A 72,089-nucleotide genomic window follows, 5' to 3' on the forward strand; every position below is an offset into this window, starting at 1 on the left:
TTATGGATGACAGCACTTGGAATGCGATTAATCGCATGAACAGCATTAAGAGCAGCTTCACCCCAAAATGGGGCAGGAACTTTGGCAGAAAGAAGAAGAGCACGAACAGTGTCAAGAATATGACGAAGTTTTCTTTCGGCTCGACCATTTTGCTGAGAGGTACCTGGACAAGTTAGATGATGCACAGTGCCATAGGAATGTAACAAAGCTTGAAAAGCATATTGAGTATATTCAAGAGCATTATCAGAACGAAAAGTTTTGATACGTTTGGAGAATTGGGTTTCAACCATTTTGGCAAAGTTGCTGTATATTGGTAAAATTTCAGAACGAGATTTCATAGGAAATATCCAACTATAACGAGAATAATCATCAATAAAGACAACAAAATATCGAGATCCACCAATACTAGCAACAGAAGAAGGTCCCCAAACATCAGAATGAATTAACTCAAAAATACTATTAGAAATGGATTCACTGTTATTAAAAGGCAAAGATGGTTGTTTTCCTAACTGACATGAAGTACAATTAAAATTGTCTTTGGACACAGAACCCAACAGACCCCTAGAAGCTAACTGTTGTACTTGAGAAGATGATGCATGACCAAGACGAGAATGCCAAAGTGCAAGAGATGGTAAGGAAGAAACTGCAGCAGCTGCAGCAGCAACAGAAACAGGAGCAACAGGTGGAAGATGAAGATTGTCCACGGGAAACATACGCCCAACTCTAGGGCCGGTCCCAAGCTCTTGTCCCGTCCTCGGATCCTGCACAATACACCCAGAATAGTCAAAAATAAGGCGATAACCTAATTCAGCTAATTGTCCCACAGAGCACAAATTATAGGATAGGTCAGGTACATGGAAGACTCCAGGAACAGAAAGGTTAGAGGTTGAAACAAAACCTAAACTATTTCCATGCATGGTGGAACCATCAGCTATATGAATATTTAGAGGATGTGGTGCAGGGTCAAGTTTGGAGAATAAGGATGAGTGAGGTGTCATGTGATTGCAGCAGGCAGAATCAAAAAGCCAAGTTTGAGACTTACCGGGTAGAACAGATAGGGCAGTGGAAAGAGATGCATTACCAGCCATACGAACAGCCTGAGCTATGATTTCCTGTAGTTCAGTGGGGGAGAGGTTGATAGTGGATCCAGAAGACTGGGACTCAGCTGAGGTGGAAGCCATTGGCGGAGTAGGCTCAGTATTAGCAACAGCAGCAGTAGATTTGTTGCGACGGAAACAAGTCTCAATGGTGTGGCCAGAACGCTTGCAATAGTTGCAGACTTTTTTGTTGGACTGCTTGCGACGATTGTGAGAGCCAGAGGAATCACTTGATTGCTGAGGTTGCTCTATGAGTGGAGTAGATGGAGTAATAGCCAAAACATTGAGCTTATTCTGGGCTTGAAGGGTTGCAAGACGAGCTTCTTCTCTAACTAACTCATTCACAGCAGTATCAAAAGAGGGAGCAGGACTGCGATTTAGAAGCTGACCTCGAATGGGCTCAAAGTCCTTGTGAAGTGACATCAGGAATTCATAGAGGCGAAATTCATCTCTAATGGAAGCATATTGCTGAGCATCCTTTGAGCATGCCCAAGTTGGATCAGAAAGGTCAATTTGGTCCCAAATGTAGCGAAGCTGATCATAATAGTCATTGATGGATTGCCCTGGTTCTTGCTTGAGTTGATGCAATTCAACCACTAACTGATATTTCATGGATCCATGAGTAGTGGAGTACCTTCTGGCCAACATATCCCACGCAGATTTTGCATCATCAAAGCTGCCCAACATATTGGAAATAGAGGGAATGGAAGTGTTTCGAATCCATGTGAGGATCATGTGGTTATGACTATCCCATTCAATCATGCGACCAAGAAAAACAGCATCTTCTTCACTTGCTCCCTTGACAGGAATAGTCATTGCACCAGTACAATAATGCCAGAGCATGCGACCCTTAAGAAAACTGCGCATAGCTTGAGACCAAGATAAGTAATTTTTATTCCCCTCCAATACAGTATTGATGGGGCAAGGAACAAAATTATCCTTTTTATCCATTTAGAGACATAATATGCAAAAACAGACAGCAAAAATGAAATCTACGCGAAAAACTGGGTAAGGAGAACCTGGACTGAAAAAGTCAACCCTGGAAAAGTCAACGGTCAACGGCCAGTCAAAGTCAACGGTCAGCCTGAAGTCAACGGTCAAATCCAGATTCAGAAGATGACGTCAGCGGATGACGCAAGCAGTGACGTCAGCAAGCTGTTAGGGCTGACGTCAGCGATGACGTCAGCGAGGCTGTTGAGGCGCGTGGAGGCGCGTAGAGGCGCGTGACGGCGCGTGGAGGCGCGTGACGGCGCGTGAAAAGAAGCTGTGGCGCGTGATCGGCGGAACAGCAACTTTGAGCGGCGCGTGCAGTCTTTGATGGCGACGAGGCTTCCACGAGTGTGTAGATCAGCGCTGGACGATCTCAGTGGTACCTTCAAAATCGTAATCGAAGCAATAATTGCAGCGGAGCAGTGGTCTGTGCAGTGTGAAACTCCTTAACGACGGCGGCTGCAGGTCCGGAACCCAAGGACGACGGCTGGATGACGTCGGAAGTTCAACGGCGAGAGGCTGCGGCGGCAGTGTGATGGCGGAAGCGTTGTTAAAAAGAAAGCCACACTAATGAAGACAAGACTGCTAAGAAAAGGTCAGAGCAGTGGCTTTCCATTACGGGCTTTCCATTCAGCATTCCATTCAGCATTCCCGCGTTCGAACACTAATAATTAGGATTTGAGAAAGGGAATAGCCAGCAAGGCACAGGAATGCACGTATTTTGAAAGGATGAGGTGAGAGGTAGAATTATTCTTGCAGCCCCTAGCCTGGCAGCAGCAGCAACTCAGTACTCCACCTTAATATTGGCATATATGCAGGGTCAAATAGTTTTAACATTTTTTTAGTTTCTTTTTTTGTTCAATTACGAATGACACCATTCAGCATTAATCTTTTTTTTAATTTAGTCTTTCTTTTTTAAGTTTTATTTTTCTCAAGTCAGTTTTCTAACTTTAATTTATTTTCAAGTTAATCTTTCCATTTAGTGTTCCGTCCAATATTCCCATAATTTTAGGATCTTATACTTTGCAAAATAACATAGTTTTGATGGACTTAACAATACATATTGATATTGATTGAAAGTAGATGGAAGGATTATATTGAAAAATTATAAAAGTTAAAGTTATAAGACTGAATTGAAAACAAGTCAAAATCAAAAGAGTTATTTGTAATTTAGATCTCTTTTATATAATATCTTAATCGATTTTTTTAATAAATATAAATAAGAAATAAATATGCAACACCAGAAAGGAAAAAGAAAAGGAAACAATGTCCTCATAGTTTCCATTAGAAAAAAATATCCCATGAAATAAAATTAAATTTTCCTTTACCTTTTTATCAGATAATTCTTCACTAGTTAAAGCAATGTCGTAAGCGTTGAAGTTTTGTTTGTTGAAGGCCATGTTATCAACTCTATCATGACACATGACATCCTTTATATAATGCAATGATTTGGAATGGTGATGGAGAGGTGTGTTCCCATGGGCATTCTTTTCATTTAAAAGGTTGTTGAGTAATGAAAACTTTGGGATGTACTTCGCTCCAAAGTCAGCCCAATTACTACTAGATAATTTCACGACAAAATGGAGTGCATTCCAGCTTCTCTTGTCAACTAGTTCGTAACAATCAAGACAATATTGCAAAATATCTTCCATTACCCAACGATGGCCTCAATGAGCTGCAATGTGAAGAGCTGTCATGCCCTTTGCATCTTTCATGTATGCTATAGATCTATCAACTTCCAGGCTCCAGCAACACTTTTGTGATATAATAAGTACTACCAAAGTATGCAACACAATGAAGTGGAGTCCAACGTTGTTTGTCAACTTGTTTAATCAAAGCACTTTGTTCTTGTTGTGCTATCCTTTCCTTTTTTGTATCATATCTAAGAGAAATTAAATATGTTAGACATAATAATATTTTAAAAGATACAAGGAAGACACGTGTTTAGAAGATAGAAAAAGCATTCATAACAATAATTGAATGAGTTTATTATGTTGAATGAAAATCCATTTTATGCTCTATGTATCAATTGTAGTTTGTCACACGTTCATTTATTTTTTCTTATAAAGTAGCAAAATTTTAAAATCACAAAAAAAAAAAAAAAAAAAAAAAACTACACATGATATACTATAATTGGAGCATAAAGTGTAACATTAAAAATGAGTCAAGCAATTTTATTTGGTTTCACTACTTTCTGTGTATAAGTGAAATAAAAAATCATACACATGCGGCAATTATATGAATTTCCTTCAGTATTATACATCTTATCCATGAGTTTAACTGTTTAAGTGCAAAAGGAAAATGCAAAGCAAGATGCAATAAAGTTTAACTTAAGCCTAAATTTAGTTGATAAATAAGATTAGTAAAATAGCGTATAACATTGTTTTTTCACTTATCTATATCCACTCACCACATTAGAAATTTGTAACCTTAGCATTTTCTATTATTATATTGTTACTAGTATTATCATCATCCGTTATTGAGTGGGTAGATGTGATTTGAATTTTTAAGGAAATAACTATTTTTCTTTTACTTACTAATTTGCAACTAGTGGAGCGTTTTATCCATTTTGGGATTGATGTTCTTTTTCTTTCTATTCTTATTTTTCCCCCAAGAACTTTTGGGAATGACTCTATGTTAAATAGATTCAAACTCAAATAACATTTAGTCTTGATAATTAATGAGGACTTTTTAAAGTTTTTCCAAAGACTTTTAAGTCAAAGAACATTATCTTCTTAACGAATTAGACATTCATAATTTAAATTCTTCCTCACTTTTCAATGAGAATGTATCCAAAAAAGAAAATATGTACGTTAGAATTTGAATTTGATCCATGATAATTTCTCTTATCACCAAGGCAAGAGACCTAAGACACAAATGAGATATTTTTTGGTATAGGCAAGAAAAATTAATTAAGAATTTAAGGCTTAAAAGAGGTGTCATTCCCCATTAAGGAGTCATTTTTAATTGCACCCATAATAGTGAAATAATGTAACGAGAGAGCCGTAGTTCATTGTTATCATTTTATTAGAAATAGAAATTCTTGTATCACTATATATATATATATATATATATATATATAATTAGTCCATGAGTAATTTTATTCCCTAATATTTAAGTGATCACTTTCAGTTACTTAGATGACATGATCAAAATAAAAAGAAACAATTGACAAATCACCACTCCATTACGAAATTTGACTAGTTCTCATATATTTAGCAAGTTCCTTACGGGGTTATTCCCCTTGGTAAACACAAAAATCAGGTTTGGTCAATGAATTACCCGAAATAATCATTAAAACAACTAATCTTATTATCTAACTAAGAACAAAGCATAAGGTTGCCATTTTTTTAAACATCTAACAACCAAAAGCTTTGATTGTTATGAAGAGATGGATAATAAGTTCATCCATAATGTGTTAGAAATCCCAAAACATGGAATCAAAGAGGGGGAGAATTCAATTCAACTCTCAAGTCTTGAAACCAACTCAATAACCATATTTACTACTTTGACTTGGGAAATAGTACGTGCTTGTGTGTGTGGTGGTACGATTAGTGTCTATTCATCACCTACTGCATTCTCCCCACTTTGTTATGTAGCTGCGCATTGAAGACAATTATATGTACCATTTGCTCAATACTTTAATGGATATTCTCTTTGCCTATATTATGAATCTATATCCTTGCATTTCTCTCTTTTGCACCACCAGCATCTAATTAATACTAGAGTGAGTTGTGCGCTTAAATCCCCTTTATTTTGATCCTGGGTTATAAGCTCAAATGAGACCATAGTTTTTCCGATAAAGAAGTTGCAACTGTCAAGATAAGCTCACACTATCCAGTTCGTTATCCACAATATACCAAGTTATCCTATTAAATTTAGGGAAAATTTCCTTTTACATTAAATGATACAATGTAAATTACATTGTAAGCACAACGAAAACATATAATGGTCTTTAAATTTAAATGTAATATTTTTCCAATGACAATTAAAGTTAATGAAGTTATGTAATTAAATTTGACGTGTGTTTATCTCTGTGTATATATGCATGGATTTAGTTAAAAATAATCACAATTATACTGTTCAAATTATACATGGTGTTAGCTTACACTTTTTTTAAACCATATATTTTTAAAATATGTAATGGTTTCTTTTATATATATATATATATATATATATAGTATTAGTGCATGGTGCTTCTGATAGATCATTTGATATAGTTTATTTTGTATTTTTTATTTGAATAATAATAAAAATAATAAAATTCAGTTCTATCTTAAAACATTTAAAAGGAAAAATTATACATTAACAAATAAAATAAATAAATAAGCCAAACTAAACAAAGAACAAAGTCTTCTCAATATAGATTTTTGGAAACTATAAACAGTGAGAAACGTAAAACAAATAATAAAATAAATAAATATTAGTTTAATGCTCCTATGAAATAGATAATATCAGTGCATGGTGCTTCTATTTGATCATTTGATATATTTTATATTGTGAATTTTATTTTAATAATAAAATACATTTATATCTAAAGAAACTAAAATGTAAAACTATACATTAATAATAAAATTAAAATAAAAAAATAAGACAAATTAACTAAACAATCTCAAAATCTTCTATATATAGTTCTCCTTTGTAGGCGAGATTTTGAGCCTAATGCCTTTGTCCAATTTCACTTCAGATATTATATCACATCACTATGACCTTTTCAAACAAAAGTTCAAGCAAACTGGCAACAAGAAATTAAAACTGGACTTGAAGAAAAGACCATCCAGCACTAAATAATTAATTAATCACATAACCTATAGTACTCATCACATTTATTTCGAACTCACCTACCGCGGGTAATTATTTAATACTCCTAAAATGCCATAAATGCATACTCCTCTCTCTCACATAATTGTGGGTCCCACTAATTAAATTCATGGTGGAACCCACAATTCAAGTGAGAGGGAGGAGTACATATTTATTGTACTCCTAGAGTATTCAATAATTTTCCACCTACAGCAAACCAAATTTTACTTCAAGGAAATGTGTGAGGTTCGACCTTTCCACTTTCCACCGCTGCCGCATCAACCTTCGGTGCACTTTGTATTCTAGGAAACGATCCCTGACTAGTCAAGGAAGGTGGTTTCAAAATATTCCTTAGGTTTAGGCCAAAGCCGCGCCAACCACTACCCAACCTTCCCTCAGGAATCACAATGCTACCCTTCCGTCAACCATGAAGAAGTTCAAAAACCATTAAAAATGTGCCATGGGCATTAGACCCCAATTGAAGGATGAAAACCAAGTCACCCTCTTTGATCGTTCTTGCAAAAAGACCAGGTGACCGCTTAGAAATTAATTCCTCCAAGTGGAGCAAAAAACGGTTTGCACTTTCCTTCCCCATAAAAACAGAGTGCATTGAGGTATGGCCTCTCTCAAAGATCCGTAATAAGAAATAAGAACCCCCTTCCTCAATGGAAAACTCAAACGTTTTGGATTCAATGAAGAAAAAAGAAGAACCACCCATTGCGAATAGGAAGGAAGCAGCAACTACCAAACAAGGAAGAAAGCACGAAAAACGCATAGAAAAAAGCAAGAGGACAGAAAAATCTATGGCTAATTTGAGGTAGCCAGGCCTCAAACTCACTGTTTTATCGAGCAAGAATCACTCTGTTTTTTGTCACAAAAATAGAGGAAGAAAGGAAAAACCATAAAACCAGAGAGAGAGAGAGAGAGAGGTCCTTTGTAATATTCAAGCATACTTATTTTGTTTTGAAATTGAGGTTTACAAAGTAATCCAATTATCAATGCCAGTTGTCCTTCAAATTTCATATTTGTTGAGTTTTTGGTAATTCATGAATGTTTCAATAGTATAGACTTGTGAACTGGCTGAGGCCGTAGCTGAATGTTTCAATTCTTAGAGCTGTTCGTTTTTTGATCTTACATCTTGTGAATAAATTATAGCATAGATTTTTTGATAAGTGATTCGTAGCATAGATTTGTGGGTTTTATTGGGCAACGTGGGAAAAAGAACAATTAGAGTTTGTTTAGTGTGGAAATTGAGCCGTTAGGTTTGAATCTCTGTTTGTGTTGCTTTTTATTTGGTTAGTGAGAAAATGTGAGGTGAATCAAAATACCAATTTTGATAATTTTGAGTAAACAATTTTGTTAATTGTGTTTGGATGATTTGTAATGTAATAAACTATTAATATTAATAGCTATTCCATTGAGCTACTTAGTTGATTGTTTCTTTCATGGTAGATAACTTTTATGTTTGCCTCATATGGAGATTTGTATAGATAATTTTTTCTCTTACGTCAAAACAGAAATAAGAGTACAGAGGTTAGACCTTCCGAGAAGATTTGTTCGAGTACAACAGAGGTATTAAATCTCCAGAGAACTATTCTTTTTTAACAATTCTTTACTTTGAAATTGATAAATTCCAAATTGTTCCAAAAGTTTAAACGGATAGGAAATGAAAAATTTAATTACTTGACCATTATTTTCACACACTCCCTTACATGTGAACCATATTCTCTCTTGACCAAAATGCTAAATGCATTTTGGTTTTGATCTTTTGTTTAGTTTGTTATTTGTTACAGATTTGTGAAATGCAAATTCCTGTTGTATCCTTTGTAATTTATAATTGTTCATGTATTGTGGTAGATACCAATTTTGATAATTTTGAGTAAACAATTTTGTTAATTATGTTTGTGATGATTTGTAATGTAATAAACTATTAATATTAATAGCTATTCCATTGAGCTACTTAGTTGATTGTTCTTTCATGGTAGATAACTTTTATGTTTGCCTCATATGGAGATTTGTACAAATAATTTGTTTTCTCTTACTTCAAAACAGAAATAAGAGTACAGAGGTTAGACCTTCCGGGAAGATTGGTTCGGGTACAACTGAGGTACTACATCTCCGGAGAACTATTCTTTTTTTACAATTCTTTACTTTGAAATTGATAAATTACAAATTATCCCAAAAGTTTAAACGGTTAGGAAATGGAAAATTTAATTACTTGACCATTATTTTCACACACTCCCTTACATGTGAACCATATTCTCTCTTGACCAAAATGCTAAATGCATTCTGGTTTTGATCTTTTGTTTAGTTTGTTATTTGTTACAGATTTGTGAAATGCAAATTCCTGTTGTATCCTTTGTAATTTATAATTGTTCATGTATTGTGGTAGATACCAATTTTGATAATTTTGAGTAAACAATTTTGTTAATTATGTTTGTGATGATTTGTAATGTAATAAACTATTAATATTAATAGCTATTCCATTGAGCTACTTAGTTGATTGTTCTTTCATGGTAGATAACTTTTATGTTTGCCTCATATGGAGATTTGTACAAATAATTTGTTTTCTCTTACTTCAAAACAGAAATAAGAGTACAGAGGTTAGACCTTCCGGGAAGATTGGTTCGGGTACAACTGAGGTACTACATCTCCGGAGAACTATTCTTTTTTTACAATTCTTTACTTTGAAATTGATAAATTACAAATTATCCCAAAAGTTTAAACGGTTAGGAAATGGAAAATTTAATTACTTGACCATTATTTTCACTCTCCCTTACATGTGAACCATATTCTCTCTTGACCAAAATGCTAAATGCATTTTGGTTTTGATCTTTTGTTTAGTTTGTTATTTGTTACAGATTTGTGAAATGCAAATTCTTGTTGTATCCTCTGTAATTTATAATTGTTCACGTATTGTGGCAGATACCATTTTCCATGTTTTTGAGACAGCCAGGAAAAGACAACCTAGAAAGATTTTATGAGACCTTCCATGGATTCAATATCAGTGCTCAGGTAGGCGAGATTTTGAGCCTAATGCCTTTGTCCAATTTCACTTTAGATATTATATCACATTGACCTTTTCAAACAAAAGTTCAAGCAAACTGGCAACAAGAAATTAAAACTGGACTTGAAGAAAAGACCACCAACACTGAATAATTAATTAATCACATAACTTATAATACTCCTCACATTTATTTCAAACTCACCTACCGCGGGTAATTATTGGATACTCCCGAAATACCATAAATGCATATTCCTCTTACTCACATAATTGTGGGTCTCACTAATTAAATTCATGATAGAACTCACAATTCATGTGAGAGGGAGTACGTATTTATTGTACTCTAGGAGTATTCAATAATTTTCCACCTACAGCAAACCAAATTTTACTTCAAAGAAACATGTGAGATTCGGCCTTTCCACTTCTCTCTCTCTCTCTCTCTCTCTCTCTCTCTCTCTCTCTCTCTCTCTCTCTCTCTCTCTCTCTCTCTCTCTCTCTCTCTCTCTCTCTCTCTCTCTCTCTCCCCTTCCTTCCTGTAATAACAATTCACAAATGAGAAGATGACGATATGATAGAACTTCACAAGACACCAAGAAGTCGGTGTAGAGATGATACAATAATGGAAATAACGATTCAAGGAGGAGATGATATTGTTAATCTCTACAACGCATTAGCAATTGGTTGTACAACCACATTGAAAAGTTTGATCAATAAAGACCCACACATCCTTCATAAGATTTCTTTGACCACTTTTAGTGAAATCCCATTACACATATAAGCTTTGCTTGGCCACCTTGATTTCACTAAAACTCTTTTAACTCAAAATCCTCGCCTAGCTATTGAATTGGACTCCCACAAACGTTGTCCCCTTCATTTGGCTTCCTCTGAGGGCCACGTCGAGATTGTTCAAGAACTATTAACTATATATGAAGATGCATGCTTGTCTCATGATCAAAAATGGGAGAATTCCTCTCCACTATGCAGCAATGAGAGGACGAGTTGAAGTTGTGGAGAAGCTAATCGTTGCACAACCTGATGCAGTTCGGGTTGTACTTGACGGGAATGAGATTGTTTTACACTTGTGTGTTAAGTACAACTAATTAAAGACTTTGGACCTATTGGTGAAATCCTTGAGTGACGATGGGGATTTTCTCAATTTCAAAACCTCTGATGATGGCAACACTATCTTGCATTTAGGTGATGCAAAAACAAATTGAGGTAGCTTTTTATTTATTTCTTGAATATACATGCAAAAATCATTTTACCCCCACTCATGAGCACCTATAGGTCCATAACTGAATCACGTAAATTTGCATATTATGTATTTATTTGATTTTTTTTTTGTATTTTAAATATTTTTAGTATCTACAAAATTAATTATTTACTATTGGATAAGCCAATGTGTGCCAATTGTGATTAACTATCTTTGTTTGAATTTGTCAAATGTTTTGAGTATGTAAAATATTAATTAAAATTATGAAAATATTTATAACCTACTTTGATGATTTTTCAGTGAAAAATATATCCAAGAGTTGCAAGGATTTCGACTTTAAATTAGCTATAGTTAATTAATTTATGGTCTAATTATAGTGATATTAGCTTCCAATAACTTTATATAGTTAATTAGAGAAGAAATTTTTTTATGAATTTATAATTCTATTAATATTAGTCTTATAACTGAGATTTGGTTTCTTTTTTTTTTTTTTAAAGGAATTGACCTCCTAGTTTTTTCTTTGGTTTTTCAGATGATATTCCTCTTATATTTGATTCCAAAGGATATATAACAACTGGAAAATAACAGTGATATTAGTATTCATAAAATTTTAAAATTTATTGAAGTGGTAATTTCTGATTAAAATAATATCATTATCATATGTATTCACCATTGTAATTATTTTGATTTTGCCCCAATTCACAACAGGACCATCTCATCAATGAAAATCCTTTCGAATCGCTACACCTATTGAAAAAATAAAACAAATTAGTACATTACAAACACGCTTTTTTTTCTAAAGAAAGTAACAACTTGATCACGTGGCTTTGGAAGCTGAGTTCATTAAACAGAGAAAAAAAAAATACAAAGTTTTAACTTTTAAGTACAAAACATCCTCCTTTAAATTAATAATAATAAAATACAAAACATCCTTAGGTAAAGGTACACTTTCATATTTGGCATTTATCAAAACACACTTTTTAAAATATAATTCTTTTAAGTTTTCTATTTTTTAGATACAACCTTAAATATAAATAATAATAATAATAATAAATTTTCAAAATGAATGGGCATTAAGAGGTTTATTAACAAACGATAGTACATTATAAAATCATCTTTAACAAGACAATCTTAGTTTTTCCAGAATATATGCACAAAAGTATCATTCTTTTTAATAAAATTATTGCTTCACAAATACACTCCGTAAATACAATATTCACACTTTCATATTGGATGTCCAGATTGTTTTAAAATATCTATACTTAATAAATTGTGACACATGATGTGTACCTATTGTATATAAAAGGAGTCTAAAACAATCAAAATCCTTTTTTATGTGTTTGGTTAGAATTTTTTAAGGACCACAACTTTTCTTTTTTTTTTTTGTCACAATTTTTGCAACAACTTTTATATGAGTGGCTATCAATTATTTTCATATGAACTCACTACTTTTTTCCATTACTCATAGTCATATTAGAGTTGTCACAAAAGTTGTAACATAAAAGTTGTGTCTACAAATTTTTCTACACAATTCACAATCTGTCACTTTAAAATTATCACAAAAATTGTGTTTATAAATTCTCTCCTAAGGAGATGAGAAGGGACCTGCAATCCAAAAAGATAATATACAAAAAATTGTATCAAGTTTAGAATCCTGCTGTTTTTGGTGCAGGCAGGATTTTAAAACCCCACATTGACTTGCTTCCGGTTAATAACCATTTTCTGCATTTGTTGTATATATCACAATTTCCTTTTTGCTGATAGAGAAATTCTCTATCTAAGTAGCATTGATCTTTACGTTATGGTTCTCAAAAACAAATATTTTCAAAATTATAACACTTTAAGCTTTAATTTGCAGACAATAAAGTACTTACTTTTGGTGACTAAAGTGAAAAAAAGAAGTAGATTCCTTGAACAATAAGGATTTTATAGCCTTAAAAATGTTGGAGAATTGTCCAAAAGATTTCAATAGCTTTACCATTCGCAACATGTTATTGGATGCCAATGCTAGGGTTGAAAGAGTGAATAATCCAAGTGAATCAGCAAAAACAACACAATCAAGGAAGAAATGGTGGAAGAATTTGTTGAAACACTTGAAATACCGAGGTAATTGGGTAGAAGGGAATCGTGGCTATATAATGGTAGTGGCTACTGTGATTACAACTATCACTTTCCAACAGGCAGCTAGCCCCCCAGGCGGTGTTTGGCCACAAAGTGGAAATGTTACTCAGTATATTGATCGTTTTGCATCTTCTGGTTATAACATCAAAGTTGATGTTGGAATGTCAGTTGTAGGTTCCATCGACACGTTGTACTACTTCTATTTCATAATATTCAACGCCATCTCTTTTATTGCATTAGTCATTGTCACCTTCTTACTAATTAGTGGATTCCCGGTCAAGAATAAGATTTGTATGGGCCTCTTGACAATAGCTCTATGTACCACTCTCGCATTCCTGGTAATTACCTGTATAACTGCAGTCTCCATGGTGACCCCGATCTCACTATACGATTTGAAATATAAGGAGCTCTCTAGTACACAAATATGGGTTCTGGGTAGTTCGGTTGTGGTGATTTCTTTGGTTTTTTTGCTTCACTTAATCCGTTTTCTTGTTTGGTTGGGATGGATCCATCCCAACCAAAGATCCATCCCAACCAAACAAGAAAACGGATTAAGTGAAGCAAAAAAACCAAAGAAATCACCACAACCGAACTACCCAGAACCCATATTTGTGTACTAGAGAGCTCCTTATATTTCAAATCGAATAGTGAGATCGGGGTCACCATGGAGACTGCAGTTATATAGGTAATTACCAGGAATGCGAGAGTGGTACATAGAGCTATTGTCAAGAGGCCCATACAAATCTTATTCTTGACCGGGAATCCACTAATTAGTAAGAAGGTGACAATGACTAATGCAATAAAAGAGATAGCGTTGAATATTATGAAATAGAAGTAGTACAACGTGTCGATGGAACCTACAACTGACATTCCAACATCAACTTTGATGTTATAACCAGAAGATGCAAAACGATCAATATACTGAGTAACATTTCCACTTTGTGGCCAAACACCGCCTGGGGGGCTAGCTGCCTGTTGGAAAGTGATAGTTGTAATCACAGTAGCCACTACCATTATATAGCCACGATTCCCTTCTACCCAATTACCTCGGTATTTCAAGTGTTTCAACAAATTCTTCCACCATTTCTTCCTTGATTGTGTTGTTTTTGTTGATTCACTTGGATTATTCACTCTTTCAACCCTAGCATTGGCATCCAATAACATGTTGCGAATGGTAAAGCTATTGAAATCTTTTGGACAATTCTCCAACATTTTTAAGGCTATAAAATCCTCATTGTTCAAGGAATCTACTTCTTTTTTTCACTTTAGTCACCAAAAGTAAGTACTTTATTGTCTGCAAATTAAAGCTTAAAGTGTTATAATTTTGAAAATATTTGTTTTTGAGAACCATAACGTAAAGATCAATGCTACTTAGATAGAGAATTTCTCTATCAGCAAAAAAGAAATTGTGATATATACAACAAATGCAGAAAATGGTTATTAACCGGAAGCAAGTCAATGTGGGGTTTTAAAATCTTGCCTGCACCAAAAACAGCAGGATTCTAAACTTGATACAATTTTTTGTATATTATCTTTTTGGATTGCGGGTCCCTTCTCATCTCCTTAGGAGAGAATTTATAAACACAATTTTTGTGATAATTTTAAAGTGACAGATTGTGAATTGTGTAGAAAAATTTGTAGACACAACTTTTATGTTACAACTTTTGTGACAACTCTAATATGACTATGAGTAATGGAAAAAAGTAGTGAGTTCATATGAAAATAATTGATAGCCACTCATATAAAAGTTGTTGCAAAAATTGTGACAAAAAAAAAAAAAAAAAAAAGTTGTGGTCCTTAAAAATTTCTAACCAAACACATAAAAAAGGATTTTGATTGTTTTAGACTCCTTTTATATACAATAGGTACACATCATGTGTCACAATTTATTAAGTATAGATATTTTAAAACAATCTAGACATCCAATATGAAAGTGTGAATATTGTATTTACGGAGTGTATTTGTGAAGCAATAATTTTATTAAAAAGAATGATACTTTTGTGCATATATTCTGGAAAAACTAAGATTGTCTTGTTAAAGATGATTTTATAATGTACTATCGTTTGTTAATAAACCTCTTAATGCCCATTCATTTTGAAAATTTATTATTATTATTATTATTATTTATATTTAAGGTTGTATCTAAAAAATAGAAAACTTAAAAGAATTATATTTTAAAAAGTGTGTTTTGATAAATGCCAAATATGAAAGTGCACCTTTACCTAAGGATGTTTTGTATTTTATTATTATTAATTTAAAGGAGGATGTTTTGTACTTAAAAGTTAAAACTTTGTATTTTTTTTTCTCTGTTTAATGAACTCAGCTTCCAAAGCCACGTGATCAAGTTGTTACTTTCTTTAGAAAAAAAAGCGTGTTTGTAATGTACTAATTTGTTTTATTTTTTCAATAGGTGTAGCAATTCGAAAGGATTTTCATTGATGAGATGGTCCTGTTGTGAATTGGGGCAAAATCAAAATAATTACAATGGTGAATACATATGATAATGATATTATTTTAATCAGAAATTACCACTTCAATAAATTTTAAAAATTTATGAATACTAATATCACTGTTATTTTCCAGTTGTTATATATCCTTTGGAATCAAATATAAGAGGAATATCATCTTAAAAACCAAAGAAAAAACTAGGAGGTCAATTCCTTTAAAAAAAAAAAAAAATAGAAACCAAATCTCAGTTATAAGACTAATATTAATAGAATTATAAATTCATAAAAAAATTTCTTCTCTAATTAACTATATAAAGTTATTGGAAGCTAATATCACTATAATTAGACCATAAATTAATTAACTATAGCTAATTTAAAGTCGAAATCCTTGCAACTCTTGGATATATTTTTCACTGAAAAATCATCAAAGTAGGTTATAAATATTTTCATAATTTTAATTAATATTTTACATACTCAAAACATTTGACAAATTCAAACAAAGATAGTTAATCACAATTGGCACACATTGGCTTATCCAATAGTAAATAATTAATTTTGTAGATACTAAAAATATTTAAAATACAAAAAAAAAATCAAATAAATACATAATATGCAAATTTACGTGATTCAGTTATGGACCTATAGGTGCTCATGAGTGGGGGTAAAATGATTTTTGCATGTATATTCAAGAAATAAATAAAAAGCTACCTCAATTTGTTTTTGCATCACCTAAATGCAAGATAGTGTTGCCATCATCAGAGGTTTTGAAATTGAGAAAATCCCCATCGTCACTCAAGGATTTCACCAATAGGTCCAAAGTCTTTAATTAGTTGTACTTAACACACAAGTGTAAAACAATCTCATTCCCGTCAAGTACAACCCGAACTGCATCAGGTTGTGCAACGATTAGCTTCTCCACAACTTCAACTCGTCCTCTCATTGCTGCATAGTGGAGAGGAATTCTCCCATTTTTGATCATGAGACAAGCATGCATCTTCATATATAGTTAATAGTTCTTGAACAATCTCGACGTGGCCCTCAGAGGAAGCCAAATGAAGGGGACAACATTTGTGGGAGTCCAATTCAATAGCTAGGCGAGGATTTTGAGTTAAAAGAGTTTTAGTGAAATCAAGGTGGCCAAGCAAAGCTTATATGTGTAATGGGATTTCACTAAAAGTGGTCAAAGAAATCTTATGAAGGATGTGTGGGTCTTTATTGATCAAACTTTTCAATGTGGTTGTACAACCAATTGCTAATGCGTTGTAGAGATTAACAATATCATCTCCTCCTTGAATCGTTATTTCCATTATTGTATCATCTCTACACCGACTTCTCGGTGTCTTGTGAAGTTCTATCATATCGTCATCTTCTCATTTGTGAATTGTTATTACAGGAGAGAGAGAGAGAGAGAGAGAGAGAGAGAGAGAGAGAAGTGGAAAGGCCGAATCTCACATGTTTCTTTGAAGTAAAATTTGGTTTGCTGTAGGTAGAAAATTATTGAATACTCCTAGAGTACAATAAATACGTACTCCCTCTCACATGAATTGTGAGTTCTATCATGAATTTAATTAGTGAGACCCACAATTATGTGAGTAAGAGGAATATGCATTTATGGTATTTCGGGAGTATCCAATAATTACCCGCGGTAGGTGAGTTTGAAATAAATGTGAGGAGTATTATAAGTTATGTGATTAATTAATTATTCAGTGTTGGTGGTCTTTTCTTCAAGTCCAGTTTTAATTTCTTGTTGCCAGTTTGCTTGAACTTTTGTTTGAAAAGGTCAATGTGATATAATATCTAAAGTGAAATTGGACAAAGGCATTAGGCTCAAAATCTCGCCTACCTGAGCACTAATATTGAATCCATGGAAGGTCTCATAAAATCTTTCTAGGTTGTCTTTTCCTGGCTGTCTCAAAAACATGGAAAATGGTATCTGCCACAATACATGAACAATTATAAATTACAGAGGATACAACAAGAATTTGCATTTCACAAATCTGTAACAAATAACAAACTAAACAAAAGATCAAAACCAGAATGCATTTAGCATTTTGGTCAAGAGAGAATATGGTTCACATGTAAGGGAGAGTGAAAATAATGGTCAAGTAATTAAATTTTCCATTTCCTAACCGTTTAAACTTTTGGGATAATTTGTAATTTATCAATTTCAAAGTAAAGAATTGTAAAAAAAGAATAGTTCTCCGGAGATGTAGTACCTCAGTTGTACCCGAACCAATCTTCCCGGAAGGTCTAACCTCTGTACTCTTATTTCTGTTTTGAAGTAAGAGAAAACAAATTATTTGTACAAATCTCCACATGAGGCAAACATAAAAGTTATCTACCATGAAAGAACAATCAACTAAGTAGCTCAATGGAATAGCTATTAATATTAATAGTTTATTACATTACAAATCATCACAAACATAATTAACAAAATTGTTTACTCAAAATTATCAAAATTGGTATCTACCACAATACATGAACAATTATAAATTACAAAGGATACAACAGGAATTTGCATTTCACAAATCTGTAACAAATAACAAACTAAACAAAAGATCAAAACCAAAATGCATTTAGCATTTTGGTCAAGAGAGAATATGGTTCACATGTAAGGGAGTGTGTGAAAATAATGGTCAAGTAATTAAATTTTTCATTTCCTATCCGTTTAAACTTTTGGAACAATTTGGAATTTACCAATTTCAAAGTAAAGAATTGTTAAAAAAGAATAGTTCTCTGGAGATGTAATACCTCTGTTGTACTCGAACAAATCTTCTCGGAAGGTCTAACCTCTGTACTCTTATTTCTGTTTTGACGTAAGAGAAAAAATTATCTGTACAAATCTCCATATGAGGCAAACATAAAAGTCATCTACCATGAAAGAAACAATCAACTAAGTAGCTCAATGGAATAGCTATTAATATTAATAGTTTATTACATTACAAATCATCCAAACACAATTAACAAAATTGTTTACTCAAAATTATCAAAATTGGTATTTTGATTCACCTCACATTTTCTCACTAACCAAATAAAAAGCAACACAAACAGAGATTCAAACCTAACAGCTCAATTTCCACACTAAACAAACTCTAATTGTTCTTTTTCCCACGTTGCCCAATAAAACCCACAAATCTATGCTACAAATCACTTATCAAAAAATCTATGCTATAATTTATTCACAAGATGTAAGATCAAAAAACGAACAGCTCTAAGAATTGAAACATTCAGCTACGGCCTCAGCCAGTTCACAAGTCTATACTATTGAAACATTCATGAATTACCAAAAACTCAACAAATATGAAATTTGAAGGACAACTGGCATTGATAATTGGATTACTTTGTAAACCTCAATTTCAAAACAAAATAAGTATGCTTGAATATTACAAAGGACCTCTCTCTCTCTCTCTCTCTGGTTTTATGGTTTTTCCTTTCTTCCTCTATTTTTGTGACAAAAAACAGAGTGATTCTTGCTCAATAAAACAGTGAGTTTGAGGCCTGGCTACCTCAAATTAGCCATAGATTTTTCTGTCCTCTTGCTTTTTTCTATGCGTTTTTCGTGCTTTCTTCCTTGTTTGGTAGTTGCTGCTTCCTTCCTATTCGCAATGGGTGGTTCTTTTTTCTTCATTGAATCCAAAACGTTTGAGTTTTCCATTGAGGAAGGGGGTTCTTATTTCTTATTACGGATCTTTGAGAGAGGCCATACCTCAATGCACTCTGTTTTTATGGGGAAGGAAAGTGCAAACCGTTTTTTGCTCCACTTGGAGGAATTAATTTCTAAGCGGTCACCTGGTCTTTTTGCAAGAACGATCAAAGAGGGTGACTTGGTTTTCATCCTTCAATTGGGGTCTAATGCCCATGGCACATTTTTAATGGTTTTTGAACTTCTTCATGGTTGACGGAAGGGTAGCATTGTGATTCCTGAGGGAAGGTTGGGTAGTGGCTGGCGCGGCTTTGGCCTAAACCTAAGGAATATTTTGAAACCACCTTCCTTGACTAGTCAGGGATCGTTTCCTAGAATACAAAGTGCACCGAAGGTTGATGCGGCGGCGGTGGTTGGTAGACCTCATAATCACGGCGATGCAGCAAATAAAGGCAAGGAGAAAATTCCAGGCTTTCAAAATTTGAATTCTTCAACTCCCAAAAACCCATACCTTGACCATGGCAGCAGTTTTTCTGGGATAGATACGACACAACTTGGGGCAGATTTTTTGTCTAATATTGATGTGATTGCCAAAAGAGATTTGTTGACTCTTGAGATCTCTTTACGTGTGAAGCATGGGAAAGAGGGGCAGTGGGCTATTGTTTCTTCTTTTATTAAAGATGTGGGCTCAAATCAAAATAGCCATGGAATGAGGCCCAACACTTTCAAGGGCCGTAACAAGCACACCCAAAACTGGGCTCCCAAACCAAAGCCTAAAGCCCAAACCGTCTCTCAGCAACTTTTTAGTTCTAATTCAAAAGCCACCCACTCTCATCAGACCACCAACTCGTTGCCGATGAAGCTCATCTCCCCCTCCATGCATCCTCCATCTATCATCACCACCAACAGCACTTCTAACCCACCAAGGAGCACCACCAGTAACGATACCGACTTGCCTCTAACACCAACCATCATCAAAGACGCCACTTCCCTTCCGTTGTCCGACATCGTCATCTCCCCTCCAGTGATGAACAGTCCCATTCCTCCATCAACGACCACCATCTTTAACGGCACCTCTTCCCAACTGGCAATCGGCAACGTTATCTCCCTACCAGTGAAGAACAGCCCCACCTCCATCTGCAGCAGCTCTTCTCTGCCATGGGCTGATTCTTTAGAATTTGGGTCTGTGTCAGGCATTAATCCTCCACCATTGTCCAACGGCATTTCTTAGTCGAGCACTCCTGTTGCTCCAATGCTAATTATTGCTGAGGATTGTCTTGTTAAGCCTCACCCCTCCATTAAGAATGTCGTTGAAGATTTGGAGCACACCTGGGGTAATTCAGAGAAATGGGTCTTAGAGCTTCATGGAGGGAGGCAGATTTCTATTCCTCTCTCTCTATACCACCCACCTGGGAGCATGTCGGATTCTTCCGATCTCGAGGGAGCTGTGGGTCAGGGCATCAACACTTTCAAGGAAGAAGGGCATCTTGTTAGTCGGGCGGATGATTGTGTTGGTGCTTTGGATAATGTTTCTGTTGTTTCTGGGTTAGATTGTGAGTTGGGGGACTCTGATGAGGGTTTTGTAAACTGGGAAAATATTTAAGAACCACTGGTTGTGCAACCTTTGGCCATGGCTAACCCAGTTGCTCCACTTGAAGAAGTGGTAGTTGCCTCCTCTCAATTATCTCCTTGGGTTGAGAAACGTATTAAAGCCTTTAGGAAATCTGTGGGTACTTCCTTGGAAGGTTTCGAGGAGGAAATTACTAGGATTTTTTTAGCTTTGGAGGCTAGGAAGAAAGCTAAAATGCAGGTAGAATGCTCTCAGAAGAGAGAGCTTAAGTCAAGTTCTAAAGGGCGTCGGGAGTTGAATAGTTTGCTTAACTCTTGGAACTTTGAGAATAATTCTGATTTGGTAGGTAATGCCAATGGGGAACGGGATTCTGTGGTGCCTCAATGAACCTGAAAATTATCTCCTAGAATGTTAGGGGGTTGAATGATTGTGAAAAAAGGCTTCGTATTCGGAATATGATCAGAGGTTGGGGTGCAGACATTATTTGTCTTCAGGAAACAAAAATGGAATTGATAACAAGGAGAGAGATTCGGAGCTTGTGGGGTTGTCAACATTTGGATTGGCTTTATTTGGGCTCTATAGGTGCATCGGGGGGTGTTTTGGTGATGTGGGATAGAAGGTTGGTGGAAAAAATTGATGAAGCAGTGGGAAGGGTTTTTGTCTCATGCAAATTTAAGAATGTGGTAGATCATTTTGTTTGGGCTTTCACTAGTGTTTATGGACCAAACTATGATCATGGCAGGCGTTTGCTTTGGGAAGAGCTAGCTAGAATTCATAGTTGGTGGAATGTGCCTTGGTGCATTGGAGGTGATTTTAATGTAGATCGTTTTCCTTCAGAGCGACTTGGTGCAGACTCTTTCTCTTCAGCCATGCTTGATTTTTCAGATTTCATTTCTGATCACAATCTTATTGATTTTCCATTGGAGGGTGGTACTTTCACTTGGTCCAATTCTAGAGCAGTGGCTTCGCGGTCTAGGCTTGACAGGTTTCTTCTATCTTCTAATTTGGAAGAGCACTTTCCTAATATTCGTCAAAAAAGATTGCATAGATTACTTTCAGATCACTTTCCAGTTCTTTTAGAAGGGGGAAATTTTCACAGAGACAGCCGCCCTTTTCGCTTTGAGAATATGTGGTTAAAGGCAAAGGGTTTTGTGGAGAAAGCGAGATCTTGGTGGGAGTCTTATCATTTTCAAGGTTCCCCTAGCTTTCGGTTTGCAAGCAAATTGAAAGCTTTGAAGCTAGATTTAAAGAAATGGAATGCTGAAGAATTTGGCAATGTGGAGGATAAGTTGAACAAGTTATGGAAGAACCTTGAAGTTCTTGACTTGCTGGAAGATAGTCGTCCTCTATCATTTGATGAGACTTTGGAAAAAGAGCGGCTTCGCATTGATCTTGAAAAGGTAACCCTTATGGTTGAAATATGTTGGAGGCAGAAATCTAGGGCCCTTTGGATCCTTGAGGGAGATAGAAACACTAAGTTCCTTCATAGAACTGCTAACTCCCACAGAAGATTTAATTCTATAGACAATCTCTTGGTGGAAGGTGATTTGACTTCGGATCCAAATTCAATTTCAGCTTGCATCTCTCATTTCTACAAACAATTGTACTCGGAAAATGAGGGCCAAGGACTTGTGCTAGATGAAGTGGATTTCTCTATGATTTCTGAGGAGGAAGCTGCTTGTTAGATAGGCCTTTTGAGGAAGAGGGGGTATATGGTGTCATCCAAGGTTGTAACGGCAACAAATCTCCAGGTCCAGATGGTTTCTCAATGGCTTTCTTTAAAGCTTGTTGGGACTTTTTAAAACTTGAAATTATGGAGGTTCTTGCTAACTTCATTCGCAAGCTGCCTTTGAGAAAAGCCTTGATGCAACTTTCATCACTCTCATTCCAAAGAAAGTAGATGCTGTCAATGTGAGAGACTTTAGGCCTATTAGTCTAGTGGGCAGTATCTATAAAATCATTTCCAAGTTGCTGGCTAATAGGCTGAGAAGGGTGATTTCTGGAATTATCTCTGAGTCTCAAAAGGCTTTTGTTCTGGATGGGCAAATCCTAGATCCTGTCTTAATTGCTAATGAGTGTTCGGATAGTAGGCTCAAGGCAAGGATTCCTGGGGTTTAATGTAAGTTAGATGTGTAGAAAGTTTTTGATCATGTCAGCTGGGATTTTCTTATGTATATGTTGCCGCGTTGTGGATTCTTTGAGAAATGGAGAAAGTGGATTATATTCTGTATCTCCACAGTGAGATTTTCAACTTTGATAAATGGCTCCCCTAAGGATTTCTTTGGGGGCTTTAGGGGGCTACGCCAAGGAGATCCTCTCTTCCCGCTCCTATTGTTATTGTTATGAAGGCTTTAAGCCATTTGTTGGATGGTGCGGTTCTGGCTGGTCACATTTTGGGTTTCACTGTTGGTACAAGGTCTAATACCCCCCTCATGGTGACCCATCTTCTCTTTGCGGATGACACTTTAATTTTCTGTGATGCTTCCACAAGTCAGGTTGATTATTTGAGGGAGATCTTAGCCTCCTTTGAGGCGGTGTCAAGGTTGCACATTAACCTGGCTAAGTCAGTATTAGTTCTAGTTGGAGAGGTGACTAATATGGGGGAGCTTGTTGCATTGCTGGGTTTTAGTCAGTCACATTTGCCAATGACTTACTTGGGACTACCTTTAGGCGCTAAATTCAAGGACAGGGTGATTTGGAACTCTATCCTAGAAAGAATGGAACGAAAATTAACGAGTTGGAAGCGATTATACTTATCAAAAGGTGGTAAGATCACCTTAATCAAAAGCACTCTCTCAAGCTTGCCAACTTATTTCCTATCTCTCTTCCCTATTCCAGTGGATATTGCTATTCATATTGAGAGGCTTCAAAGGAATTTTCTATGGGGAGGGATAGATGAGTCTCCTAAATTCCGAGGCCCAGGTTTGTTCTCCCTTGCAGTCTGGCGGTTTGGGTATTTGAAACTTGAGAGCCTTCAATCAAGCTTTGTTGGGAAAATGGCTGTGGGGATATGGAAGAGAGTCAACCCATCTCTGGAGGCAGGTTATTGAGACTAAATATGGGAATGATTGGGGAGGTTGGTGTACAAAAGAAGTCTCCAATCCTCATGGTGTTAGTCTTTGGAGAACCATAAGACAAGGCTGGCCAGTCTTTTCAAAATCCATTCAGTTCGAGGTTGGCGTTGGCAGAATTAAATTTTGGCATCATGTGTGGTGTGGAAGCTGTACTCTCCGGGAGGCTTTTCCGGAACTCTATAATATTAGTTGTAATAAGGAGTCTTCCATTGCAGAAGTTATGCACTTTCCTAACCAGAGGCTTCACTGGCATCTTCTTTTTTCTAGAGCTCCCCAAGATTGGGAATCTGAACATTTCTACACTTTTTTAGATCTTATCAATTCTTTGCCCCTTAATGGTGAAGGTCAGGACAAACTTTGTTGAAAACCAACAGGGAATAAGAATTTTAAAGTGAGTTCTATCTCTCCCTTTCCTCTACTCTTGACATTTCTTTCCCTTGGAAGCCTGTGTGGCGTTCAAAGATCCCTCCTAGGGTTGCTTTCTTCTCGTGCACTGCCTCATTAGGTAAGATTTTGACTACTGAAAATTTATGGTATAAGGGTGTCGCAGTTGTCGATTGGTGCTTTATGTGTAAAAAGAGTGGGGAATCGGTGAATCACCTTCTCCTTCATTGTCCTATTGCTTATGATTTATGGTCTATGGTGTGGACTCTTTTTGGTCTTCAATGGGTTATGCTGCATGGGGTCTCTGATTTATTTTTGAGTTGGCAAGGTTCCTTTGGTGGGCATCGGAGCATTGATTTATGGAGGGCTGTCCCTCATTGTGTCCTATGGTGTATTTGGCACACAATGGTGTATTTGGCGAGAGCGGAACTCTAGATGTTTTGAAGGGAAGGAGCAGTCTACTTTAGATCTTAAATCTCTTCTTCTTCATACCTTGCTAGAGTGGAGTTCTTCCTTTAATCTTTTCCCTTGTTCTAATTTTTTAGAAATGCTTGATCTTTGTAATTTATGTGTTTGATGTACTGTTTTCCATGTTCACCCCCGGTGTACCTAGGCTTCTTTTAATACAATTCCGTTATTTATCAAAAAAAAAAAACAAAATAACCTAGAATCTCTTTTTTGCCATTACATTTTCTCAATAACCAAACAATAAAGCAACACAATAGAGTTTCAATCAACTAAAACCTAAATTTTCACACAAACTAACCTAGAACTACTCGTTTATCCCTCAAATTTTCTCACCAACCAAACAAAGCCAACTCAACAAAGATTCAAAACTAACACCTCAATTTCCACACTAACCTCTAATCGTTAAATTTCTCACATTAACCAATAAAATCCACAAATCTATGCCATAAATAAAAAATGCAAAATCAAACAGCTCCTAAGAATCTCTTTTTTGCCATTACATTTTCATAGCAACCAAACAAAAAGGAACACAATAGAGCTTCAAACACCTAAATTTACACACGAACTATGCTATGAATCATTCACAAAATGTGTCAGAGAACAAACAGCTCCTAGAATTGAAATCAGTCTATAAAACCTGAAATTCCTCACAAAATAAATCTTTTTTTTTCCCTCACATTTTTCTCAGCAACCAAATAGAGCACTAATAAGCTCAGAGATAGAGAGAGAGTAAAAACCAGTGGGAGAGGACCTGAACATTGGAGCAGAATCCGACGGTGATTTTGTATTAGGATTGAGCCTTGCAATCTCGTTGTGCCTGTACTCACAATCAAAAAAAAAAAAAAAAACTCAATCAATATTTGTATGAAAACTTTATAAAGAAATGGTAGAAACGAGAAACTCAAAAAATGCACAGGCACCATAGAAGCCAAGTTTACTAGCTGTTGAAGATCAATCAATGTAACAATTCATCATGATGAACCTGCTGTCAATTCCGTCACTATAACAGCTATAGAAAGAGACATATAACCAAAAAAAAAATCTGCCAAAAATGAGGTGCTAGGGTTGAAAAGCCCAAAAGGCTACATAATGCAGGAGAGCCTATGAAATTCCTAGTCAATGGACTGTCTTGCAATAAAGTGGGGGGCAGTTGATTGTTCAAGGTGATGCGAAACTGGTAGAATAAGGTTTATCAACACTGTTTTGATGTCCCACAAGAAGCGACCAAATGCAGAGAAATTAAGGGCCAGTTCACAGTCAAATTATCATGAAAGAACTTAGAGAGAGAGAGGGTAAACAAGCAAGGCAACTATTTCTCCAATAAACAAAAACAGTATAATTCTCTTTTTTTGATAGGTAAAAAACAGTCTAATTCTCAATTAAACCAGGTTTGACTTCATTTAGCTGCAACAAGACATAATTATAGAATCCTACATAACTCACCTAATAAACACCCAAATGAAAAACTCGAAACAAGAATAAATGCGTGTGAATAGTTGTGACACAAGGAGGCTTAATTGAGAAGGTGCCGTAAATAACCCACAACTTAAGTTCTGGGCAGGACTACTTTAATCTACACTTCTACCATAAAAACACCTGTATTCTAAAGCTAATGACTCAAATTAAAACTGCTTCAACCCTATTTAACCCTGCACACTCACACACAGGGACTTCCAGACGTATGTAAAACTCATATTCGTCAAACACCAAATGTAAACCCCCTATATTACGACTCAAAATTGTCACAACATTCTGCTACCAATAGTTAAAATAATTTTTTTATTTTTTTATTTTTAAAAGCATAAACAAGTTGAGGATAATAAACTAATGCATACTACACAAGTATTACAATTACCGGAGTATAACAGCCAGTGTTAGGAGTTCCATCCAGATTTAGTGTTGGAGCTATTACCATAGCAAACTTATCACCTTCCTTCACTTCAAAATCCTTTGTAACCATCACATCTAGGTGCATGAACATGTCAAACTTCTCACTTTTTGCTTCAACCTGAATAACTACAGAGACACATTGGATGAAATTGTGAACATAAAATGCCTACAAGACATGTAATCTAAAAAATACAAACAGATATCTAATCATGATGAATCTTTCTCGGTCAACTAAACATAGTACATTCCTATCTAATGTAGAGTCTAGCATAAATCAGCCTGCAAAAACCATTAAGTATAAAACATAACTTTACTGAAAAACCTATACAACACTTTACCATTCAAAGGGCACCACCCCAAACACAAAGGATATAAAGAATATTAAGAATGACTTCCACGGAAACTTCTATATAATTGCAAACTAAACCATAGTAACAACAAAGGGAAACTTAGTTCTCCAGCCCTTAATAGAAACACATTACCATCATACAGCCAGTGCATTTTTAGGATCACTGTTAAGCTAATAATGGAGGATTTAAGGACAGGTGTCGCAGGTGGCGAGAAGCCAATTTCATTTTTCTTTTCTTTTATTCATTTGTAACTGTTAGGGTCAATTTTGTAATTTTCTAGTTTCTGGAAATGGGTTGCACCATTGATCCATTAGATCTTATTTTGGGGTTTGATTATTTTATTGTTTTTTGTTTGTGAGTTTAGTTATTTAGTTTGGCCTTCATCAACAAAGCCCAGGGAATCCAAGTCCTATTAGGGTTGGTTATTAGTCCTCTATTTATACGGATATACTTTCTCTTCCTAAATTTTCAGAACCTATGAAGATTTGTATGATACAACCTTCTCTGAGGTGTGATGCCTACAAGTTTATTCCTTTCTTTTCCATCCTTAAATTTCCAAAAACTTGAAAGTTGAAACCTGGCTCACACACGCATTGATTTTTTACCTTTAAGATCCTCAACCACTCATACATATAAAAGCCTCAAAGAACCCAAAACAGCTCAATTGCTCTTCACAGCACTGGAACAACCACCCAGACCTTAGATTTTCTTCTTTGTTTCATCCCCAAATCCTACTATTCCTTTTCATCATTAGAAACCCTATATAACTTACTATTTTCCAGCCTTTTTTGCATCAACCCCTAAGTCTAGTTCCTTAAAATCCAAGCTGACCAAAGCTGCCAGAGCCAGGGTGGATTTGACTAGGTTCCCTTTTTGTCCTACAACAACAGGTCCACTTGAAGGCATTCTAGTATTCTACTTAACTGATATATGAAGAAAAAAAATTGATAAACAAGCATAGCATTTGTAAAAAATTTCAATCACATTCTAATGTTGGTTTCTACACAGACTGTAGTTACAGTTCGATGATTATTTTGCATTTCAATTAGGAAATAGTACTGCGTATCACAGTGCATAATGCAGCCATAAGCCTGCAGTTCCTGACAATTTTACTTAAAAAAAAAAAAAAAAAAACTATAATCCTTCCAAGCCCCCATATTCTCTAAGTTCACAAGTTCTACTTAAACACAAGGCTCATAAGGGAATCAAATAGCATTGGATGGTCACATAAAAAGCTCATAGTATTATGGTATTTCAAACTCTTAGAATGACATGAGGCAATGCTTTTTTTTTTTTTGATAAGTAATAAGAATTCATTGATAAAAAAAGAGATACACCCAAGCACACAGGAAGTATACAAGGGGGAGCAAGTCAAGAACGAAAATTACAAAAGTCAAGTAAATCCAAAATAGAAAAAGGATGGTTTCACCACACAGAGAACCAATCAAGTAAGGTTCGGAAGAAAAGAAGCTTGAGGTCAGGCATAGCACGCTCAGAGTCTTCAAAGCATCTACTATTCCTCTCCTTCCAAATACACCACATCAAACAAAGAGGAATGACCTTCCAAATAACTCCATTGCGGAGGCGACCAAAGTGACCTTGCCAGCAAGCTAAGAGACCAACAACAGACGAGGGCATGATCCAACAAACTCCAAATAAACCAAAAACCATATCTCATAACTCCGAAGCAACCGGGCAATGAAGGAAAAGATGGTCAACACTTTCACTACTACGCTTGCACATATAACACCAATCCAAAATACAAACCTTTCTTTTCCTAAGATTGTCAATAGTCAAACATTTCCCCAAGGCTGCGGTCCAGACAAAAAAAGCCACTCTAGAGGGGATCTTCTGCTTCCAAATACTTTTCCAAGGGAAAAAATGCTCACTATGGCCAACAAGAAGATGGTAGTAAGAACTAACCGTGAACCCCTTACTCTTACAAGGCAGCCAAAATCTCTTATCCTCCTCGATTCCCCTTACAGGAGTGCTATAAATGGAGTTGATGAAGCACCTGAAAGCTTCCAATTCACGATTATGCACCTCCCTACAAAACTGAATCTCCCAATGAAGGACTCCATTGGAGAATCTCATAAGATCCGCCACACTTGCCTCTTTGCTACAGCTAATCCTATATAAATCGGGATAGCGGACAGCGAGAGAGGAAGTCCCACACCAACGATCTAGCCAAAACTGCACTTTTGAACCATCACCAATCTCATACATAATAAACCGAGATAAAGAGTGCCACCCCCTGCTAATATTTTTCCACAAACTAACACCATAAGGACTAGAGGAAGGGCTAGAACACCAACCACCCCAAACACCTTCCTTTGGGGACATGAGGCAATGCTTTTTGATAATAAAATGAGGCTGCCTTATCATTTCAGCTGATATATAGCCAAAACATAATTCACACAGCTAACAATGGGGGCAATAAATGTTCATTCATGATGCACAGACTTATTAAAATATATAGGTATAGTACTTATTTAAGGAGGAAAAGAAAAGGTTACCTACTGTTGGCAACATTCAACTAGTTGAAAACCCAGACAGTTCTGCTAATATATTAAGAAGTTTTACGACGATTTTTAAAGACCAACTCTGCAGACTTCATTATACTTTTCAACACACTATGAGAAAGAGAAGCAATAGAAGAGGAAAGAATTTTTTCTAATAACCTCCTATAACACCACTGCTTTTGCTTTTGTATTATCATTGCATGCCTTTTATTCCTTAAAGGCACTCTTTGTTCCTTCCTCTGTGTGATCTCATCCCCACATAAAACTTGCTTTGACTCGTGTTGCTTATATGGCTCATGAACAACTACTCCCCCATTTCAGATACCCACTATAAACTTTCATAGTAGATATTTCTACAAGAGGTCCTACTTCAATCCTTGCAACACCCCTACAGTAGTATTACATAACACCATTTAAAAATATAAGGCTTAAATTCACTGTTGATCCCCTAAAGTTTAGCCCATGAGCAATTTTAGTCGCCTGAAGTATAAAGTGATCACTTTTAGTACATCAAATAATGTTGCTAAACTAAAAAACTGACTCATCATCACTCCGTAAGGATTAAAAGACATCACTTTAAGTTTGTTAGGGACTAAAAGCTATCACTTTAAACTTCAAGGACTAAAATCGCCTATGGTTTAAACTTTAGGGACCAACAGCGTATTGTGGCAAAAATATAACAAAGTAAAAAGGTCATAGCTTTAAGCTTATTCAACTTGCAATTAACTAGGCTACATAAGATACTTGTACATGCCACATTTACAAAATGAAACCAAAATGAATTTTACAATGTAAAGTAAAAGAAAGAAAAAAAAAATGAGAACCCAAACACTTATATACCTTTATCAAACTTTTTGCCATCTGGGTTTAGTCGCTCGATTCTGAAAATGTCTTCAAAAAGAAACTCCACCATTGTCACTCACTTGCAACTACACCAAATCCAAACCTATACAAAATATACAGAGAAAAAAAGAAAGAAAGAAAGAAAGAATCAGAAATCACACTTATAACAGTTTGAAACCCTCTACAATAGGCACCAGGATTTTTCAACCACAAAGCACTTAAAACCAAACTAAAAGCAAAACCCAAATATAAAAAAATACATATATCATAAAATAAAATTGATTAAAACCCTATAAAGGGTCAGCAAAACCCTAATACCCAAAGACTCAAAAGTTCAAAATTTAGGGATTACACGCAAAAAAATAGGAGTTTTTATTTTTATTTTTAATGGGTTTTGGTAGAAAGAAAAGAAAAGAAGAAGCTGAGAAATTAAAATTTTTGAAAGAATATAAAAACTCGGAGTTTCCTGCGTTTTCTGAGCTACCAAAATAGAGGAGAAGGAAGAAAGTTTTGGTATTTTGGGGGAGTAGAGAACGCACCAAGCTTAATTTGGAGGGTCTGACTGAGAGAACGAATAGAATGGCACCCAGCTGCAAAGCTAGTAAAAACAAAGAAAAAAAAATTTTTTTTTTCTTTTTTTGGGGAGTCTTTAGCCTGTTTGGGAGAAGAGAAAGGAGCAATTAGGAATAGAATGGACTGATATATTTCTTGTTTGGATGTAGGAATCGCAGTGTGGTTATTATTAGGGTCCATTTGGAAATTGTTTATTTTACTGAAATTGAAAATATGTAAAAAATACTCTAAAAATTAACTTTTGGAGCAATGAGACCCACTTAATGGTGCAATGAGTCCCACTTTAAGAGCAAAAATAAGATAGGCTAACTTTTTCTCAAATCACAAATACAGCTTTATACTTATAATCGAAAGGCAATGTATACTATACATACTAAATACATACCGTTGAAAATAACTGAAAACGTGATTTTAAACTTAAAATTGTAGCTTAAAATCATGTTTTCAGTTGTTTTCGACAATGTGTGCAACAAATTTTCCCCTATCAATGGTCTCAAAATGGAAGGCTATTTTTTTTCTTTTTATATTTTCATTTTGAGGGGGTTTGGCCAAATTTTTATTTTCATTTAATGGTTTTGGGAGACTAGTTTTTCTATAAGAGCATTCTCATCACGTGTTCTATAAAAATGTCATTTCGACACATTAAAAATACTACTTTATTATTTTAATACACCATTTTACAATTCACAATACATTACATTTTTTATTCTTCAATTTTATACATTAAAAAAACCAACAATATATAAAAATACAAAATAAAAAAAACCCACCACCCCCACCACAACCTACAGCCCACCCCCACTACTAGCACCCATTAAGGCCCCACATCCCACCCCACTGCCATCCATCACCCCAAAACTCACCATCAAAGACACCAAAACCACCACATCAGAACACCACATAAACACCCAAAATCCAACCCACCACATCAGAACACCACAACCAAAGCAAAATCCATTGCCTATCATTTAAAATTTAAAAAAAAAAAAAAAAAAGAAAAAAAAAGCTGTAACTAAACTAAACGAAGTAGCTTTGGTGCATGAGATAGAACAGAGAGGAGAGAGCAAAAAAACAAAAAAAAAGTGAAAGAGATTTTATAGATTAGTGATGATGGAATTTGTGAGATAGTAGAGGGGAAATTGGTAATGGCTCATGAATGGGAAGAGAAGAGAGCAAAAGGGAAGAGGGGAGAACAAAGGAGTCTATAAGAATGGAGAGGGTGAAGTAGTGAATGTGTGACTCAAAGTAAAGATAAGAAGAGACATTTTATTTAAGATGAGAGAGAAAGATGAATAAAAAATAATAAAAACCAAATGACATTTCTTTCCGTACCGTTCAAAAGATGAGATTGTATCAAATCACGGAGTAAAGCTAATTCAAACACATCGCTTGACTAGCTTGGAGAATGTCCCGATCATGGAAGATATTGCGACATTACAAAAGATGTTTAAACATATTCACATCCAAGTTGCTCCTCAACTGGTGCTCTAAGAAGTTCAGGAATGGCATACATGGCGACAGTATGCTTTACAAGAATCACCTGGATATGATTTATTTGGTGATAACCAAAAAAAAAAGATGAGATTGTACTGTAGCAAATGTCAAAATTTTTTGGCATTTAACACACCTCATAATAGTTTTTTTTTTGTGTTTGGTGTGCCAAATGCTAAATATTTGGCATTTGGCACACCTGATGGAAATGTTCTAAATAACCCATTTAATTGCAACATAATCGTTATAAATCATGGTAGGCTAAACAAGAACTCACCTAGCACTTCATGATTTTTCTAAAAAGAACATGATGAGTTTAAATCCATATTTTTTTTTAATTGTAATTATTGAATTCTAATTATTTCTTTTGTAATTATTGAATTTATAATAATTTTAATAACAAAAAGACATCTACTTTCAAATGAGATGTTATTGAATATTCTACATTTTCAGACAGTCTGGAAAAAAAGAAAATTTTAAAAAATCAGTGCCGAGGTGGCAAGATCACATAGGCACAAAATGTTTACTAGATACAACACCAATGGAGAGATGCCACGCTGGCAAAGAAATATATATACTCTCACAAGCATGACACAACAAGATTTCGTTATCCGTTCGCAAACATTACAACCTCTTCACTTCACACTTCATAGCCATAGGACATGGCTTCTCTGCTTCTTCCACTTGGTAATAAAATTTTCTCACTTTATCTGTAACTTTTCTTTTCCCCTCAAATTTCCTTACTTGTTTAGTCATAATTCTGAAGTCAATAAACTCTGTGTTTTTCTTTTCTTTCATTTCGCTTTTCTCATAATTCAGTAAGTTTGTGAATGTGATTCTGACCCAAAATGCAATGGAACCTGTCTTTCACAGCTTCAGTTTTGGCAAAAATGATGGGTTTTCTTTTTATGACAAAAATACTTATTGCCTAACAAATGTGTCTGGTTTTCTTGTAAAGAATGTGGAATTCTAAGTGGGAATTTTGTTTTTTATGTTTTAATTTGAGTTTAATGGTTTTTTTCTAAGCCACTTCACATTCTATCCATAGAATTCCCTTTCTTAGAAGGTCCATATGTTTGATAGATTAATCAGATTACTATGCTTAACTTTTCTATTTTGGAAATTTTATATATAACCATCTGAACTCTATAGCTCCACTCCAAGTAGGTAGCTAATTCTGTTGGGGAGATAATACCTGTGGGGACTCCAATTGAGGTCTTGGTATAAAATATAAGGACACCAGTTAACCCATTTAAGATATGGGTGTGGGCTCAGTTATGTTTCATGATTCTCATTATGTCATTCATTCAGGTTATGTTTGAATTTTCTGCGAAAACTATATCATTCCTTTGTAATTCTCTGTTGTACATGACATTTCAATTTGGTTTATCATGCTTTACAGAGTAGTGGAATCAGTAACTTTGATTAAATAAGAAAAATAGAAGCTGATAACCTCATGATCATTCTAAAGATGTGCTGCCTCTCATAGGCCTCTGTTTCTGACAGATACAAGGTTACTTGTATCACTGCTGGAAATGCATTGAATTGAGGTAGTTGGGCTGTGTCATGCAATGTAAATTTTGGCCATAAAAATGGAATCATTGACCCATGTTTAACTCACTAGAAATCAAATAATTTGTTGAAAACAGATTCTTGCCTTTTCCAATAAGATTGACTTCCTTTTGGATTATGCTCCTTTCTAAAGAGCATGAAGATGGATGTATTTTCCTTAATAAAAAGGAGAAGCTACCATTACCAGTTCAAAAACATATAAAGAAATTAAGATGCTTGACATGATTTTTGTCAATCATCAAAAGAACTCCCCCTCTCTTGCACTTCGTTCATCTGTCTTATCTTTAAATTCATAGAATGCATTCCTATTATGTGATGTATAATTCATTTCTTGGTATCTATATATTTCTTTGAAGGTTAGAATCATAGAATGTGAGTGAAATTATGTACCTGATATAAAATTCTACCAGATCTTGTCAATAAGGTGGGGTTCAAAAATATAACTGAGGTCTGACTTTTGTAACTGTTTGTCACTGTTTAGTAGTAATATTTCTTCCTTTAACTGCAACTTCAACTATCTTTTTTGTTCCCAAACTCTATGTAGTTAATGAGATTCCTTGTGTATCAGGTTCTGCTTTTGGCAAAGGTCTGTTTGCCAACCATCAAAGCATTTCCAGTGACAGGGTTCAAGGTCTAGTTGTGCGATGCTCAACTTTGGACCTTAAAGCTGAAGCTTCAAGGGCAAGTGAATGGAGAGATGAGTTCAATGTAATTAAGTGTAGGGATCTTATGGGATTGGTTTTTGGATTGTCAGGCCTCTTTATAGACTCATTTGATGCCAAGGGAGCTGGCTTGCCCCCAGAGCAGAAGCCAAGACTATGTGATGATACTTGTGAGAAAGGGCTTGAAAATGTATGGTGAGATTACATGGCCCCCTCAACTTCACAAAATATTTTGTTCTTAGAAGTTCAAGTACCACTTACTATACTGTCGTATAAAATATGCTTTCCCACTAAATGAAGCAGGTTGCATTTAACCATTTTTTAGCAAGTCTCTCAAAAGGACTATAACTTAGAAGATGGCAATGTAATTACAGTAAGTTGAAAACATGGCTCACACTACTGTAGGTTAGACTTTTAATTTTTTCCATAAAGACTAAAGCCCTTGGGGGTCCATGCCATGAGTGTGGAGGATATATATAGCATACACCAATGCTTAAGGCATTCCTTTCTGGGTATATTTCAGAAATATATGATTTTTTGTTACCAATCAAACTTTAAATGTGCTTTTCTTTCATTTATAGTCTTTTCCATATGTTGTCACATCATCTAAGGTTATTTTATCTGACCATAAATAATTAATTCTTGCATGTAACACCAAATGCCTACCATATGTGATTAACACAATTTCTGACATGCTTATTACATGTCTTAAGTCCTGATGACAGGCACAGAGTGGTGTTTCTATGAATAAGGATTTGAAACCTGCCTTATAATTAAGATTATCTGATTTTTTTTTTTTTTTTTCGTTTTGTTTCATTCTATGACACTTTCAAGCTCTTATGTCCATTTAAACCTTCCTTTTCCCCATTTAGAATGAAGTTTCTTATGTACATTTACGAACCAATAATGCATTACTCTCTCTCTCTCTCTCTCTCTCACACACATACACACTTCAAAACCATTTTGATGTGTTGTCCCTTATTCTGTAAAATGTTTAGTACTCAACTTTTCTCTCTTTTTATTTCCTTGCAACTCTCCAGTATTATACTAGACAGTCATTCTGAAGGATACCTAAGCCAAAGTCTCACTCACTGGCACTTAGTTCTCATGCTGCATGTGCATCTTACCTCTAACTTATTACATTACTGATATCTACTCAACTAGGTCAAGTACTTACTGCACAGGACTCTTTATAAGTACCAAATTAAGTTTGACTATGCATTATGTCGCTTAAACTTATTATCTTGATATGAATGATGTCCATATTATCAACATTATCTGCTAAAGTCATGGATAGGATCCTGAAAAATCTGAAGGACACTCAATTAATTAACAAATTATGGAGGGTTCTTTGTTGCCTTCTTGGTCTACTAAAATAATTTGGAATAGACTACTTTCATTTATCTATAACCTTAATCTTTTTCCTATCATACTCAATAATGCCAAAGATTAAAATCGTAGACTCGTAGTGTAGTCTTGAGTGTGAGAAACATCCAATCGACTTCATGATAGTCCATATGATCAATGTACATAGAGTTGCTGCAGATCAATATTATATGGGTATATACATAGGAAGAAATTTATCGTTATTGTAGCGACTATGTTGTGGGTTAAACATTTTCTTATATGTTTAGATTACCTGTGATCATGATTAAGCATGAAATTAGTTTGATTAAATATAGAGTGTTGACTTCTTTGAATGTTGATTTGGTACTTAGGACTTGCTCTTTAATGAAGGTACCCATCGTAACTACAGAGTCTGGTTTGCAATATAAGGATATTAAAGTTGGTGAAGGCCCTAGTCCACCAGTTGGATTTCAGATGTGCAAATTAGCCTGGCTCACAAATTAGTACTTTTTTCGTTTTTCCTGCTAAGGCATTGGATAACCTAAATATAAATTTAAGTAGCTATAAAAAGGTTTATAAATTAGTTTCTGGCTTGCACAAAGAAGTTTGTGTCTGCTATTCAAGTAAGCATTGGATTTTTACACTAGATGAACTTCTTAAGAAGCTACACCAAATCTAGCTAAAGGATGGGTCACTAGGAATACAATGAAGCTTGACTTGCACTTGAGCAATGTTCAGAATCAACGGGTGAATAGCTTTGGTATGTCATATATTGAAAACTGTAAAGGAAACAGAGATTATGATTTGAACTCGAATAATGAAATCGCAAAAGTTGAACAATTAGAAATCGAAATAGGGAAATCGATGATGAGCTCAGTTTTCTAAGAAATGTGAAACGAAAATCATGGGGAAATCGATGAAAAAGTGTGGGTAAACCAAAAAACAAAAAATCAAAGACGAAATTAGGCTTTGTGATTCATACATAATCGGAGCTGAGAACACAATGCCAAGAGAGACGAAGAGTCACAAAACCGTGATCAATTCGTACCTATGAGATTTCCATGATCGTCGAGCTCTATGAGATTTCCATGCTTTCTCAGTTTCAAGCTTTCAGCGAGAGAGTGATAAGCATGTGCTATGACTGTGATAAGAGTGTTTCTTGGTTACGTTCTGGGCTACCTTTTTAAATTTTGTTGTGGGCTTTTTTTTCAAGGGCTAAAAATTTTGTTGTGGGCTTTTTTCAAAGGCTGAAAAATTTGTCATATTTTATCAAGGGTTGTGGGCTGAAAAATGTAAACATTTTGATTAAGGGTGTCCACAGGTTAGTTTTCGACCTAGCCCAAACCTAACCTGCCGGCGTCGGGTGGACAAAAGAGTGACCCGAAACCGACCGCCGGCGTCAACCGGTCGGGTCGGTTTTGGGTTCGGGTGGAGATTGAGTCGTCGCTGGAGCTGCAAAATCATCCCCGAAATATGCAAATCATCACCGAAAAATGTAAAAACTCATTATATCTGCATCAAAATCACCGAAATCTGCACCAAAATCGCTAAAATCTGCTAGGAATGGCGGGATCTGTCTAAATCTCACCAAATATGGTTGAGAACTCACTGGATCTCCTCGGATTTAAGCGTGATTTCGCCAGATTTGTATATAACCTTCGTCGGGTCAGGTGGCTTGGGTTTTGGAGACGAAAACTCGCCACTCGACCTACCGACGTCAGGCCTTGGGTGCGGAAACCCGAAACCGACCGACGGGAGCGTCGGTTCGGATTGAACTCAGGTGGAGATCAGGCGGGTTGGTCAATTTGGCGGGTCACGGTTGGGTCTGGACACCCCTAGTTTTGATACAAAACTGGCCTCTTTTTTTTTTTTTTTTTTTTTTTTTCACATTTATTTCAAGGGTGTTTTAACTTATTTTAAGGGACCAAATAACCTTTGAAATAAATTTAGTAATATTACCTACCACATTTGTATTTATAGATTGTATCGACAAATTTTAGTAAACCTTCAATAAAAGAGGGTTGAAATAACTAAAGTTTGTTGTAGTGAAAATTACAGCCTGTTTCAGCTCTAGCTATTGCAGCTTTGGTCTTCAAGGGGGGAGCTAGCTAGGCTGGTTTCCAAACAAGGCTTTCTTAATCATAAGAAAGGTTCTTCTTTTTTGGAAATAGTCCTAATTATCAAAGATATTAGGTATCAATTTATCAGAATACAACAAGTGGAGGTATCTGTAATCAAAACAACAGCCAATGCAGCTATTGACTGGGTTACAAATTGTTTAGAGAAGAGGATGAGTCGTGCCCGTGCAATCGGGTTAATTACTTAATTTGCACCCTCTTAGTCTTTCTTGTTCACACTATGTCTATCGATGGCCTCCTTGATTCACCTTGAGGTAAGATGAAAAGCCAATGATTATAACAGGAACAGACAATGTTTGAATCCTTGCACAATTGCCAAACAAATTAACATGGAGTATCAATTAGAGCACTAGCATTAGGTGTGTCAAATGCCAAATACAAACACCAAAAAACTTCTCACATCAAATATTCTAAATGCTAAAATATTTAACATTGGTGAACAATACAATTTCATATTTGGAACTGTACGCGGGCTTAAAATCTTACGTGCTAAACATATTTTGGTGTTTTTTATTCCAATTTCTCTCTCCCATGTCACATCCCAAGTCCTCTCTACCTCTCTCTTTGTCAAATGGGGCCACAATAAAATATATTTGTTTTGGTAAAATTTTAATATGGACAAGGTTTGTTTTAAATTATTTTAATGTGATGTAATGTTAAAATAGAAGATGTGATATAGAGTATATTACAAAATAGTATGTTAAAATAAATAAAGTAACATTTTGATGTGTCAAATGTTAAAATTTTTAGAATTGCTGATACTAGTGCTCTTATTACATAAGATCACCCACTTAGTAAAAGAAGAAGATATGTTCAACAATCATAACACAACAAAGTTCAAATAATATGCGATTAAGAAGCAAAAGAACAAGGAATCACACAGATCACCTTAGATCGCCAAGTTCTCCTTGCAGGCCCATACCACAAAATTATTTCATGAATTAGCGTATCTTTGTTACATATCCTATATCAAACCAAAACACATAGGAAAACAAACCGCTTGTGGAAACAATTTTAAAGGAGTTAAAATTAGAAAGAATAAGCATATATGTTCATCTAAACAGATATGCATGTCTAACACTGGTGGAAGGCTGTAAAAAGTGGAAAATAGAAACAAGCAAGGGTCATGTTGGCAAAAACAGTGACGGCAAGAGGGAGGATGTCTGGTTGCTATTGTCGAACTATAAAATTAAAAGAAAAAACTAGTAAAAAAAAAGAAAAGGAAATCATCAAATATGACATAGGTACGTACTGTCATATGTGAAATTAATACCACTCATCATGACTTTGGTACCATCCTAATATGATATCCTGATAGCAGGGTTTTTCTTCTTTATAAACAGTGACGGCAAGAGGGAGGATGTCTGGTTGCTATTGTCGGACTATAAAATTAAAAGAAAATAACTAGTAAAAAAGAGAGGGAATCATCGAATATGATATAGGTACGTACTATCATATGTGAAATTAATACCACTTATCATGACTTTGGCACCATCCTAATATGATATCTTGATAGTAGGGTTTTTCTTCTTTATTGTTTACAAACACACATACACATACACAAATCAAAAGATATGAGATTCTAACACAAACATCACTCAAAAATCATGATACAGTAATATCATACCAAAAAAAAGTAGGTTACTATAAAATTTCCCTTCTAACATGTTCAAGTTTTTTTTTTTTTTTTTTTTTTAATTTTAATTACAACTCTATTTTTCTAAAACTACTTTTATTAAAAAAAAAAAAAATCCAATAAAATAAGCTTTCCTCAAAGTACAACTGCATGTAATACACGGAAAGTTATTACATACCCAGAGTGGGCTCAACCCTCATGTGCGAGGAGAAAACAATGCTCCTAAGTATCTAATAAATTTCTGTGATACAGAACAATAATGTTATGACAAACTTGATAAAAAAAAATACAATAATGTTCTGACAAGCAACCACAAAGCATGTGATATGCAACAATAATTCACCTATCCCACTAAGAGTATTAGGGCCTGTTTGGTAGTGGTGTGCAAGTATTCTTGTTCAAAATGAGGTGAGAACTATAATTTAAAAAATGTTGTGAAAAGACATTTAAAGTACTCATAATGCAAAAAATGTATTTGGTACTATGTTTTAAATAACATATTTTAAAATATGAAAAAACATAAAACGAAAATACTATTTTAAAATCAGGGTTGTGCAGGGAGGCCAAAAATCTGGGTTTGAGTTTTCTATTTGGTTTCAAAGCATAAGAAAATCTTGTTGAATGTCTTTGTGTTTTGTAAATTTTTATGGGCATGTCTTTTTATTTTGTAAATCTGAGTGATTTTATGGGTTTGGTTGCTAAGAAAATGCAAGAAAAGAAAAGAAAATCTAGAATTTTTTTTTTTTTTTTTTGGGGAAAGTTTAGTTGGGAAGAAAATGAAGAGCACATGTTCTGATTTTCATGTTCTTCCAAAAAAAATAAAATAAAAAATAATTTAACTATTTCTTTTCTTTTTTTTTTTTAAAAAAAGAAGGTTAGAATATATATATATATATATATATATATATTTATCTAATGTGGCTTTTAAAAAAATTAAATTGCTGATGTGACATTTTTTAAAAGCCAAATAAATTTTTTTAATATTATTTTAATGGACACATCAACACTTACTGTGCCAATAGTGCACTCCGTTTGCCACAAAGGATATTTCTGTTAAATGAGTGACAATAGGGACCAAAATAGAACACTTTTTTTTCATTTAGGAACTAAAAGCGGTAAAATAAAAACGTAGGGACCAAAATGGGAATATGGTCAAAATATAAGGACAAAAATGGTATTTCTAACAAAACATAATTGTGTGTTTGGTATGTGTATGTGTTTTTTTTAAAAAAATTATGAAAAGAATGCTATTTTATTTAAAGAGAGAGAAAAAGAAAGGAAAAAAAATAAGGGAGAAAGACAAAGTGATGGGCCCGTAGGAGAAAAAAAAAGAAAAAAGAAGTTTAGTTTTGTCAATGGGTCCCATGATTTTCAACTTATTTACAAAAAGACCACTTAGCAACGCTACTTGAAAGCTAAAAATTGGTATGGTGAGTTTTCAAAATACATGTTTTGAACGCCCTAAATTGAGAACGATAACTCAAACACAGTTATCTTTTTGGGGCCCACAGTTTTCAGTGTTTAAACATTGAAAATTGTTGTTTGAGCTTGCATTATAAGGACGGAACTAAAACTTAAAGTTAGGGGAGGCAACTTTGCTGCTGGTTGTGTGCAGTGACTTCAACCTCCGTCTCTCTTGCTACTTAGCTACTGAAGATTTTTTTTTTTTTTTTTTTTTTTTTTTTTTTTTTTTTTTATATAAATTTTGTCTTTGATGTGTGCGCTGTTGGGTAAAAAAAAATTACTAAATTTTACCCATTTGAAACATTATATACTATTTTGACATATAAGACAAACATTAAGAACTTAAATGGTAATTAAAAAAAATCAATTAAAGAGTGAAAAAAGAAAGGATTGAGGCCAAGGGATGCCTTAGTTTCTTAGGTAGTGTTTGTTTGGGGTGAAAACTAGGTGAATGGAAAAAGTATGGAGAATGATAGCATTTTCCCTTGTTTGGTAAGAGAAGAAAATAATAAGAAAGTTAGTGATTCTGAAAGTTTACTAAGTGTACAAAACACTAGTGATTGTTTAGACCCCAAAATCAAACAATTACCAAATTAAAGCTTATACCCAAACAATAGATGTGCGGAATATGAAATATAAGCAATACCCAATTTGGAAAAACACTCTAAACCATAATTAATCATAAACACAGCAGTAATTAAAACGAATAGAGTAGGGAAGAGAGAAGCAAACACAAAGATAACACCAGCATATGTTATCGAAGAGGAAACTGAAGAACTCGACGAAAAACCTCTCCGCCACCCTCCAAGTGGAAAATGATCTACTAAAAAAATTAGTTAAGATACATGAATAGCAATAGACCCTCCAAGCCTAATCTACCCAATGCACCTAAGCCCTTCAAGCCTCTTGCTCCAACAAGGTTACGCTGAATTGTGTCTTCTCTAGCTTTCTGGATCCCGCAATATGCCCATTGCTCCAACCAATGTAAATTGGTCTTCCTTGAACTGCTTCCCAAGCTCCAATGCCTTCTCACAACTTAGACTGGGTGTGGTAAGGTTTGGATTATACACGTCTCTTGGATATGTCAATGGAAAGGGTGAGAGTAGAGGAATTTGGAGAATCAAGTGTGTAAGATTGTGGATGAATCAATCTTGTTTTTCTCTAAGGGTTTCTCTTTCAAAGTTCTCTCTAGAAGCTCTCTACAATTCGTGAGTATAAGGGTATTTATAGTAGGGTGTGAATTGGAATGTGAAAAGGCAAATTTCAGCAAAACAGGGTGCTTTGGCGAGTCACTCGCGACTGAGATGAGTTGCGAGTTCTAGTCGCCAGTTACCAGACATAGCCAAATTGTACTTTTTGTCTTGTAGTGCTCTAGCTGGCCTGACTCTTCATCTTCCCACATGCTTTACATGTGTGCTTCACTTTGGCAAGTAGCCACTCGCAAGTCAGTCGTGAGTCCAGTCGTGAGTCCCCTTTTTCTTGCACACACTTGATCAAATCTCCACACTCTCTTACACATAACCCTTACATTGTTTCTCATCTAAGTACAGGATTTCTAAATGTTGAATTATAAGCAAATTTGGTACGAAATTAAGCCAATACGTAATTGAATAAATCCAACTTTACAGATTCTATGGTGCTTTTCACTTGGGCCCATCAAAACCCAATGAGAAAATAAGGCTTTGAAATAAAATGATGCTAATGTCCTTTGTTAGACACCGACCACTCGTTTGTCTTTTTCTCTTTGTCTTGTCTTCTTATAAGAATATAAAAGTTTATAAAAACTACATTTTTTTAATCTGTTCTCTTTTCTCTTCAACCAAAGAAAGAAAATTTCCTTAAAAAACAAAAGAAAGAAAATTTAAATTTGTATTTAATTTTCGCAACAAAACATGATTTTACTGTTCTACTTCTTCTTCCCAAAAGTCCCAACAAAACATAGTGGCAAACGTGAGTCTGTACCTATCCTTGACTCTCTTTTAAAGGGTTCCCACTTCCTTGGTACCAATTGTGGGTTCATTCCAAACTCTCTTTAGTAAAGGCGAGGCAAAGCCAAATAGCAAAAGTAAAACGGGCACTTTTGGTTATATTCCATGTGAAATGAGCAATTATTATCACTTTACGGCAAAAATTACTTTAAAATTTATATAAGGCAGTGCAGATCTTTTACACCTTTCATCAGTGTACTGTGCCATGACCACATGAATACTTATAACAAGGGAAAACTAATGAGAGAGATAGAGAGATGATTCATGAGAGAGAGGGAGAGCGATGCACTGTACTTTAGCTAGTAAATTAATTAAGAAGAAGATGCAAGTCGCCACACACAAGCTCACACGAGACTATAATTTTTCCAATAAAGAAGTTGCAACTGTCAAGGCAAGCTCACACTATCCAGTTCGTTATCCACAATATACCAAGTTATCATATTTTTTTGATATAAGATAGAATTTCTACTCTAACCTAATTTAAGTGAATATGTGTGTGAAGCTCCCTCCTGGAGACTTGAATTCCGGTCCTTACCCCCCACACCTCACAAGCATTTATACCTGTGGAGTGACCACCGCACCAAGGGTGCATGGTGGTACCAAGTTATCCTATTAAATTTAGGGAAAATTTTCTTTTACATTAAATGATACAATGTTAATTACATTGTAAGCACAACGAAAACATATAATGGTCTTTAAATTTAAAAAATGCATAGGGCTTGCACAAAACTAGTTGTATTGTAAGCAATTTAATAAAATCCTATTTTTTGTGTTATCAAAAAAAAAAAAAAATATATATATATATTTTTTTTTTCCAATGACAATTAAAGTTAATGAAGTTATGTAATTAAATTTGACGTGTGTATCTCTGTGTATATATGCATGGATTTAGTTAAAAATAATCATAATTATACTATTTAAATTATACACTTTGAAAAAAAAAATTTTGAAATTATATATGGTAATAGCTTACACATTTTTTAAACCATATTTTTAAAAATATATAATGGTTCCTCATATATATATATATATATATATATATATATTATAAACGAAACTAAGAGAAAATCAAATTAGAATCTTTAATTAATTTCAATTGGAGTCTAATTGTAAACCATGTGTCCCATATAATTTTTAATTTTTGTGCCAAGTGAATTATTGAGTGTAAAAATTGAAAAGTCCATATTTGATTAGATTCTGAATTGAATTTTATTTGGAGTCTATTTTTGCGCTATGTTCCATCTAATTAATTTAATCTTTGTGATGCTAAATAATTCAATATAGATTTTAATTCGATTTTCTCTAAACTTTGGCTTATAATATATATAAATATTAGAAAAGTTAATATACTATCAATTATATATACTTAGAAACTATGCCTATTTGTTAAAAAAAAAAAAAACTAAATTTTACCCTTAAAAATATATTATTTTATCATAACTTGTTAAGACAATGTGAATGGATAGTTAATGAGTCTAAATTTTTGAGAAAAAAACAATTGCCACTAAATTTTATTGTTAAGGATTGAGAATGGATAGTTAATGAGTCCAATAACATGATTGTTCAAATCGTATAAGCTGGCTTTTTATTTATTTATTTATTTATTTAAAAAAAGTCCATTTATGTACAATTATTTAAAGCTTTTTCTTTAAGTAAAATTTTATTTTTATTCAGCTCTTAAAAAAAATTAATATAACTATTAAATTTAAGTTAATCAAAACATATTTAGGAAAGAATTCATTATATCACATAACGACTTATGAGGTCTTCAATAAGCCAATATTAAGGGAGTCAATTTCATATCATACCAACTAGTATGGACTGTTGCATTTGCTTTATCAGTACCTAGGTTAGTACAGAAACACTTGGGTAAGTGGATATCGAGATGAAACAAAAACTCTTGGTTTCTTTATGATTTTCGCTCACCAAGTATCAAATTTATCCCTAAATTTCACAATCTAATCCCCCTTTCTCTCTTTCTCTTCTTTGTTTTTTCATTGTTTTGAAAACTTTTTTTCCTTCATTTTCTCTGTGTTTCTTGCCCTTCAGCTTATTCATTTATGATTATCTTTGTGCATTATTGTTTCTCATAGAAGCAACTTGAGTCCAGTGCCTCTGTGCACTTGACCCAAGTTTTGCTCATTTCTCACAATTACTTTCTTTTCTTCATTTTGGGTGCCCCACAAGATGGCAGACAAAAGTAAAATGATATATAACCTAAAAGTGCATAGCATGTGGAGGAGATGAAAAGAAAGACAAATAAGAAAAAGAAAGATACAAAGTAAAAGGTAGAGAGAATGAAAGGAGGAGAATGAAAGAGAGCTAAAATTAAAAAAAAAAAAAAAAAAAAAAAAAAAAAAAAAAAAAAAAAAAAAAAAACAAAAACAAAAACAAAATTGGCAATTTTAGTAAAAAAAGACATGAGTAGTGTGAGAATACTATAAGTTTACTACATAACTTTTAAAAATTTATCACCAATAAAAAAATAATAATTTTGATATTTATTTATGTTGGGTTAAAATGAATTCACCCCTTACAAATTAATTAATTACCCAAGTTAATTAATTAGGTTCAATTACATGCAATGGCGTGGTAATACAAACAAATCACTAATTAAACTAAATGCAGCAGAAAATAAATTTGACACAGGTGATTTGTTTACGAATGGGGAAAACCATCGAGGCAAAAACCCCACCAGGTGAATTTAAGGTCACCACTCCTGAGAATCTACTATTATCAATCACAAGCGGTTACAAGTATAAGGAATCTTACTAAACCCTTTGGCCTATCTCGAAATACCAACCTACAGTTGAACCCTTATCCCAATACCCAATTAGACTTGTATTGTAGCGGTAATCTCTTCGTTTAATGCATGAATCCTAGTACATGACTAACCAATGATGCACGGATCCCAGTACGTGACTAACTCCACCAACTTGAAGAAGATATTGACTACAAAGTTCTTCACTTCATCAATAATGAAGATCAGGAAGCTCCTTAGTTACAAAACCCTTGGCGCAAAGATGTAGTAGTTTCCACCTTCCACCTTCTTCCCATTGTTATTACCCTTAACAGTTTGAGGCAGAGAAAAGGAACCCGAGCCCCTAGCAATTGGGCATTCTTTAGCAAAGTGACCCGGTTTCTTACAATTGTAGCACAACTTAAAGAAGATATTGACTACAAAGTTCTTCACTTCATCAATAATGAAGATCAGGAAGCTCCTTAGTTACAAAACCCTTGGCGCAAAGATGTAGTAGTTTCCACCTTCCACCTTCTTCCCATTGTTATTACCCTTAACAGTTTGAGGCAAAGAAAAGGAACTCGAGCCCCTAGCAATTGGGCATTCTTTAGCAAAGTGACCCGGTTTCTTACAATTGTAGCACAACTTAACTCCACCACAAGCATAACCATTATGAAATCTATCACAACGGGAGCAAGGCTTCTTTCCACTTGACTGAGGAGAGGCACCTTTGTCTTGCCCATTAGAATGATCCCCATTACTCGACTTCTTAAAGAACCCCTTCTTGGAAATTTTCCCCCAACCATCTACATGCTGATAATTAGAGGGTTCTTGCTTCTTTTCATCCTCCTTGGAACTGGGGTTGCACTTAAAGTCCTCTTCAAGATTCATTGCCCGCTTCACAGTGTCAGTAAAAATGCCCTCTCCAGAAGCTATAATGTGGGGGCGAATCCTATCATTAAGACCTTTCTAAAATTTACTGATAGGCCAAGAATGTATTGACCCCTTATGATGAATTAATTGATTAATTAGCCAAGTTTATTAATTAATCAAATTAACATGCAATGTACGTGGCAGCACAAACAAATTACCAACTAAAATAAAATGCAGCGGAAAATAAAGTTGACAAGGTGATTTGTTTTCGAATGGGAAAAACTTCTAAGACAAAAACCCCACCGGGTGATTTTAAGGTCACCACTCCCGAGAATTCACTATTATCACAACAAGTGGTTACAAGTAAAGGAATCACAATACCTTATACCAACCTACAGTTGAACCCTTACCCCAATACCCATTTGGACTTGTTCTGTAGCGACAATCTCTCATTTTAATGCACAACTCCCAGTACGTGACTAACCAATAGATGCGCAGATCCCAGTACGTGACTTAATCACCAACTTGAGAAGTATGTTGGCTGCAAAGTTCTTTAGTTCATCATACGATGAAGATCACGAAGTTGCTTGGTCACAAAACCGTACGGTGTATAAACACAGCAACTTCTTCAAGAGAAAAGAAAGCCCAAACACATACTCACAGACTATAATGAAATTAGAACTGAAAATCTAATTTTCATAATTCTCGATAGATACCCTATCTGTCGAGCAGTTGTCGAGCTTCGGGTTAGAACAGTTTTTTAAATCTCGATAGATACTAGCTGTTGAGAATTAAAATCCAACACTTCATCACTTAATTCTTGGACAGACTTGCTTGACTTTAACACTTGAACTTGAAACCTTGTTTCTTGAAGCATTAACCACATCTTAGATCTACCCAATTACAAGTAAAATGCGTTTTATCAAAGGATTAGCTAATACATGATGACATATGTTCCTAACATGAATCACATATGTCCTAACAATCCCCCCCTTTGGCAATCCGTGACGAAACCATAACAAACAAATGAACATATGAGAGAAGTCATAAATCACTCAACTCATACACACTTGTTGAATACAATAAAATCTATCCTAACACAAACTCTTGAAAAACTTTGCAAGAAGAGAGTTCATGGCAAGGAAGACTTTGACAACCTCTATTTCTGAAACACTTTAAACAAAACTCATCAAGGTATCTTAGTGTGAAATATAAATAAAAGATTGCATAAAAACATATAAGAAGCATGTGCATAAAGAGAGAAAAGAAACAACACATAAAGAGAGAGGTGAAAGAACTGCAATAACAACCTCATCATATATATATATATATATATATATATATATCATCAATAAGTACAAGGTTTGCTATCACAAAGTGGTCACAAGACCAAAGGTATAAGAACTAAGTATCTAAAAGATAAAGAATAGAAAAGATACATAAGTCCTCATTACATCCCTCAAAGTATAGACACTCCCCCTCACAAAAATCTCTTATGTACTAACTCTCCCCCTAAATACATGACTACTCTCATACCCAAAACTACTTCCCCTTTTTGTCACGAATGACAAAGGGCAAGTAACTCAAGCAGTCATCTCATCATCACTGGAGGAGTTAGCACCATCATCCTCATCATCACCACCATTGTCATCCTCATCCTTAGAAGTCTCTAGAGAAGGAGTAGGAGACTCAATAATGCCACCAAGGCGAGCCTGTCATCGTGCAATACCACCGACATTGGAGTTCACCTGACACAACTCATTGCTGAGAGTGTCAAGAGTCACACTGCCCACAGAAGAAGAATGAGCGGATGTGGATGGAGTTGAAGAAGCTAGAGGTGTTGTCGTCTCAATCCATGGCCACTTCGGTCGAAGCTGGGCCTCACTCCGTCTGACAGTCACTGCATCAATGGCACACATGACAGAGAAATGATCAGAAGTGAGAAAGGAGACAGAAAAATGACGAAGAATCCTCATGATAGCTGAAGAAAAGATGAGCTTATTACGGGTCATCATATCCCTATAGACATCTATGAGGGAGAGGATGAAGTAAGAAGGGAAGTCTATAGTAAGATACTCTAGGAGGGACAACAAAAATCGAGTACGAGACTCTGTGATAGAGTTATGGTGTCACAAAGGATGTAGATCAAAAGTCATCACCATATTAAGGAATCTCAGACTTTTAACAAAGGCCGAGCAATGGGTGTTTTGACTATCGCCCCAAAAGGAAGGAGTCTCACAGAAGAGAGATATAAGCTCGTCTTTAGACGCAGTCTTAAGATGCTCACAGCCGGGGTAGTCAGGATGCGCCACCCTCGGGACATGGAGCACCTCGGATACAATATCCGAAGTGACCACAAAGCACATACCTCGAATGCGAGTAGAAAAATGAGGTATTGAATAATCAAAACCATGCATATTGGAGTAAAACTCCGTATGATCATGGAAGGACAAGTGACCAGGACGCCACACAGTGACTCCCAACCCCTACTGTGAATGATAGTGGGTAGATCAGTATTGGAGAAGTTCGATAGAACGACTTGGCATTCCGAATGAATGCCTCGTTGGGAAAAGTTCTCTGAGAAGTCCTTGCGGGCTTTCTCATCACGGAACCGAAGATGAGGGGGAGTAGGATCAGAGGAAGATGCCCCAGAACGAAGAGGGTTCTGAGACGGAGTAGATTTCAGTTTAGGTGCCATGATGCAGACTGAAAGAAGGAAAGAGAGGGAGACAAGTAGAAAAGCACCAAAAGAATTAAATATATGGATATAATGAAATGAAGATACGTATGCATGAAAAATGCATGAACATGTGACATGCAAACTTAAAAGCATCATGGGCTCAGCTTAATCTAAACCTACCACCACACAAGTTTGCAACAAAGTAAACACATCTAAAATGCATGAAATATTGTTATAATGTAAATGTGATGCAATGCATGATCATTTAGGATCTAATATACAAAACCTATCCCAAAATTTTGCAAAAACCTCTTTAATTTTGAAAAACCCTAAATTTTTCAACAAACCCCAAAAGTTAGGTCACAAAAGATGAAATGCACGAACAAATGAATGAGAAGGAGTCTTACCAGAGAGAAGAAGTGATCTTGAGACCAAAGAACACTTGGGGAAAAGGTTTTAAAGTGAGAGAGAGGTGTTTGGGAAGGTGAGAGGTTAGAAAGGATCGAGAAAAGTGAAGAGAAATTCGCACTGACCCTTAATATAGAAGTTCATAATTCTCGATTGATCGAGAGTTGTCGAGAATTAAAAGGCAAGAAATAGCTATCGAGGATCTATCTATAGGTTTCCACATCAAAGAGGCTCAATGGATCGAGAAGCTATCGAGCATCTATCGAGGAGACAGAAACTTTCTCGATGGATCGAGGAGCTATCGAGAAGCTATCAAGATTGCGATAAAAAGAAGCTGAAGAGCTTGATAGATGGCCTAGCTGTCAAGAGGTATCGAGAAGCTGTCGAGATTGCTTAAAAATAGTTTTTCAAGAAGAGAAAAACACAGATATGAATGCAATCAAGCATGCTGCTCAACCAAAGATCCAAACAACAATTTTAGCTCTCAAAAACATCTCTTAATCAAGAAAAATGTCATGCATATAGATCAAAAACACACACACACACACACACACAACAAGACTAACCAATTTTATATTTCAAAAACAAGTTAAGACAGTTTAGCGAACATACATTAACATATGTATTTCTTATGATGACCAAATCACATTATTCCTGCACATGTATCAAAAGTAGCAAAGAATATTGCAAGTTGTGTGTGAAAAACATCACAAGATTGCATAAGTGTCGTCTACATGTTATGACGATTTGAGATATGAGTAAATCAATTTAACTCACACACGATCATAACTGCTTGATGGAGACTATCAACTTCGAGGTACATCTTATAACTCCCACATTTCCTAGAATACACGCTTGCAATCATATTTTAAAGCATTTTGATTCTTTTTGCTTTAATTTTTCTTTGCATATTTTTTTTAAGCATATCATGCATGGGCATATAAGAGAGAGAAAAGAAATACCCAATTATGTTAAGCTTTTGACATTACACTTTTGCTATGGCGAAGCATATCGATGTCATTTCATGATTGGCTGGCAACAGTGGTGAGATAATTATTTATGCCTTTCTCTTAGGATTTTCTAGTCCTTTCCATAAAAATAAAGTGATATGAGTGTTAAGTACAAGAGATAACTTAATCTTACTCATCATAAACATAAGCCACAAAACTCACTTGCTTAGTTGTGCATAGAGATACTCATCCCAGTTATAAGAGACACAAAGTTTAGAAAACTTTGTTTCATTGGGCATTCAAGGTACACAAGTACCAATGTACACAAACACATTGTTTTTGCATTTTTCTGATTTTTCAATTTTTTTTATTTAAAAAAAAAATGAAAACAAACAAACAAACAAAAACAAGTTAAACAAAGCAATGCATAAAAACTAGATGCAAATGCATGAGGAAGGAGGAGGAGAAGAGAAGCTCATTCCATGGAGCTAGATAACATCAATGTTTTGACGAAGGAATTCAAACCTTTTGCTATCAAGAGGTTTGGTGAACAAATCAGCCTTCTGATCATCAATGTGAATGAACTTAAGAGTAAGTGTACCATTTTCAACAGGCTCACGAATGAAGTGATGTCGAATCTCTATGTGTTTAGTTCGAGAATGTTGAATTGGATTCTTAGAGATATTGATGGCACTGGTATTGTCACAATAGATAGTGAGGTGTTCTTAACGTATACCATAGTCAAATAGGAGTTTTTGCATCCATAGAAGTTGGGTGCAACAGCTACCGGCAGCGATGTATTTAGCCTTAGCAATGGATAATGAGATGGAATTCTGCTTTTTGTTCATCTAGGAGACAAGATTATTACCCACATAAAAACAACCCCTCAAAGTACTTTTTCTATTATCAGCATTTCCAACCCAATCAGCATCTGAATACCTAGCTAAGACATCATTTGTGTCCTTGTTGTACCACACACCAAAGTCAGCAGTGGTTTTGACATACTTTTTGATTCTTTTCAAGTAGTCATATGGGACTCTTTGGGATTAGCATGATATCTAGCACACGCTTCCACACTGTAACTAATGTCAGGTTTACTAGCAGTAAGGTAAAGAAGAATACTTATCATGCTTCTATAGAGAGATGGATCAACACTTTTTCCCAAGACATCAACAGTGAGTTTAACATTTGGACTCATAGGGGTTCTAATAGAACTAGCAGATTCCAAACCAAACTTTTTCACAAGATTTCTAGCATATTTAGATTGAGATATGAATATACCCGACTCTAGCTAACGAATTTGCAATCCAAGGAAGTGATTTAACTTTCCAATCATGCTCTTCTCGAACTCAGCCTGCATGAGTTTGGAGAAACTATGAGTAAGTTCATCCTTTGTTGACCCAAAGATGATATCATCAACATAGACTTGAACAACTATCAACTCGCCATCTTCCCTTTTGATGAAGAGAGTTTGATCAGCCTTTCCTCTTGTGAACCCATGTGACACTATGTATTATGTGAGCCGATCATACCAAGCCCTGGGGGCTTGCTTTAAACCATTAAGTGTCTTCTTAAGGTACAACACATGATCTGGAAAGTAGGGATCAATGAATCCTTTTGGTTGAGCCACATAGACATCTTCTTTAAGGAACCCATATAAGAAAGTAGTCTTGACATCCATTTGGTAAAGCTTGAACTTCAAATGGCATGCTAGGGCTAGGAGAATCCTAATGGACTCCATACGGGCTACTAGAGCAAATGTCTCATCATAGTCTACTCCTTCCATTTGTGAGTATCCTTGAGCCACAAGACGAGCCTTGTTATGGATCACATTGCCCTCCTCATCAGTCTTATTGTAGAAAATCCACTTTGTGCCAATGATGTGCTCACCTTCCTGTTTAGGTACTGGAGTCCATACATCATTCCTTTGAAACTGAAGCAGTTCATCATGCATAGCTTCCACCCAGCTTTCATCTTGAAGAGCTTCCTTGGCCTTGGTAGGTTCAACCTAAGACAAATAGCAAGAATAAGACACAAAGTTAGCAACACATTTATCAACTGTGTGTTTTCTTAGTGTAAGTTCATTCATATTTCCCACAATAACTTCAGGAGGATGATTCAACTTAATTCTGGAGGAGGGTCCTTTCTCTTTTTGAGATTCCGAATCAGGTGAGGTAGATATGTTTGCTGAACCTTCTACAACACTTGGGGTATTGGGAGTACTTGGAGATGCAGGCTCTTGATCAACAGGTTCTTGAATATCCTTGGGCTCAAGAGGAAGAATTTCTTTAGGGATTTCTTCACTAATATTCTCAGAACCGGACTCCAACGCTTCATGGATAACAACATTTACAGTTTCCATCACTTTCTTGGTTCTCTTGTTGTATACTCGATAAGCCTTGCATGTAGAGGAGTATCCCAAAAATATTCCTTCATCACTTCAGGAGTCAAACTTTCTCACATTCTTTCTATCCTTGAGAATGAAACAAGTACTTCCAAAAATTCTGAAATTCTTAACATTCGGCTTCCTTTCCTTCCATAGCTCATAGGGAGTTTTTTTGGTATCGGTTCTGAAATACACCTTATTCACCGTATGACAATCAATGTTGATGGCTTCTCCCCACAAGTTTCTAGTAATATTCTTGTTGTGCAACATGGCTCTAGCCATCTCCTGAATAACCCTGTTCTTTCTTTTTACTACACCATTTTGCTGAGGAGTAATAAGAGCAGAGAATTCTTGAGATATACCTGATCTAGTGTAAAAGGACTCCATGTATGAGTTTTCGAATTCTTTACTATGATCACTTCGAATTTGATCAATATTTAAGCTCTTCTCATTTTGAAATCTTGTACACAAGGCTTCGATGTGCTTAGGAGCATCTGACTTGGATCTTAGAAGAATGACCTAAGGGTACCTAGTGAAGTCATCTACCACAACCATGATGTATCTCTTCCCACCAAAAGACTCGGTTTGAGTTGGACCCATGAGATCCAGATGTAGAAGCTCCAATGGTCTAGATGTAGCGAATGTCTGAGTGTCTGGATGTTTAGCTTTTGTCTGTTTCCCTTTCTGGTACAGTCCACACATAATATTGTTCACTCTACTGAGCTTTGGCATCCTCAACACTTATTCATGCTTAGATACAATTGAAAGATGTTTGTAACTAGCATGTCCTATCCTTTGGTGCCATAGATCTTCATTTGGCAAACAAATACTATTGCACACAATATTAGCATTAGGGACTAGACCATAACAATTGTCTAGAGTGTGAACACTACTTATGAGTTTCTTTCTAGATTCGTCCAGCACAAGGCACTTACCTTTAGAGAACAGCACCATAAAGTCTTGATCACATATCTAATTTATGCTTAGTAGGTTCACTCTCAGACCTTCTACATATAGTACATTTTCAATGTTTGGCAGTCCAGGTAGAGAGATGGTTCCCTTTCCTTTAATCTGTGATTTGCTTCCATCACTGAAAGTGACATTACCACCTTTCTTAGACTCGAAGACTTTAAAGAGAGAGCGGTCTCCAGTCATGTGTCATGAGCATCCATTGTCAAGGTACCACAAACATGTGTCCATTACCTTGAATGCAAATTTCATCATAAAGCATACCTCATGCTTTGATGACAGATTTGTAGGAATGGTGTTCTCTTTCATCTGCCATTTACAGACAAAGCCTTTGACCTTCACTTTTCTCAGATGAACTCCTCTGCACATTTTTATTCTAAGGCAGTCTAGTTTCTTCTTTGTCATGTTAAGATCTTTTTCAATCATCATCATGATAGCTTTCAAATAAGCTACTATATTGTTTTATTTTGCTTTGTCTTAGATGTTTCTTTAATCTCTGTAACTCATGGTGCTTTTGTTTCCCTACAAGACAATACTCTTTGTTTTTGTTGCAGTCTAGAATCATGTGAGCCAATTCCTTCTTTCTTTCTAAAGAAACAAAGCATTTTGATTAAAGCAAAAAGTTTTCTGTGCAGAGTTGGCTTATTAGTAAACAAAAAACATGTTTGTGTTACATAAATTCAATATGTCATAGCTAACAATTCAATGTGAGGTGAATGTTTTCCTTCATCATAGCTAAAGCTATTATGAGTAGTATACTTATGAGGGACAAATTGGTATAATGTTGTGTTAGTGTAATTAATTTTAAGCCTACACACTTCCAAATGCTTAATTAAGATGGTATTAGGAGTCAGGATAGCACACCACCCATCACTAGTGACCACGACCAGCAGCTTCCTGACCCCATTGACCACGACCACAACCAAAAGAGTAGTCTTTGCTCTTGATGGTGATTGAGTGGAGTTTCCAATCTTTGAGACACTGGAACGCCATCCTAAGGTGCAAGTATTTCAATTCATGTTTTAATTCATGTGCTGAACCTTGATCTGGTATGTTTGGACCCCTGATTTGTATTTGTCTTAGGTTGGTTCAATTGGTTCAATTGCGCACCTACATGTATATTCATTTTTGTGAAGTCCTGTCTTTTTCCAATATTTATATTTATACCAAAAGATTAAATTAGGATTATTAATATCTTTATTATTAGTACAAGAACTGTTATTTTGATGAGCAACAATAAAAATTACAAGAATTTTGGCTTTTCTTTAACAAATTTCTTGATCTTCTACCACACATTCTTTCAATAAGTACTTATCAACAAACTTTTTGAATATTGATTACTATTATTTTCCTTAATAACTCTCCTCCCCTGCGCAAAAAAAAAAAAAAAAAAAAAGAAAAAAAAAGAAAAAAGAAAAAAAAAAGATTAATAGGTTTTTTATGGTTTGTTATTATTAACATACTTTGCTACTTTTTTTGTTGTGTGATTAATTAAAATGATGTGGAACATAAATTAGAAAATTTTAATTTGAATAAAAACGTGTCCTAGAATTTTTGTAAGTGGATCATGTGCCCATCACTTGACAAACTTTCCCTCATGGACATAACAAAATCTCTTTCTCTCTCTCCCTCCCTCCCTCTCTCTCTCTCTCCTAAACCCCATCATTGCCACCATAGCCAATCACAGCCCATAGTTTTGAAAGAAAACTTATTTCCTTACCTTCTCAATTTTTTTTTTCCTGTATTTGCTGTATATCTCTTTACCATTGTTTTTGTTAATGATTCCACCAGGTACTTTTTTTTTTTTTTTTTTTTCTTGAGAAGAACTATGACCACACCCAAATCTATGTCCAATTTCACAAATTGCTTGGGTGTCATTTTGTGACTAGATTTCAGCACTTATTGTTCGCGAAAAATAATCTGCAAGCGCACAGAATCGTAACAAGTAGTAAAGTGTTTTTAGAAAACGAATGTCGAACCCACAAGGATTAACTATGTTATTGAATACCAAAATTCACTAAATTAATTACTATTTGGAAAATCGAAAATAAATGGAATGTTCTACTATCTGAATTAAATTAAACTATTTAATAAAAATAAATCTACGAATACAAAACGTAAAAATCTAAAAGCGTAAAAAAAAAATGATAAGAATGGATCTAGAGCAGTTGATTTCACCTAACAAATCCCACACAATTTATTCTTCCTAATTATTAAATTCTAATAATCTCCCGTTGATGATTAAAAATTCCTTAAGTATTCAATATCTTCTCTCGAATAATATCAAAAATATCTTCAACTAACAATTCCATATCTCTATGCGAATTTAATTAATTGGAGACTCATTATGTACTTTGAATTTTCTGAAAAATCACACTAATCGCGGTAAAGCATCTCTACTTTAGCTCAACTAATGGTGTTTAATTCTAGAACTAAAATAACAAATCACCTCTCGGTTTCATTGTAATTCAATTGATCAAACAATAATTCATAAAAAAAAATAGTAAGCATTAAGAATAAGAATTAAACACTCAATCATGGGAATATTAAAAATAAAATAACTTAGAATATAAATTGTGTGTTCATTGCTAGACTACATCAACGCTCTAAAAAATAAAATTTAGTTCATAATAAAATTGAAAAGAAAACAAATAAAACTTATGTCTTTCATTTGAATTGGTTGATCAACATGAAGCTCTCGCCTTTGTCCTCAAATCCTCCTCTTCAGAAAGACTCCCAAAAAAAAAAAAAAAAAACTTCAATGCGGCACACTGAATTTTTGCCCTAAAGAGCCTTTAAATCGGTAAAGGAATCCTATTACAAGTTGAATTCCCATTTGGAGAAAATCCCAGATTTTTAGGCTTCACTTAACTGACTATTTTGGCCCATTTAACTTCAGAATTCGGGCTTTTGGTAAACTACAAAGTTGTAGCCCTTTAAATTAACTTTCCAGTCCAACTTGAATCATCTCGATTGGACATCTGAGCCCAAAGTTATGCTAAAAATACTAACTGATGTGCAGGCTGGAATCCTAATCCAAATTGGACTTGGATTTGGTGCAAATTTCCTTTGATTCCTTGCTCCAGTTGGACTTAAATTTAATTGGGTTGGTCTTCTCTTGAATTCATGCCTGGCTGGATGTAAGTTGACTTGATTCAATTGGCCTAGCCCCACTTTGCATGTAAAACCCTTGTAGATTAATCTGAAATCTTCTCATTCCTTCAAAGCACAAATGAATAGATAAATATAAATAGAAATCAAATCAAAGCAAAAGAAATAAAGGAAAACTAACAATTTTAATAAATAAGAGGATAATAAAAATCATGTAAAAATTACACTTATCACTTATACATGAAACCTATATAGGAACTTAATAAATAAATAAAATCTAGGTTATCACAAGGTGACACTTAAACATGTTATGGATTTGGGTATGGAGTTGGGTGTCCCTAGACTTTCTCTTTTCTTTTCATTTTTCCTTTCAAGCCAAACCATGGCTTTGGATAGTACAAACATTGATCAACTCCACAAGTCATGTTACTCTTGTCAACCCAGTCCAAAAGAAAAAATCAAGTCCAATAAAAAGAAGAAGAATCATAATTTACTAAGAATTACAAGAAGATTAGCACTTGAGGCATTTATGGCTTGAGAGAAGTCTAACAAAGCGGAGAGAAATTTGATTAAATTTGACAGTCTGCAAATTTTGTTTGTAAGGCTTGATTCATTTCAAGGCAAGTGGAGATTCGTCAAGCATGACTTGAATTGCATGCCTCTATTAGATGCAAGATCAGATTTGCTTCTTCACACTTGTGTTGCACACCTTTATAAAATGCAAGATTAAATTTTTATGTTTAGACCTAGGTTAAATGCTTGACTTTCTTGCATGGATCATTTTGCTGACATTGGTTAGGTTTTCTTTTTTTGTTTTTGTTTTTTGTTTTTGGGTAGTATATACATGAGATGTAGCTTGTTATTCTGAACGTGTGCAGAGAGCTGTGAATTAATTTGTATTTAACTTGGTTTGTTGGTTGAGTTAAAGAAAAACTATTTGGGTATATTTTTGGTTTTGTCACTGTACCTCTACATCATTTTGTATTCTTTAAATTTGCTAGTGAAATTTCTTCTTATTCTCATTGCAATCCAAGAAGGTAGGCTAAAAGTGAACCATGTAAAATTTTGGTGTTGTGCTGTGTGTGTCTCTAATTTATTTTTAAGTTTTTTTTTTTTTTTTGAAGGTTTTTCTAAAGTCTTAATATTTTCACAATCAATCTCATGCGAGAGTGACATCCAGAGGTATTTTTCTACCACAACTGGCAAAAAAATAAAGAACTCTAAAAAATGTATATATTGTATAATATATGATAGATTGACTTTTTTTTTTTTTTTGAGAAATATGAAAGATTGACTCGGTAATTAGCTAACTAGCCTAAACCATTTTCCTGTATTTATGGAGGGGTGGCATCGAATCATATATAGACCTGCCTATGTTACAGCACTTGTCAATTAATTAATTACAAAATTTCTCTTAGTTGCTCAAACATTTGATAATCAAAATTATTCTTATTAAATAACCACACTGAGTCAACAGAATTTAAATAGTCTTACAAGAAACAATTTGAAAAATTAATTAAAGCGTGAAGATGCAATAACTGAAACAGTTGTACCAAGTACGTAACAGTCTCCGGATACTACACTTGTTCGCAAGCACGTGGAAATGGAAAAACTAATTCCGTCTACAGAAATTTAAAATATACTCACTCTCAATATTTCGAGTAAATAACGTGAACATCCGATACTTACGAAAAAGAGGCGGATGAAGAAGAAGAATCCGATGACAGAATTGGCAATGGCAAGACCCAAGGAATGTATTAATACAACATATGTGCCCAAAACAAATGCCAGCAACATTGCTCCCATGGCAGATATCTAAAGGCAGAAGGCCTGTGGGGCAAGTAGGAAAGAAAAGTCTCCAGGATCTTTGTTGAGAAACAATTATACGTACCATTTGCTCAATACTTTAATGGATATTCTCTTTGCCTTTATTATGAATCTATATCCTTGCATTTCTTGCTTTTGCACCACTAGCCTCTAATTAATACACTACAACAAACTTGAGTTTTTTCAACATATTTTTATCAACGGTCACTAAAAAATGTCAAGAAAAACATTTAATTTCTACACTTGTAATCAACCGTTGATTAAAAAAAGAGAATCCACATACTTTTATCAACAGTCACTAAAAAATGTTGAAAAAGGTTAATAAAAGCTTTAAGTTTATACACTTGTAATCAACCGTTGATTAAAAAGAAAGAATTCACATACTTTTATTAACAGTCACTAAAACATGTTGAAAAAGGAAGGAAATTCACATAATTTTATCAACGGTCACTAAAAATGTTGAAGAAGGAAGGAAATCCACAAAAATCCACATACTTTTATCAACGTCACTAAAAAAATGTTGAAGAAAGGTAAGTATTTATCAACGGTTGTATAAACGTTGAAAAAGTAAATAGAAATATTTTATTATTTATTATTCCCCTATTGTACAACAGCTCTCTCATTCTCAGTTTCATATCCGTAGTCCTTTCGTTCTCCTCTCTACCTCGTTTTGCTCTCGTCGTTCTCCGATTGCGAGACCTAGATCGGCTCTTGATCGCTCCTTATCTCGATGTTGAACGTGTGCGTTTAGAGTTTCAGATTCCTCTCCTTCCTCGACGGCGCTGCATCTTCCGATGCCGCTTCTCCTTAGGTTTCTGCAAATGCCTGATCTGGACATTCGAACTCGTACGCATGAGAGCAGGGAGGTTAGTTATTTCACATTCATTATTGTGAAATTGAAAATTTGTTAATGAGAAGGTTCATTTTTCATCTGCTTGGGAAATTCTGGGCAAATGATAGGGTTTTGATTTGAATTGTGCAATTTGTAAACCTAAATTTTCTAAACTTGTATGTAGATTGGATCTGTATTGTGCAATTTGTAGACCTAATTTTTGTAGACTTAGTTTGAGGTTGTGTAATTTTTTTATTCTCAATGAATGCAGTTTTGGCTATTTATCTCTAATTTGAATGATTATGTTGGCAGTGATGGTTTTGATTGATTTTTTGAATTTTTAGTTAATCTGTATTAATGCATGTGTCAGTTTTTTTTTTTTTTTTAATCTTATTTATTTTTGGTGGAATGTGTTAGAAATTTACATTATGGTGTAATTGGGTTGTTATTGGGTTCTACCTGTACTCTATTATTATTATTTTTTTTTTTTTTGTTTTTTTGGTTGAGAAACTAGTTCTCCAATTAAATTTAAACATCCAAATTTTCTTTAGAAAATATCATACTGTTTATGTTGTATTGATTAATGGAGATGTGTGTAAATTTAACTAGGAACTTAATTTACTGCATTTGAGGATTAGTACTTAATTTTCACTATAGATATATTTGTGGTGGAAACTTAAAATATCTTCAAGTGGGAAAGCCATGAGGAATTACTGTTGAGCAAGGGTTTATTTCAGCTCTTGAGAAGAAAAAAATAGGATTTAAATATTTAGGAGTTGTGCTCAATATTTAGGAGTTCATTTTCCAATTAATTAGTTTAAACAGTGCATGATACAATATGCTAGGCATGAATATTTTCTAGGCACATCTCATGGTGTTAGATTGGTGCATTATTGCACGATCTTTTTCCCTTAATTAGCTCACAACTAGAAAACATAAATATTTTGCTTGGTTAATAATTTAGTTTTCAGTTGTATATCCAACTATATCACATACAATGATTCAATTTTCATTGTATTTCAATCACACTGTAATTGGTTTTAGTATATGCTAAGAATTTGGGAATTTTTTTTTTCAAAATGTATTGTCCACCTATTGTTGTTTTTTGGCAGTGTTATTGGTTTTGTCTACATGTGTGATAAGGATTCTATCCCACCTTGGAAAAGCTGGCCATAAGGAGCCAAAGACAAGGCCCAAAAGTACTGAAAATAAATACAAGGTAAACTTAGTTCGTTTGTACTCCATACTAATAATCCTTTTTCGTCTTTTTTATCTCACATCAAGTGATTGGTATATGTCTTTGTCATCATTGATATTCGGCACCTAATAATAGTAAAATAATATCTATGTTAGGGAAGAAGATTTACATGATGTTAAATTTTTAAGGGGAGGGTTGAGATTCTCAAAACCAAGGACAAACGCTGCCACATAAGCATCAAACTAATCAAAGCCAACAGTATCAAAGTCTCAGACACACTTGATTCCCTCTCCATCTGAAGACCAAACATGAAAACTAAAAAGAGTGGCATTGTGTTTGGGAAAGTAAAAAAAGTCATTGTGTAGTGTAGATTGTTGGTTAACTACATAGGGATGGGATTAATTTATGTGTAGTAGTTAAGCGCATGTAGACACCATTAGAGTTTGGACACCATTATAAAATCCCAAACATATTTTGGATTTCAAAGGGGTTTGTTAAGTTGGATTGGAATCACTTGCGTTCTACTAAGAGTGCATACTCGGAATTTTTGGCACATTGAAATGTCTTGTCTACTAAGAGTGCATGCTAGAGTTTTCATTGCTTTTTTAATTTTTTAGCCATTTACTATTTTAGTTGATTGTAGTTTGATTGTGAGTTCATGCTGGTAACATCATTAGATTTTGGGGTAAATTCAATGTTTACATGTGTCATGTAGGCGAGGAGAAGTGTTGGGATTTTCTAATGGAAGTGAATAGAGGCAATCTAGTCCACATTGAGAAAAAGTGAAAAGAGTTGTTATTTTATTGATATGTGAAGGAATCGCATTCATATATAAAACTCCATTTCTTTGGCAATAACAACTAGTTACCTCTTTTCTAACAAGGTAGACCTTAATTTCTTCATCTTTTGTTGATTTGAATTTTGGTTAATGTTTTGATGAAATATTTGCTTGCTTCTTGCCTACAGAATCTTACAGATAAGATGGAGATCTACTGTAATGAGAAGCTCAAGGCCTTATTTGATGGTAAAAGGATAAAGTTGGATTCTTGAAAATTGGAAAACTGCAAACTTCGTTAAGACAAGTAACTGCAATCTAAGATGTTTGGCTTAGGATCAATGGCCCCACCTTATACCAATCAAATCTCTTTTGACATTTCTCCCCTTTCATTTTCGATGTTATTGTGTTACTTTAACTTTTCTTTGAGTGAACCCTCTGGGCTGGATTTGCAACTTAAAAAAGTTTTAGCTATACATGTTGTAAAAGAATTTAGAAAAATATATTAGAACATGTTGTAAAAATCATTTGGGAAATTATATTGATGGTATTAATGCAATTGTGTATGTGTTTATATTTTGCATCAGGTTATTCAATTTTGATCAACGTGAAAGAAATTAAAATTGGACTTGAAGAATAGACCATCTAACACTGAATAATTAATTAATCACATAACCTATAATACTCATTACATTTATTTCGAACTCACCTACCGTAGGTAATTATTGGATACTTTCGAAATACCATAAATACATACTTTTCTCTCTTACATAATTGTGGGTCCTACTAATTAAATTCATGGTGAAACCCACAATTCATGTGAGAGGGAGGAGTATTCAATAATTTTCCATCTACAGCAAACCAAATTTTACTTCAAAGAAATGTGTGAGGTTCGGCCTTTCCACTTGTCAGGGTCTTTCTCTCTCTCTCTCTCTCTCTCTCTCTCTCAAATATGCCATTGACCATGAAATTTCAAAGTCGTCCAACAATGAGAGTGTATTGCTCAAGCAATGGATCATCCATCTATTTACATGCTTCCTTCCTGTAATAACAATTCACAAACGAGAGAGAGAGAGAGAGAGAGAGAGAGAGAGAGAGAGAATGGAAATGAGCTTAATCTCACACGAACTGTAGTTTTTCCGATAAAGAAGTTGCAACTGTCAAGATAAGCTCACACTATCTAGTTTGTTATCCACAATATACCAAGTTATCCTATTAAATTTAGGGAAAATTTTCTTTTACATTAAATGATACAATGTAAATTACATTGTAAGCACAACGGAAACATATAATGGTCTTTAAATTTAACTATAAATTTTTTCCAATGACAATTAAAGTTAATGAAGTTATGTAATTAAATTTGACGTGTGTTTATCTTTGTGTATATATGCACGAATTTAGTTAAAAATAATCACAATTATACCGTTCAAATATACACTTTTTAAAAAAATATTGAAATTATACATGGTGTTAGCTTACACTTTTTTTAAACCATATATTTTTAAAATATGTAATGGTTTCTCATATATATATAAATATATATATATATATATATAGTATTAATTCATGGTGCTTCTGATAGATCATTTGATATAGTTTATTTTGTATTTTTCATTTGAATAATAATAAAAATAATAAAATTCAGTTCTATCTTAAAACATTTAAAAGGAAAAATTATGCATTAACAAATAAAATAAATAAGCCAAACTAAACAAAGAACAAAGTCTTCTCAATATAGATTTTTGGAAACTATAAACAGTGAGAAACGTAAAACAAATAATAAAATAAATAAATATTAGTTTAATGCTCCTATGAAATAGATAATATCAGTGCATGGTGCTTCTATTTGATCATTTGATATATTTTATATTGTGAATTTTATTTTATTTAAATAATAAAATACATTTATATCTAAAGAAACTAAAATGTAAAACTATACATTAATAATAAAATAAAAATAAATAAATAAGACAAATTAACTAAACAATCTCAAAATCTTCTATATATAGTTTTCTTTTGTAGGCGAGATTTTGAGCCAAATGCCTTTGTCCAATTTCACTTCAGATATTATATTACATTGACCTTCTCAAACAAAAGTTCAAGCAAACTGGCAACAAGAAATTAAAACTGGACTTGAAGAAAAGACCATCCAACACTGAATAGTTAATTAATCACATATTCTATAATACTCATCACATTTATTTTGAACTCACCTACTGCAGGTAATTATTGGATACTCCCAAAATACCATAAATGCATACTCCTCTCTCTCTCACATAATTGTAGGTCCCACTAATTAAATTCATGGTGGAACCCACAATTCATGTGAGAGAGAGGAGTATTCAATAATTTTCCACCTACAGCAAACCAAATTTTACTTCAAGGAAACGTGTGAGGTTTGGCCTTTCCACTTGTCAGGGTCTCTCTCTCTCTCTCTCAAATATGCCATTGACCATGAAATTTCAAAGTCGTCCAACAATGAGAGTGTATTGCTCAAGCAATGGATCATCCATCTATTTATATGCTTCCTTCCTATAATAGCAATTCACAAACAACAGAGAGAGAGAGAGAGAGAGAGAGAGAGAGAGAGAGAGAGAGAGAGAGAGAGAGAGAATGGAAATAATGATTCAAGGAGGAGATGATATTGTTGATCTCTACAACGCATCAGCAATTGGTTGTACAACCACATTGAAAAGTTTGATCGAGAAAGACCCACGCATCCTTCATAAAATTTCTTTGAAAACTTTTACTGAAACTCCATTACACATATCAGCTTTGCTTGGCCACCTTGATTTCACTAAAACTCTTTTAACTCAAAATCCTTGCCTAGTTGTCGAATTAGACTCCCACAAACGTTGTCCCCTTCATTTGGTTTCCTCTGAGGGCCACGAGGGCCACGTCGAGATTGTTCAAGAACTATTAACTATATATGAAGATGCATGCTTGTTTCATGATCAAAATGGGAGAATTCCTCTCCACTATGTAGCAATGAGAGGACGAGTTGAAGTTGTGGAGAAGCTGATCGTTGCACGACCTGATTCAGTTCGGGTTGTACTTGACGGGAATAAGACTGTTTTGCACTTGTGTGTTAAGTACAACCAATTAAAGGCTTTGAACCTATTGGTGAAATCCTTGAGTGACGATGGGGATTTTCTCAATTTCAAAACCTCTGGTGATGGCAACACTATCTTGCATTTAGCTGTGATGCAAAAACAAATTGAGGTAGCTTTTTATTTATTTCTTAAATATAAATGCAAAAATAAATTAAGTAAAAATCATTTTTCCCCCACTCATGAGCACCCATAGGTCCATAACTGAATCACGTAAATTTGCATATTGTGTATTTATTTGATTTTTTTTTTGTATTTTAAATATTTTTAGTATCTACAAAATTAATTATTTACTATTGGATAAGCCAATTGTGATTAACTATCTTTGTTTGAATTTGTCAAATGTTTTAAGTATGTAAAATATTAATTAAAATTATGAAAATATTTGTAATCTACTCTGATGATTTTTCAGTGAAAAATATATCCAAGAGTTGCAAGGATTTCGACTTTAAATTAGCTATAGTTAATTAATTTATGTCTAATTATAGTGATATTAGCTTCCAATAAATTTATATAGTTAATTAGAGAAGAAAATATTTTACGAATTTATAATTCTATTAATATTAGTCTTATAATTGAAATTTGGTTTCTATTTTTTTTTTAAAGGAATTGACCTCCTAGTTTTTTCTTTGGTTTTTTAGACGATATTCCTCTTATATTTGATTCCAAAGGATATATTGTATCAAGTTTAGAATCTTGCCGTTTTTCGTGTAGGCAGGATTTTAATACCCCACATTGACTTGCTTCCAGTTAATAACCATTTTCTGCATTTGTTGTACATATCACAATTTCTTTTTTGCTAATAGAGAAATTCTCTATCTAAGTAGCATTGATCTTTACGTTATGGTTCTCAAAAACAAATATTGAAAGCTCAAAAATGTGTTAGAAACACAAGAGCTGTTTAGACCCCCAAATCAAAGTTACGGCTCGATAGATTTTACACTAACTTAATTTTAAGTGCGGAATAGTGTAAATGCGAGTAGATAAACAAACAAGCTACACTAACACATATTCATATAAACACAGCAATAAAATGAAATGTAAAAGAGTAGGGAAGAAGAATGCAAACATAGATAACACGCTGATGTGTTATCAAAGAGGAAACCGAAGAACTCGGCTAAAAACCTCTCCGCCACCCTCCAAGCAATAATCGATCCACTAGACAATTAGTTGGGATACATGGGTTAGCAAATGACCGTCCAAGCCTAATCTACCCGCTGTACCTAAGCCCTCCAAGCTCCTACTCCAACAAGGCTTCTCGGAACTATGTCTTGTTTAGCTCTCCGGATCCCGTAACAAGCTCCATGTTGCATGTGCCATCCTTGGCTTCTTCCAATGCTTCCAAGCAGCACCAAAACCTCACTTGACACTCTGAAAGGGTGTGGTAAGTGTTTGGGCTATCAACCTCTCAATGGTATGGAAATGGAGAGGTAGGAATTGAGAAAATCCACAAGCTTATGTGTAGAGATATATGGGTATGATAATCTCTAACTTTCAAGGTGTTTGGCTAGGGTTTTCTCTCAAAAGCACTCCTTAACATTTGTGGGAAATGAGGGTATAAATAGTGTGGGTACAGAAAGTGTGTATCAGATAGTACAGTTTGGCAAAACAGAATGTTTTACAGGTGTCTCGCGGAAAGGCCTTACCCGCGAGCTACTCGCGAAATACAACTATCTCCATCTGTACTGAATTTTCGCATTCCAGTCATGTGCAAGACACATGCTTCACTTTATGGGATGCTTAGTCGTGAGATACCTGCGAGAAATCTTCTAGCTTCAATTGCTTGAGTCTTCACACACTCTCTCTCTCTCTCTATCACACAACCCTTACAATCAAATCCCACAACAAATACAGGGTACAAAAGATTGAATAAACTTACAATCAAATTTGGCACGGAATAAATGCCAACAAAATACGTATTTGTAAACCACAACTTTATAAATATTTTCAAAATTACAACACTTTAGGCTTGAATTTGCTGATAGTAAAATACTTACTTTCGATGACTAAAGAGAAAAAAGAAGTAGATTCCCAAATCAACAAGGATTTTACAACCGTAAAAATGTTGGAGAATTGTCCAAAAGATTTCAACGGCTTCACCATTCACAACATGTTAATGGATGTCAGTGCTAGGGTTGAAAGAGTGAATAATCCAAGTGAATCAGCAAAAACAACACAATTAAGGTAGAAATGGTGGAAGAATTTGTCGAAACACTTAAAATACTGAGGTAATTGGGTAGAACAGAACCATGGCTATATAATGGTAGTTGCTACTGTGATTACAACTCTTACTTTCCAACAAGCAGCTGGCCCCCCAGGCGGTGTTTGGTCACAAAGTGGAAATATTACTTTTTATACCGGTCATAACATCAAAGTTGATGCTAGAATGTCAGTTATAGGTTCTATTGATCTGTTGTACTACTTCTATTTCATAATATTCAACGCTATCTCTTTTATTGCATCAGTCATTGTCACATTCTTACTAATTACACTACAACAAAAAATGTTTATTACAACAACAAAAATTGTTGCAATAACATCGAAGTTATTGCAATAGTTTATGCGAAGTGTTGCAATAAAATTTGAGGTAATAAGTTTGTGCTACAAAAAAATATTGTTGCAATAAATCTTAAATATTTTAATGAAAATTTTGATGTAATAATATATTTGCTATTGCAATAAACAATTTATTACTTCGAATATCTTGTAGCAATAGGCAATTATTTCACGAATTTTATTACAATAGATTGTAAAGAATTGACAAAAATAATTTGGGTTCAAATTACTGCAACGGTATATTTAATATAATAGTTAAATTTTTCATATTTTTCTTACAATAGATTGTAAAATAATCAGAATTAGATAATTGTAATAATATATTCATTGCAGTTTCATATTTGTCATTGCAATAGATTGTAAAATAATTGATATTTTAGTTATTGCAATGTTAAATTTGTTGCAATAAGCCATCTCTTTAAAATTTCGATCTATTATAATATATCGCAAAATATATAATTGGTATCAAGTTATTACAATGGTTTCTCAATTTAAGTTATTAAAAACTTTACCATTCGCAACATGTTATTGGATGTCGGTGCTAGGGTTGAAAGAGTGAAAATCCAAGTGAATCAGCAAAAACAACACAATCAAGGAAGAAATGGTGGAAGAAGTTGTTGAAACACTTGAAATACTGAGGTAATTGGGTAGAAGAGAATCATGACTATATAATGGTAGTGGCTACTGTGATTACAACTCTCACTTTCTAACAAGCAACTAGCCCCCCAGGCGGTGTTTGGTCACAAAGTGGAAATGTTACTTTTTATACTAGTCATAACATCAAAGTTGATGCTGGAACATCAGTTATAGGTTCTATCGATCCGTTGTACTACTTCTATTTCATAATATTCAACGCTATCTCTTTTATTGCATCAGTCATTGTCACCTTCTTACTAATTATACTACAACAAAAAATGTTTATTACAACAAATAAAATCGTTGCAATAACATCGAAATCATTGTAATAGTTTATGCGAAGTATTGCAATAAAATTTGAGGTAATAAGTTTGTGCTACAAAAAAATTTTGTTGCAATAAATCTTAAATATTTTAATGAAAATTTTGATGTAATAATATATTTGCTATAGCAACAAACAATTTATTACTACGAATAAATTGTAGCAATAGGCAATTATTTCAAGAATTTTATTACAATAGATTGTAAAGAATTGACAAAAATAATTTTGGTTCAAATTATTGCAACTGTATATTTATTGTAATAGTTAAAATTTTCATATTTTTGCTTACAATAGATTGTAAAATAATTGAAATTAGATCATTGTAATAATATATTCATTACGGTTTCATATTTGACATTGCAATAGATTGTAAAATAATTGATATTTTAGTTATTGCAATGTTAAATTTGTTGCAATAAGCCATCTCTTTGAAATTTTGATCTACTATAATATATCACAAAATATATAATTGGTATCAAGTTATAACAATGGTTTCTTCAATTTTAGTTATTAATAAAAATTGCTTTCTTCAATCTAAGTTTTTGCAAAAAATTTTACAGCCTTAAAAACATTGGACAATTGTCCAAAAGATTTCAGTAAGTTTACCATTCACAACTTGTTATTGGATGCCGGTGCTAGGGTTGAAAGAAAGAATAATCCAAGTGAATCAGCAAAAACAACCCAATCAAGGAAGAAATGGCGGAAGAATTTGTCGAAACACTTGAAATATGGAAGTAATTGGGTAGAAGAGAATTGTGGCTATATAATGGTAGTGGCTACTGTGATTAAAACTCTCACTTTCCAATAGGCAGCTAGTCCCCCAGGCGATGTTTGGTCACAAAGTGGAAATGTTACTTTTTATACTGGTCATAACATCAAAGTTGGTGCTGGAACGTCAGTTATAGGTTCTATCGATCTGTTGTCCTACTTCTATTTCATAATATTTAACGCTATCTCTTTTATTGCATTAGTCATTGTCACCTTCTTACTAATTACAGTAGAACAAAAAAAGTTTATTACAAACAAAATAAATCGTTACAATAACATCGAAGTCATTACAATAGTTTATGTTAAGTGTTGCAATAAAATTTGAGGTAATAAGTTTGTGCTACAAAAAATATTATTCCAATAAATCTTAAATATTTAAAGGAAAATTTTGATGTAATAATATATTTGCCATTGCAATAAAAAATTTATTATTTTGAATAAATTGTAGCAATAGGCAATTATTTCATGAATTTTATTACAATAGATTGTAAAGGATTGACAAAAATAATTTGGGTTCAAATTATTGCAACGGTATATTTATTGTAATAGTTAAAATTTTCATATTTTTGCTTACAATAGATTGTAAAATAATTGGAATTAAATCATTGTAATAATATATTCATTGCAGTTTCATATTTGTCATTGCACTAGATTTTAAAATAATTGATATTTTAGTTATTGCAATGTTAAATTTACTGCAATAAGCCATATCTTTAGAATTTCGATCTATTATAATATATCACAAAATATATAATTGGTATCAAGTTATTACAATTTTTTTTCAATTTAAGTTATTAAAAAAAATCGATTTTTTCAATTTAAGTTATTGCAAAAAAATTTACAACCTTAAAAATGTTGGAGAATTGTCCAAAAGATTTCAATAACTTTACCATTTGCAACATGTAATTGGATACCGGTGCTAGGGTTAAAAGAATGAATAATCCAAGTGAATCAGCAAAAACAACACAATCAAGGAAGAAATGGTGGAGGAATTTGTCGAAACACTTGAAATATTGAAGTAATTGGGTCGAAGAGAATCGTGAATATATAATGGTAGTGGCTACTATGATTACAACTCTCACTTTCCAACAGGCAGCTAGCCCCCCAGGCGGTGTTTGGTCACAAAGTGGAAATGTTACTTTTTATACTGGTCATAACATCAAAGTTGATGCTGGAACGTCTGTTATAGATTCTATCGATCCGTTGTACTACTTCTATTTCATAATATTCAATGCTATCTCTTTTATTGCATCAGTCATTGTCACCTTCTTACTAATTACACTACAACAAAAAATGTTCATTACAACAAAAAAAATCGTTGCAATAACATCGAAGTCATTGCAATAGTTTATGCGAAGTGTTACAATAAAATTTGAGGTAATAAGTTTGTGCTAAAAAAAATTTTGTTGCAAAAAATCTTCAATATTTTAATGAAAATTTTGATGTAATAATATATTTGCTAGTGTAACAAACAATTTATTACTTCGAATATCGTAGCAATAGCCTATTATTTCATGAATTTTGTTACAATAGACTGTAAAGATTTGACAAAAATAATTTGGGTTCAAATTATTGCAACGGTATATTTTTTGTAGTAGTTAAATTTTTCATATTTTTGCATACAATAGATTGAAAAATAATTAGAATTATATCATTGTAATAGTATATTCATTGTAGTTTCATATTTGTCATTGCAATAGATTGTAAAATAATTGATATTTTAGTTATTGCAATGTTAAATTTGTTGCAATAAGCCATCTCTTTGAAATTTCAATCTATTATAATATATCGCAAAATATATAATTGGTATCAAGTTATTACAATGGTTTCTTCAATTTTAGTTATTAAAAAAAATTGATTTCTTAAATTTAAGTTATTGCAAAAAATTTTACAGCCTTTAAAACGTTGGAGAATTGTCCAAAAGATTTCAATAACTTTACCATTCGCAACATTTTATTGGATGCCAGTGCTAGGGTTGAAAGAGTGAATAATCCAAGAGAATCAGCGAAAACAACACAATCAAGGGAGAAATGGTGGAAGAATTTGTCGAAACACTTGAAATACTAAGGTAATTGGGTAGAAGAGAATCGTGGCTATATAAGGGTAGTGGCTACTGTGATTACAACTCTCACTTTCCAACAAGCAGCTAGCCCCCCAGGTGGTGTTTAGTTATGTAAGGTTGAATTTATTCAACCATCTAATTGGCTTTATTCCGTGCCAAATTTGCTTGTAATTCAGCATTTAGTAACCCTGTTTTTAGGTGGGTTTGTTGTAAGGGTAGTGAGTGAGATAGTGTGAAGATTGCTCAAGAGTGTGCAAGAAAACAGAGTGTCGCGGCTGGGACTCGCGACTGGTCTCGCGGCTTCAACCCGCCAGAAGATGCACACGTGCCAAGCATGCTGGAAGATGAACAGTCATGCTAGCTGGAGCACTACAGGACAAAACAGGACAACTGGCCATACGGTTAACTCGCGACTGGAACTCGCGACTTAGTCAAGCCGCGAGGTCAAGCCGCGAGCCACCCCTGTTTTGGTAAAACCTGACGTTTCGCATTCCACTCCTCTCCAGTATAAATACCCTTTTAACCCACGTTTGAAAGAGAGCTTCCAGAGAGAATTTTGAGAGAGAAACCCTAAAGAAAAACCAGATTGTTTCACCCAC

At 34.3% G+C, this 72,089-nt stretch overlaps 5 protein-coding genes and 2 long non-coding RNA genes across 12 annotated transcripts in view; 4 read left to right on the plus strand and 3 right to left on the minus strand.

The window, feature by feature from the left end:
- Positions 1-589: 589 nt before the first annotated feature.
- LOC126703387 (uncharacterized) lies at positions 590-2,007 on the minus strand. The gene is made up of 2 exons (XM_050402345.1): positions 1,043-2,007; positions 590-761 (listed from the first exon to the last, which is right to left on the minus strand). The coding sequence occupies exons 1-2, from the start codon at positions 1,962-1,964 to the stop codon at positions 724-726; spliced, it is 960 nt and encodes a 319-aa protein (XP_050258302.1). The 5' UTR covers positions 1,965-2,007; the 3' UTR covers positions 590-723.
- Positions 2,008-7,211: 5,204 nt separating this feature from the next.
- LOC126703289 (uncharacterized) lies at positions 7,212-13,404 on the plus strand. 2 transcript variants are annotated; one of them, XM_050402251.1, is made up of 4 exons: positions 7,212-8,459; positions 9,475-9,529; positions 9,813-9,902; positions 12,963-13,404. In XM_050402251.1, exons 1-4 carry the CDS (start codon positions 8,362-8,364, stop codon positions 13,023-13,025), a joined length of 306 nt encoding a protein of 101 aa, XP_050258208.1. In that variant the 5' UTR covers positions 7,212-8,361; the 3' UTR covers positions 13,026-13,404. The 2 variants fall into 2 exon arrangements, with proteins under 2 accessions (XP_050258208.1, XP_050258207.1); XM_050402250.1 differs by lacking the exons at positions 9,475-9,529; positions 12,963-13,404 and adding an exon at positions 8,940-8,994 and having other exon boundaries at positions 9,813-10,344.
- A 232-nt stretch (positions 13,405-13,636) lies between these two features.
- LOC126703793 (uncharacterized) lies at positions 13,637-14,437 on the minus strand. Its single transcript, XM_050402864.1, has one exon. The coding sequence runs from the start codon at positions 14,435-14,437 to the stop codon at positions 13,637-13,639; it is 801 nt and encodes a 266-aa protein (XP_050258821.1).
- Positions 14,438-17,764: 3,327 nt separating this feature from the next.
- LOC126702422 (uncharacterized) lies at positions 17,765-30,442 on the minus strand. The gene is made up of 5 exons (XR_007647754.1): positions 30,414-30,442; positions 26,724-26,827; positions 25,563-25,628; positions 18,424-18,478; positions 17,765-17,943 (listed from the first exon to the last, which is right to left on the minus strand). It is a non-coding gene; the product is annotated as an uncharacterized LOC126702422 (long non-coding RNA).
- A 2,647-nt stretch (positions 30,443-33,089) lies between these two features.
- Positions 33,090-36,833, plus strand: LOC126703337 (peptidyl-prolyl cis-trans isomerase FKBP16-3, chloroplastic-like). 5 transcript variants are annotated; one of them, XM_050402302.1, is made up of 4 exons: positions 33,099-33,167; positions 33,648-33,791; positions 34,621-34,909; positions 36,433-36,833. In XM_050402302.1, the coding sequence occupies exons 2-4, from the start codon at positions 33,740-33,742 to the stop codon at positions 36,563-36,565; spliced, it is 474 nt and encodes a 157-aa protein (XP_050258259.1). In that variant the 5' UTR covers positions 33,099-33,167; positions 33,648-33,739; the 3' UTR covers positions 36,566-36,833. The 5 variants fall into 5 exon arrangements, 3 of the variants coding, with proteins under 3 accessions (XP_050258260.1, XP_050258259.1, XP_050258261.1); XM_050402304.1 differs by having other exon boundaries at positions 33,106-33,167; positions 36,452-36,833; XM_050402303.1 differs by lacking the exon at positions 33,648-33,791 and having other exon boundaries at positions 33,090-33,167.
- Positions 36,834-59,816: 22,983 nt separating this feature from the next.
- LOC126703183 (uncharacterized) lies at positions 59,817-62,595 on the plus strand. Its single transcript, XR_007647964.1, has 3 exons — positions 59,817-60,097; positions 61,176-61,282; positions 62,228-62,595. It is a non-coding gene; the product is annotated as an uncharacterized LOC126703183 (long non-coding RNA).
- A 2,063-nt stretch (positions 62,596-64,658) lies between these two features.
- Positions 64,659-72,089, plus strand: part of LOC126703794 (ankyrin repeat-containing protein BDA1-like) — an 11,155-nt gene continuing 3,724 nt past the window's right edge. The window contains exon 1 of the mRNA XM_050402865.1: positions 64,659-65,258. Within this exon, the coding sequence (XP_050258822.1) occupies positions 64,659-65,258 (600 nt within the window). The remainder of the gene's footprint in view (positions 65,259-72,089) is intronic.

This window comes from Quercus robur, chromosome 10 (genome assembly GCF_932294415.1).
Source record: "Quercus robur chromosome 10, dhQueRobu3.1, whole genome shotgun sequence".
In the NCBI taxonomy this organism is placed as follows: Eukaryota; Viridiplantae; Streptophyta; class Magnoliopsida; order Fagales; family Fagaceae; genus Quercus; species Quercus robur.

Coding starts and splice junctions, on each gene's coding strand:
- LOC126703387 (XM_050402345.1), bottom strand. CDS start 1,964: ATGCGCAGTTTTCTTAAGGGTCGCATGCTCTGGCATTATTGTACTGGT. Junction 762..1,042: donor TGCCCTATCTGTTCTACCCG/GTAAGTCTCAAA, acceptor TGTATTGTGCAG/GATCCGAGGACGGGACAAGA.
- LOC126703289 (XM_050402251.1), top strand. CDS start 8,362: ATGGAGATTTGTATAGATAATTTTTTCTCTTACGTCAAAACAGAAATA. Junction 9,530..9,812: donor TTGGTTCGGGTACAACTGAG/GTACTACATCTC, acceptor GTATTGTGGCAG/ATACCATTTTCCATGTTTTT. Junction 9,903..12,962: donor GATTCAATATCAGTGCTCAG/GTAGGCGAGATT, acceptor TTTAATTTGCAG/ACAATAAAGTACTTACTTTT.
- LOC126703793 (XM_050402864.1), bottom strand. CDS start 14,437: ATGTTGGAGAATTGTCCAAAAGATTTCAATAGCTTTACCATTCGCAAC.
- LOC126703337 (XM_050402302.1), top strand. CDS start 33,740: ATGGGTGTGGGCTCAGTTATGTTTCATGATTCTCATTATGTCATTCAT. Junction 33,792..34,620: donor TCATTATGTCATTCATTCAG/GTTATGTTTGAA, acceptor CTTGTGTATCAG/GTTCTGCTTTTGGCAAAGGT. Junction 34,910..36,432: donor AAAGGGCTTGAAAATGTATG/GTGAGATTACAT, acceptor TTTGGTACTTAG/GACTTGCTCTTTAATGAAGG.